The sequence below is a fragment of the Muntiacus reevesi genome, chromosome 2, assembly GCF_963930625.1.
Source record: "Muntiacus reevesi chromosome 2, mMunRee1.1, whole genome shotgun sequence".
NCBI classification, from domain to species: domain Eukaryota; kingdom Metazoa; phylum Chordata; class Mammalia; order Artiodactyla; family Cervidae; genus Muntiacus; species Muntiacus reevesi.
Window position 1 is genome coordinate 271801462 of NC_089250.1, and position 72089 is coordinate 271873550.

The window sequence follows — 72089 nt, forward strand, 5'->3', positions numbered from 1 at the left end:
TGTTAGACAAGACTGTGGTCCATGTGATCAGATTGGCTAGTTGTCTGTGACTGTGGTTGCAGTCTGTCTGTCCTCTGATGCCCTCTCTCAGTGCCTACCGTCTTACTTGGGTTTCTGTTACCTTGGATGTGGAGTATCTCTTCACGGCTTCCAGCAAAGCACAGCCGTTGCTCCTTACCTCGGATGTGGAGTAGCTCCTCTCGGCCACGCTTAAGTTGAACAGTTCTATGAAGACCTACAAGACCTTCTAGAACTAACACCCAAAAAAGATGTCCTTTTCGTTATAGGGGACTGGAATGCAAAAGTAGGAAGTCAAGAAACACCTGAAGTAACAGGCAAATTTGGCCTTGGAGTACAGAATGAAGCAGGGCAAAGGCTAATAGAGTTCTGCCAAGAGAACGCACTGGTCATAGCAAACACCCTCTTCCAACAACACAAGTTATGACTCTACACATGGACATCACCAGATGGCCGACAATGAAACCAAATTGATTATATTCTTTGCAGCCAAAGATGGAGAAGCTCTATACAGTCAGCAAAAATAAGACCAGGAGCTGACTGCGGCTCAGATCATGAACTCCTTATTGACAAATTCAGGCTAAAATTGAAGAAAGTGGAGAAAATCACTAGACCATTCAGGTATGACCTAAATCAAATCCCTTATAAACTATACAGTGGAAGTGAGAAATAGATTTAAGGGACTAGATCTGATAGAGTGCCTGATGAACTATGGATGGAGGTTCATGACATTGTATAGGAGACAGGAATCAAGACCATCCCCAAGAAAAAGAAATGCAAAAAATCAAAATGGCTGTCTGAGGAGGACTTAAAACTAGCTGTGAAAAGAAGGGAAGTAAAAAGCATAGGAGAAAAGGAAAGATATACCCATCTGAATGCAGAGTTCCAAAGAATAGCAAGGAGAGATAAGAAAACCTTCCTCAGCGATCCATGCAAAGAAATAGAGGAAAACGATAGAATGGGAAAGACTAGAGATCTCTTCAAGAAAATTAAGAGATACCAAGGGAACATTTCATGCAAAGATGGACTCAATAAAGGACAGAAACGGTTAGAGACCTAACAGAAGCAAAAGATATTAAGAAGAGATGGCAAGAAGACAGAGAAGAACTGTACAAAAAAGATCTTCATGACCCAGATAATCACAATTGTGTGATCACTCACCTAGAGCCAGACATCCTGGAATGTGAAGTGAAGTGGGCCTTAGTAAGCATCACTAGGAACAAAGCTAGTGGAGGTGATGGAATTCCAGTTGAGCTACTTCAAATCCTGAAAGATAATGCTGTGAAAGTGCTGCACTCAATATGCCAGCAAATTTGGAAAACTCAGCGGTGGCCACAGGACTGGAAAAATGTCAGTTTTCATTCCAATCCCAAGGAAAGGCAATGCCAAAGAATGCTCAAACTACTACACAATTGTACTCATCTCACACGCTAGTAAAGTAATGCTCAAAATTCTCCAAGCCAGGCTTCAGCAATACGTGAACTGTGAACTTCCTGATGTTCAAGCTGGTTTTAGAAAAGGCAGAGGAACCAGTGATCAAATTCCCAACATGCGCTGGATCATAGAAAAAGCAAGAGAGTTCGAGAAAAACATCTATTTTTGCTTTATTGACTATGCCAAAGTCTTTGTGTGGATCACAATAAACTGGAAAATTCTGAAGAGACAGGAATACGAGACCACCTGACCTGTCTCTTGAGAAACCTGTAAGCAGGTCAGGAAGCAACAGCTAGAACTGGACATGGAACAACAGACTGGTTCCAAATAGGAAAAGGAGTGTGTCAAGGCTGTGTATTGTCACCCTGCTTATTTAACTTATATGCAGAGTACATCATGAGAAACTCTGGGCTGGAAGAAGCACAAGCTGGAATCAAGATTGCCAGGAGAAATATCAGTAACCGCAGATATGCAGACGACACCACCCTTATGGCAGAAAGTGAAGAGGAACTAAAAAGCTTCTTGATGAAAGTGAAGGAGGAGAGTGAAAAAGTTGGCTTAAAGCTCAACATTCAGGAAACTAAGATCATGGCATCTGATCCCATCACTTCATGGCAAATAGATGGGGAAACAGTGGCTGACTTTATGTTTTTGGGCTCCAAAATCACTGCAGATGGTGATTTCAGCTGTGAAATTAAGAAATGCTTATTCCTTGGAAAGTTATGCAACCTGGAGAGCATATTTAAAAGCAGAGACATTACTTTGCCAACGAAGGTCCATCTAGTCAAGGCTATGGTTTTTCCAGTAGTCATGTATGGATGTGAGAGTTGGACCATAAAGAAAGCTGAGCCCTGAAGAATCGATGCTTTTGAACTGTGGTGTTGGAGAAGACCCTTGAAAGTCCCTTGGACTACAAGATCCAACCAGTCCAACCTGAAGGAGATCAGTCCTCTGTGTTCGTTGGAAGGACTGATGTTGAAGCTGAAGCTCCAATACTTTGGCCACCTAATGCAAAGAGCTGACTCGTTCGAAAAGACCCTGATGCTGGGAAAGATTGAGGGGAGGAGAAGAAGGTGACGACAGAGGATGAGATGATTGGATGGCATCACCGGCTCAATGGACATGGGTTTGGGTGGATTCCGGCCATTGGTGATGGACAGGGAGGCCTGGTGTGCTGCGTTCATGGGGTCGCAAAGAGTTGGACATGACTGAACTGAACTGAAAACCTGCCTTGGTGAAAATATTTTAGGACATTTTATGTCCAAAAAATATACTGAGATAAAACCTATGCAGTGTGAAAGTCTAGGAAAGCCTTCAGTGGGAATAGACCATATCATATGTGGTCATCATTAATCACAGGTATGTGAATATTAATATAATTAGAAATTAATAGAAATGCAACTGTGGGGAAGCCTTTGCCCAGAAATAACATTTCAACAGATGTCAGTTAACTCTGGAGAAATGCTTTACTATGGCGATGAATATGACAAGATTTGAGTAATATTGCCTCATCATTTTGTCAGGAAATCTGGGCAGAAACCCATTCAATATCGTGGGCTTAACAAAATATCTGATAACAATGAAGGAAAATAGCCTTGGGGAAAGGATAAAGAAGAGTATTATGTGACAAGTCTAAACTTTAGAGATGATACATCTCACAAGCCCCAAGAGAAAGGGTAATTTCAACCATATATCTAGTTGCCTTGTATTTGATCTTATACATTTTTTTTCCAAGTATTTATTTTATTTTGTTTTTTTAAATTTTTATTTTATTTTTTTTCAGTGGGTTTGATCTTATACATTTTAAATAGTAGTAGTTAGTGTTGTCACAGATTGAATTTTAATGTAGACAGTGCAGGAGTGTTCAATGACCATTTTATTATTTAATTAAATTTTGCATTTCTTTGGTTCTAAGTTTGTGTTATTTCAAAGTATTTGAAGTACTTAAAAATGAAACACTGTATTCATTTCATAAGTACTACTCCATATATTTGGATGTATTTAACCAAATTTATAAGTAGCATTTGAGGGTTTATAACATTAATATAAATGTGATGTTTTATAATTTTGAATTTTGGGTAAGTTTAGAATCACAAAAACTGAAATATTCCAGAGATTTTCTAAATGCTTTTCAGCCCACTCTTCCCAAAGCTAAAATGTTATATAAGCACACAGTTAACCATAAACAGAGGAACCTGAAATCGTTACAGTGCTGTTAACTACAATTGGGTTGATTGCACCAGCTTTACCATGCACTTAGTTTTGTTTGATTTTTATACATCACTTCAAGAAATGATCATATATGTAGGTTCATATAACCAACAACACAGTAAAAATTCAGAATGCTTTGTCAACACAAACTCCCTCATAGTCACTACCTTTCCCCGATCCTAACCCTTGGCATCACATATCTTTTTGCAGCTATGTCTTTTCATTGAGAGAGTATTAAAAAAATAGAACTGTTTAGCATATATCCTTTTGAGTTTGACCTTGTGAAATAATAGAAAATTGACCTGCTGGTCTGTGCTACCAGTTTCTGGCACAGAGCTCCTGAACCCTTGTAAATTCTACATGATGAGAGCATCTGGAATGTCTCTTATGCTATTGATGTGGCTGTGGGTGGGCTCCTGGATGTGGGCTGGTCACCAGAAAGATCAAGCCATGATTAGAAGTAAGGAAGCCTCTGGAAAGTCCCAATAGTGTGTGCTTTGGAGAGCTTCTAGATGGATAAACACATCCCGGCATGGGGAGGGTAACACACCACAGCGTAGGAGCAGACGCTCCTGTGCTCGAGACCCTCCCAGTCCTGTTTTTCTCTTCATTTGGCCATTCATCTGTGTCCTTTATTGTTTCCTTTAATAAACTGAGTTCTGTGAGCTTTAATAAACTGAGTTTGTGAACTTAGCACAAGTCGCTTCAGTCACGTCCGACTCTTTGCAACCCCAGTCACAAAGTTGGTGGACCCCACTGACAGGCTGTCTATGGGATTCTCCAGGCAAGGATTCTGGAGTGGGTTGCCATGCCCTCCTCCAGGGAAATCTTCCTGACCCAGGGATTGAACCTTTGTCTCTTATGTCTCCTGGCAGGTGGGTTCTTCACCACTAGTGCCGCCCAAGAAGCCCTTTTAGTAAACTAATTGAACACAAAGCAGAGGTTGTAACAATCTCAGATTTGTAGCCAAGTCAGACAAGTTGTAGGTAACTTGGGGACCTGCTACTTACAACTGGCATCTGTACTGGGGCATCAGCGTTCTTACAGGACCGAGCCCTTTACTTCTGGGGTCTGGCAATATCTCTGCATAGACAGGGTTATAACTTACTCAGACTTAAGGACCCAGCTGGTGTAGAGGAGGTGACAGACGTGTCACATGTGTTGCAAGTGTGGCAGTAATGTGAGTAAAGGAAATACAAGCAAAGATTTTTTCCAACATAGACCTCAAGTAAATTCAACCTTGGATGCAACCAGAAGTTCTCTGCACATTTTTTCCTTCCACAAGAATATCAGACTTCAGGCAAACTGGCCATATTCAAGGTGTTACTGCCTAAGGGCTCAAGGGCACCATCAACTTGCCAGTTTTGCCCACACTGATGACTAGAATGCATCTCATACCACATTGGCCTTGGCAAGGTGCCAGCCTCAGAAGACTTCAGGTAGCTCTGTGCCTGTGACCATCTCTTGCAAAGTGACGAAGGCAGTGGGCTACCTGTACGACATTTCCATGTCTTCCCACCCAGCAAAGTGATAACAGCTGTTAAAGCCAGTCACATCCTGAAGGCCAGAACTTCTCTGAGGTCACGGAGCCATGTGATGTCATAGAGCCTGTGTGAGGCCAGAACTCAGGAAACTAACCCAGAGCCCTGAGCAGACACATCTCCTCCCAGGCCCTCCGAGTCCCTAACAACAGCCACAGATGCACGATGGCGAGAACACATTAGAAGTAGAACTGGGTTTGGATCGGGTTCAGGCTTTGGCAGCTACCGGAGGAGTCTCTGGGGTCTCAATCTGCTGAGCCTGATTCTGGGTGAGGATCCCCAGTGAGGGGTCTGTGGGGGGTCAGTGAAGAGGGAATGCATGTCAGTGTCCGTATCGGGGGTTTCCTTTGGCTTGAGTCACTGAGGAATCTGGGTGTTAGTGATGGGGCCTTTGATTAAGGCTTAGCTGAAGTGTTTCATGATCAGTGGTTTTGTTGGTCAGGGTTTAGGGTACATGTGTTAAGCTCTGCAAGACTCAGTAATTGAAAACTGGATGGAAGGTGTGAAACTAATGAGCACGACTTCTCCCCCAGGTTAGCAATTTAATATCCAGCCCATGTTCTTGGACAGCAAGGAGATCAAACCAGTGAATCCTAAAGGAAATTAGCCCACTGCTCAGCAGGCTCTTATTGACTTTTAAGAACTCTGTTCTGGATATCAGTTCTTTACCAGTATCGGGCTTATGGGATGAATGTGTTGAGATTCTTTTGAGATTCCCCGCCCCTGCGCCCCCGCCCACCTTTTTTTTTTTTTTTTTGCCTATGGACCTCTAACTGTTCCAGCATCATTTGCTGAAAAGTCTCTTTCTCCATTTTGAATAACCTTTTTACCTCTGTGAAACACCTGAGTGTAATTGACTTATGTGGGTCTTCTTGGGATCTCTGTTGTATTCCTTTGTTCTGTGTTTTATCCTTTCACCAATGCTACTGAAGGTTTATAAATCTTGAAATCTGTTGATGCGAGCTCTATATGTTGGTTCTTTTTGGTCAGTTTTTTGGATTTTTTTTTTTTTTTTTTTTTTTTTTTTTTGCTATTTTCAGTGGAAAAATCTGGCAAATATTACCTTTGTTGCCCCTTTGATAGCCTATACCCCTAGACATGATGTTATTAGAAAAGGACTTTGATCAGAGGTGTCTTTTCCAATATGGATAACTCTTGTTTAATGAGGAAAACAGACTGACCTAAAAGAAGGTCAATATCCCAAATACCTGATCGGTACTTCTCAAAATGATTGAAGACAGGAAAAAGAGAAAAGGGTGAGGGATGGTCATGGAACAAGGGAATTCAGGGAAACATGATGTTTAAAGGCAATATTCTTCCCTGGGTTGAATCTTGAGACAGCAAGAGGACAGTAGTGGAAAAACTTGTGAAACCCAAATAGAAACTGTAATTTAGTTGAGTGTCATAGCAATGTTAACATCTCAATTTGATAAATGTATCATGGTTACATAGGGCCTATCCAGGTGGCTCACTGGGCAAAGACTCTGTCTGCAATGCAAGAGATGCAGGAGGCTTGAGTCTGGTCCCTGGGTCAGGAAGATCCCCTGGAGGAGGGCATGACAGCCCACCCCAGTATTCTTGCCCGGAGAATCCCATGGACAGAGGAGCCTGGCAGGATACAGTTCATAGTCACATGCAACTGAGTACACATACACCATGGTCATATAAAATATTCACATGAGAGGAAGTCAAATGAAGGTATATACACATTGTTTGTATCATTTTACGACTTTTGTGTAAATCTAAAGTTTTCTCCAAATAAAAATGTAAAATAGGTATTTGTTGTTATTCAGTCGCCCAGTCATGTCTGACTCTTTGCAACCCCATGGACTGCAGCACATCAGGCCTCCCTATCTCTCACCATCTCCCAGAGTTTGCCCCAGTTCACGTCCATTGCATTGGTGATGCCATCCAGCCATCTCATTCTCTGACACTGTCTTCTCCTGTCCTCAATATTTCCCAGCATCAGGGACTTTTCCAGTGAGTCTGCTGTTCACATTAGATGACCAAAATACTGGAGCTTCAGCTTCAGCATCAGTCCTTCCAAAGTGTATTCAAGGTTGAATTTCCCTTGATTGACTGGTTTATTCTCCTTGCAGTCCAAGGGACTTTCAGGAGTCTTCTCTAGCACCATAGTTTGAAGTCATCAAATTTTTGGTGATCTGCCTTCTCTACAGGCCAGCCCTCACACCCAAATGTGACTACTGGGAAGACCATAGCCTTGACTATACAGACCTTTGTCAGCAGAGTAGTGTCACTGCTTTTCAAAACAATGTCTAGGTTTGTCATAGCTAAAATAGGTATCAGTTCATTTCAGTTCAGTTGCTCAGTCATGTCCGCCTCTTTGTGACCCCATGAATCGCAGCATGTCAGGCCTCTCAGAGTTTACTCAAACTCATGTGCATCGAGTTGGTGATGCCATCTAGCCATCTCATCTTCTGTCATTCCCTTCTCCTCCTTCCTCCAATCCCTCTCAGCATCAGGGTCTTTTCCAATGAGTCAACTCTTCGCATGAGGTGGCCAAAGTACTGGAGTTTCAGCTTCAGCATCAATCCTTCCAATGAACACCCAGGACTGATTTCCTTTAGGATGAACTGGTTGGATCTCCTTGCAGTCCAAGGGACTTTCAAGAGTCTTTTCCAACACCACAGTTGAAAAGCATCAATTCTTCGGTGCTCAGCTTTCTTCACAGTCCAACTCTCACATCTAAAATAGGTATAATCTATATCAATTATATCTCAAAGTTGTAAAAAATAGGTTTGATCTAGTTTCATCATTTATTTTCTCATTATAAATGCATTTCCATATTATAAAATGTTCTTGTGTATCTATAATTTATATTATGTGTCTGTAATAACATCATTGGTGAACTAGTAGGGTAATAACTCAAGCTATATATAAAAGATGTGCATTAAATAGGGTTATACTTGAAAAACATAAGGCATTCAGTTATGTTCAGTTTATATTATGACCCTCTCATTATCCATATTCTTACATTATCACTTCAAGATTTGTTGTACAGTTTTTCTTGTATATCCCAGATAGCTCCATTTAAAAAAATCCTAAATAGCCTTATAATTTTGTGGTTGTAGCTGGTGTATTTTAAAATGTCCATTTCTTATATTTTGTAGTACAGAACAGCAATTGATTTTAACAGTTTTATGGGCATAATTTATATATAACATTTGCCAGTAGTATAATTCAATGACATTTAATAAGTTGTGTTACAGTTTGACACATTAACATTTGTGTTAACATTTAACAATAGGTTAATAACATTTAACACAACATTAACATTTGTGTTAATATTTAACATTTAACAATGGGATTGTGCGTCCATCACCATGATCTAATATGTAGAAATTTTCATAACCCCAAAAAATAACTCGACACTTGATGAATTTTGAGTACTCTTTATATATTCTGAATATCCTTTATCAGATGTTAAATGTGTCAATATTTTCTCCCAATCTCTCACGCTACTCATTTATTTTACAGCTCAGCCTTCATTGTCTTGCTGCAGAACCCTTTGACTCTCTTAGGTTCATGAAGTTTGTCTCCTGTTTGCTTCTTTAAGTTTATACTTTCACTTCTTATATTTAGGACTGAGATCTATTTCGAGTTAAATTTTGTATATCATTAGGGTTAAGGGTCTGGAGTTATTTTTCTGCAAATAAGTATACAAGTATCCCAGCATCCTTTGTTGAAAAGACTAAACCCATGGAATTTTCTTAGTGTCTTGGCCAAATAGCTATTGACCTTAATACTTTTGGACTCTCAATTCTGGTTGTGCCATTCTCATTGTCTCCAGACCTTCACTGGCCTAACTTTTAGTGGCCTTTCCCAATCAAAATTTAAGCTTCATCCCAACTGCTCTTTTCTTTTGGAACGTGATGACTTATTGCACACTGTGTTGGTTCCTCAAAATCTTCTTCTGACCTAAAAGATACTTCCTGAAAGAAATTTTCCTACAAAGCTTTTTGGGGATGTCTGTTTACTGGATGTATTGCCATTTCTGTTTCCAGGAGTTTGTTCCCTGCTGGGGTACCAACACTGGAAGTCTTCATCCCTGTTGAAACTCATCCCTCTCCTCTTTAATTGCTGTTGCTCAGTCAATAAGTCATGTCTGATTCTTGTGACTCCCATAGAGGGCAGCATGCCAGGCTTCCCTGTCCTTTACTGTCTCCCAGAGTTTGCTCAAATTCATGTCCCTTGCATCTGTGATACTATCTACGAATCTCATCCTCTGTTGCCCTCTTCTTTTGCCTTCAGTCTTCCTCAACATCAGAGGCTTTTCCAATGAGACAGCTGTTTGCCTCAGGAGGCCAAAGTATTGGAGCTTCAGCTTCAACATCAGTACTTCCAATGAATATTCAGGGTTGATTTCCTTTAGGATTGACTGGTTTGATCTCCTTGCAGTCCAAGGGACTCTGACAAGTCTTCTCCCCATGGACTGTAGCACACCAGGCTCCTCTGTCCGTGGAGTTCTCCAGGCAAGAATACTGGAGTGGGTAGCCATACCCTTTTCCAGGGACCTTCCCAACTCAGGGATCAAACTTGGGTCTCCTTTTAAATTACAAAGTGTAAAATAAAGGCCATGGCACTATTACTTTTCTACCTAGTCTGTCGAACCCAATTTAGGTAGCTCCTTATTTGCTTTGCAAACCTGAGTCTCTGAAAATCTAATTTTTCTGAAGAGCTTAAGTGCCAGCAAATGAAATAACTTCACTGGCTTGTCACCATCCCATTCATCCCTGGTTCCTGGTCCCCAAACCCGTCCCCTTGGCCTCTGTACATCAGGTGTTCCAATATATTGTTCTTCAGTCACTCAGTTGTGTCCGACTCTTTGCAACCCCATGGACTGCAGCATGCCAGGCTTCCCTGTCCTTCACCATCTTCCGGAGCTTGCTCAAACTCATGTCCATTGAGTTACTGATGCCATCCAACCATCTTGTCCTCTTCAATCTTTCCCAATACCTTCCTGCCTTCAATCTTCTCCTTCTCCTGCCTTCAATCTTTCCCAATACCGAGGCTTGACATATTTCATCCCCAATTTTTGAATCAGTCCATTGTTCCATGTCCAGTTCTAACTGCTGCTTCTTGACAAGCATATAGATTTTGCAGGAGGCAAGTAAAGTGCTTTGGTATTCCCATCTCTTTAAGAATTTTCCACAGTTTGTTGTGATCCACACAGTCAAGGCTGTATATTGTCACCCTGCTTATTTAACTTATATGCAGAGTACATAATGCAAAATGCTGGGTTGCATGAAGCACAAGCTGGAATCAAGATTGCTGGAAGAAATATCAAAAACTTCAGATATGCAGATAACACCACCCTTATGGCAGAAAGCAAAGAGGAACTAAACAGCCTCTTGATGAGGGTGAAAGGAGTGAAAAAGCTGGCTTAAAACTCAACATTCAGAAAACTAAGATCACGGCATCCAGTCCCATCACTTCATGGCAAATAGATGGGGATACAGTGGAAACAGTGACAGACTTTATTTTCTGGGGCTCCAGAATCATTGCAGATGGTGACTGCAGCCATGAAATTAAAAGATGCTTGCTCCTTGGAAGAAAACCTATGACAAACCTAGACAGTGTATTAGAAAGCAGAGATGTTATCTTGCTGACAAACGTCCATCTAGTCAAAGCTATGGTTTTTCCAGTAGTCGTACAGATGTGAGAATTGGACGATAAAGAAAGCTGAGTGCTGAAGAATTGATGTTGTGGTGCTTGAGAAGACTCTAGAGAGTCCCTTGGACTTCAAGGAGATCAAACCAGTCAATCCCAAAGGAAATCAATCCTGAATATTCATCGGAAGGACATGATTGACTGTCCTTTGATGCTGAAGCTGAAACTCCAATACTTTGGCCACCTCTGATGCGAAGAGCTGATTCATTAGAAAAGACCCTGAGGCTCGGAAAGATTGAAGGCAGGAGGAGAAGGGGACAACACAGTATGAGATGGTTGGATGGCATCACTGACTTTATGGATGTGACTTTCAGCAAGCTCCAGAAGTTGGTGACGGACAGGGAAGCCTGGTGTGCTGCAGTCCATGGGGTCGCAAAGAGCAACGGAACTGACTGAGTGATATGGCTGAAAAGTACATACTGAGAGAAATCTGTCATCATTTCCATCATCCTAGAAAGTTGTATTTCCCAGTGCAGAAAAATAAAAACCAATTATTTGGGACATGAATGAACAAGCTAATGTACTAATCAATTTTTTTGTCAATGAATGGAGGAGACACTCGAAGACAGTTCTAAAGAACATAGCTGTCTTCTATATTGTGTGTGAATAGAGACTCAATATAAACTTGGAAAAGCAAAATGAAAGAGGATCCTCAGAAAGGAAAAGAATTGCAGTTTCTAAGTTGTTCAGTCACTGAGTTATGTCCAACTCTTTGTGACCCCATGGATTGCAGCATGCCAGACTTCCCTGTCCTTCAGTATCTCCCAGAGTTTGCTCAAATTCATGTCGAGTTGGTGATGCTATCTAACCATCTCATCCTCTGCCTCCCCCTTCTCTTACCCTCAGTTTTTCCCAGCATCAAGTTCTTTTCCAATGAGTCGTCTTTCTGCATTTGGTGGTCAAAGTATTGGAGCATCAGCATCAGTCCTTCCAATGAATTTTAGGGTTGATTTCCTTCAGAATTGACTGGTTTCATGTCTAAGAATGGAGGAAAATATAGGAGATGGGAGGTGACATTCTTAAAGGATGTAGTGAAGAAACTTTGTCCTCAGGGCAAAGCTCTCAAAACTCTTGAGAGCTACTGCCATTTCAAAAATTCCAGCTTCAGTTTTAAATTACTGAATTGAGACGTGCTTTCTCTTCTTCCTCCCTCTTCTGGGAGTGGGGCTCTTGGCCTCTCACTATCCTGAGTGCATGCATGCTAAGGCGATTCAGTCATGTACGACTCTTTGTGATCCTATGGACTATAGCCTGCCAGACTCTTCTGTGCATGGAATTCTCCAGGCAAAAATACTGGAGTTGGTTGCCATGCCCTCCTCCAGGGGATTTTCCAGACCCAGGGAATGAAACCAGGTCTCCTGCATTGCAGGTGGATTCTTTACCAGCCGAACCACAAGGGAATGCAGAGAATACTGGAGTGGGTAGCCTATCCCTTCTCCAGGAGATCTTCCTGACCCAGGAATGGAACCAGGGTCTCCTGCATTGCAGGTGGATGCTTAACCAACTGAGTTATCATGGAAGCTCCAGGTGGAGCTAGTGGTAAAGAACCCACCTGCCTGTAAAGGAGACATGAGACTCCGGTTAAATTCCTGGGTGGGGAAAATCTCCTGGAGGAGAGAAAGCAATTCACTCCAGTATCCTTACCTGGAGAATCCCATGGACACAGGAGCCTGGCGAGCTACAGTTCATAGGATCGCAAGGAGTGGGACTCCACGGGAGTGATTTAGCACACATACACATGCTTTAGTAATAATGGGGAAGGCTCTCCACCCCAAGCTTTTCTGGATAAAATTTGAGCCAATACTGAAGTACTAAAGGAAGTCCCCCATTATTGGTAACTAGAGAATATTCCAGGACTGTTTCTTTAATCACAGCCTGATTTCACAACAGCCTGACGCACACCTAATTTTGACGTTCTTCGCCCTAAATCCTGGGTTATTGTCCCCATCACCACCCTACCTTGTGGCGGGATGGAGTCAGGGCGAGCTTTTCCCATTGACTGCACACCATTAATGGCCTCACTTATGGTGGCCTTTTCCTGAGCCCCCACCCCCAGTCACAACATGGGTAGCCCCTGCCGATCTTTTCCCTCGTTAATGGCCAGCCCCAAACTGTAGCAGTTTCTGGAAATCTTTTTCTCTTCTTAAAGTCAGCTTCCTGCAAGCTCTTTTTCCTTCGGAAGCTCTCCTTGGAGTCCGTTTACCAGATGTATTATCTTTTTCCCTTTCTGGGAGAGTGTTCTTCACTGTCAAGCTGACCAGTGAACGCCTACCTCTCTGGAATTTTTTCTTTTAATACAAAGTATAAAAACACGGATTTATTAAAAAATTTATACAATTTACATATATAATTTATACAAACTTGTATATAATTGTATATATCATATATATATATAATGTATATAATTTATACAAAATTTTATACAGAATACAGGTAATATATGCCGAGGCCGTATTTACTTCCATGACTAGCCTTCTGAAAGCACCTTCGGTTCAGTTCAGTTCAGTCGCTCAGTTGTGTCCGACTCTGCGACACCATGAATCGCAGCACGCCAGGCCTCCCTGTCCATCATCAACTCCCGGAGTCTACTCAAACCCATGTCCATCGAGTCGGTGATGCCATCCAGCCATCTCATCCTCTGTCGTCCCCTTCTCCTGCCCCCAATCCTTCCCAGCATTAGGGTCTTTTCCAATGAGTCAACTCTTCGCATGAGGTGGCCTTATGCACCTTAGCCAGCATTATTTTTGCCTCACGAAGCTTGAGGCTGAAAACGTACCTATTTTTTGCAAGAGTCGAAATGTGAGGAATCAGAATTTCAGGGGCTCCTCACCCTCCAGGCCATTCCCAGCTCCTGGCCTCCAAATCCATCCCTGAACTCTCCGTACGTCAGGTTTGCCAACATGGCCGCCCCCTGTTGTAAACTGGGCGCAGACATATTGCCTGTCTAGGAGGTAACGGAAGTTGGTTCGTCAGCTCCAGTGACAGCCCAGATCCACCTCGGCATCCGTAGACAGGTCTAGACGTCAAAACAGTTCACCGAAGTAGGAGGGCGTTTAGGTTTGCCGTCGGTCTGGGGAAAATCTGTTTAGTATGTGATTTTTGTCCCTGCATTTTCTTTCTTCTTCTTCTTTTTTGTCGTCACAGTAGTGGTATTGTTTCGCCCAGGGTGATACGTGGACTTGCTGCCGTCTGGACCCCTGGGATTATCTCCAGAGGGCAGAGGCATACGGCAGAAGTGCCGAGGTGGTTGTTATATTTAAGGGGAGCCAGGTGGGTACTGGATTTGGGAACCAGACGCGGAGTTTGTCTGTGGTTTGCATTGGGGGTGTCCTGGGGGTCAGTATGATTAGATTTTGTAGAGATCAATGCTTTTCTTCCAGTTTTCAGGGCTTGGGGTTCTGAGGATCACTCCGCGTGCAGGGTGTACAGGTGGCATTGACGACGATCGCAGTGTCGGATTTAGATTGGGGATTTAATTCGGGGCTCCGTGATGGCGAGGGGGTGCCTGGGTCATCACATGAGGGTGTCTGTACCAGGTTTCGGGTTAATGAGGAAGCGACAGAAGACCATACATCCCAGGGTAATAGTTCCAAACCATCTGTATTTTCTCTTTTATACTTGGTTTACAACATCGTGAATTTCATCTCTTTAATATTCTTTTCCACTATGATTTATGACAGGACACTGAATATAGCTCCCTGTGCTATACTGTAGGACCTTGGTTATCCTGGTGTTTAGCTTTTATTCGAGAAGTTGACTATTGAACGAGAGACTGAACCAGCAATGTCAATATGTCTTATGTTGTCTGTGCGACTTTCGCGCAGCAAAGGCAGAGTATATCGTGACAGACATTTTGGCCTGCAAATTTGAAAATCCTCCTGTACTTTTAGCAGAAAATAGTTGTCAACACTTGCACTCACCTCCTAATAACGATATATTGCAACAGCACCGTTACTTTGGAGAAGGAAATGGCTACCCGCTCCAGTATTCTTGCCTGGAGAATTCCATGGACAGAGGAGCCTGGCAGGATACAGTCCATGGGATGCAAAAAGTAGGACACGGCTGAGCAACTAACACACACCGTTACTTACCTCCCTGACAAATGTTAAAACTGTTCTTTGCTAGCAGAATCTCCATTTTGTTTAATTATCTGGCAAGGTGCCTTCTGGCAAGGTCACCCATATCCCAATTTATTGGGAAGTCATGACTGGTCTTAGTCAATCATGTGGTTTGAGTTCCCATTGCTAGTGATTGAGTTTGTACTAAGAAAAGAGCTTATGTATATGGGGCGGTTCTAACCAGCTATGTATGTAGAAATGTGCTTTGGAGTTTCTAGAGGAGCATTTTTTTCTTTTAAAGAAGTAAGGCCTTGGCTCTCTTTTTTCATGTCAATAATGATATTGTTGAAAAATTTCGGCCCAATTTTCTAATGTTAACTTATTCTTTCAGGTTTTCTTTATGGTGTTGTAATTATTCACTCCTCATCATTATAGTTTATTTAGTTTTGCCTGTTTTCAACTATATATATGTATATACCACATCTTCCTTATCTGTTCATTATTGATGGACACTTGGGTTGCATCTGTGTCTTGGCTATTGTAATTAGTTCTGCTATGAACATTGGGATGCCTGTATCTTTTCAAATTAGAGTTTTCTCCACATCATGCACTTTTTTTTAATGTCAGGCTCAATATTTTTGAGGCTCATTTATGTTCTTGCACATGGATGTACTTTTTCCCCGACTGTGTAACAGGGCTGTGCAAATATATAAATATTCACATAGTAAATATTTTGTGGTTTGCATGCCACCATTCTCTCACATATACGTCTTTATTTTTGTTTTATAGTCCTTGAAAGATGTAAAAGGCATTCTTAGCTTGAAAGCTGAGCAAAGACTGTTGTTTTTCCATAGCATTCTGTTGTTCGAATATATGATTTTCTGACTATTTATTAAATTTGTGTTGCTTGCATTTCGGTTTATTATGAATAATGTTACTATGGAAATTCATGACAGTGTCCTCTGGTTCAACCCATACTTTTGGAGGAATGCCCCAGATTTTGGGAGGGATGTATTTTTTAGATGTATTCTTCTGGCTTGGTGAACATGTGGAGATGCAGGGAGAGCGACCCTCCTGTAGGGGGCTCTCCTCGCCTTTCCACACATACCCTGTCCTGGGCACCTCTTCCATGTGTCTGCTCCTGAGTTACATCTTTTTGTAAGTAAATATAATACCTAAAATGTTTCTCTGAGTTCTGGGATCCATTCTAGCATATTCTTGTTTGTTTTGTTTTGGTCTTGGTTTCGTTTTTTTGCTTTGTTTTTGGCCATGCCACACAGCATGTGGGATCTTAGTTCCCGGACCAGGGATGGAACCCATGCCCCCTGCAGTAGAAGCACAGAGTCCTAGCCACTGGACCTCCACAGAATTCCCTCCTCTAGCAAATGAATCAACCCAAGGAGGGGGTCATTGGACCCTGTGATCTGTGGCCAGTTGCTTGAAAGCATAGGTGACAATCTGGACTTGTGTTTGCACATGAAGCAGAGGGTAGAGGCCAGTCTCATAGGACTGAGCCTTTAACTCATGAAATATGATATTATCTCCAGATACATATTGGCAGAATTGAGTTGAAGTGTAGGACATCCAGCCGGTGTTGTAGAATTGTTTCGTGATGTGTTAATAAAGAACTACGTATCAAGTTGGTGTCAGAATTGCACTTTGTTGTGTATGAGTTTCTTGTTATTACATTTCCCTCTTCTGATAGCGCCACAAACTGTGTTTTAAGAGAGTTGTTAGTGTTCATTATGACACTGGAGAGTACATACAACATATAATTTTTGTTTGTCAAGTTCTTGTTAATTAGTACTTTTATACTTTCTTCTGACAACATAGTAGTCTTAGAGCACTTCAACTTCATTTATATATGATTATTTTGTATTTTAATTTCTTACGCATTTAAAACCTTCTAAGATATTACCAGTATTTTTTATAACAAAGTGTTTCTGGCTTGAGCAGTATGTTGGTTTTCAAAACGAAGTACGTGTAGTCACAGGCTGTATAAAAATTTTTGAGTAGGTTCCTGACCGCACGTGGTTTAAAGGAAACAGTGCCCAGCGCCTCTCCTCCCACGTGGTCCCTTTTGTATAACTGAACTGCCTGCGATTCTCCTGCTCCTGAGGCCTGCTGCTGGGTGAATCTCTTGTCCCTCATCTCATTTGACAGTCACCCACTTCAAGTTCATGGAACAAAGGAACACTACCTCCGTCACATTCAGAAGCTTAGGTTTTTTTGGCCAGAAGTATAAAATTTTCTGGGGCTACCAATAAAGGGACACTTGGCAATGCTGTGGGCATTGGGTTAAGATGAGCACCCAGGAGCAGCGATAGCCTCTGGGCCCAGAGGAAATGTACCCTCAGCTTGAATTTTCTCCTCCACCCAAGGTCCTGAGTCCCCAGGAGCAAAAGAATCAGTCGAAGGAGGACGAACAGGATTTGGTAGCAGCATTTTCTTGGGATATGCTTGCTTGAAGACAAATTTCAGAACAGAAATTGGGAATATCCAGGAAACACATCACAGAGCCTCCCGGTTGCCAGGTGTTTTCAGAGAACAGAAGAAAATGATCGAGGTCCAGGTGACTTCTGGTTTGTTTTATTCTTTCCTTTGTTCCCCAGTGGGCTTGTAGAAACCTGTAAAAAAATCACTTTCATTATTCTATACAGTATAAATTTGTATATCTTTTCCTGTTTTATATATACACACACATATATGTGAGAATGTAGTGTTTCTCGCTTAATAAGAAGATTTAGTTCTACATACTATGGAAAGTTCCAATTGGATAAATGAATGGATGGCTGACTGCACAATTAGAGAATGTTGTATTCAGCATTTGCTTCTTTAATGATACATTAAAATAAAAGCCTTACTGGGTATCTCAGTGCAGCCTGTAAAGTGGAAATGAGCAGAACATCTTTAACATTTCTTCCATATCATCAGGATGACATCGTCATTAGACACCTCTCCTATTACAGGAAACCCTCACATTTGACGACGTGGCCGTGGCCTTCACGTGGGAAGAGTGGCAGCTCCTGGCGCCTGCTCAGAAGGCCCTGTACCGGGACGTGATGCTGGAGAACCACAGCAACCTGGTGTCTGCAGGTGAGGACGGCTGCCTGGGTCACTGACCAGGTTGCCAGTCAGTGGCCTTTCCTTTCTCAGCTTCTGAAAGCTCTGGAGTGTCTGTGATGCTCGGTGTCCTCTCTGGCCCATGAGAAGTGGGTGTATTCTCCCTTCTCCTGTGAGAAAAGCCTTGATTCTGTAGGTTGTGAAATTGTTTTGGCTTCACATGTAGCGTTCGGCCGTCTTCACAGACCCCAAGGCGAACTCACTGGGCCTAAATAGTCTGTCATTTCCCATGAACAGGTTTTCAAGCAAGCACACCAGAGTTACTCTCCAAATTGGATCAAGGAGAACCATGGACGATGGATGATGAAGTCCACTGTCGAACCCGTTCAGGTGAGTAAGAGACCAGCAGGGGAACAGGCCGTGGAGATGACACTGTCAGAGAAGAGGCACAGCTGTGAGAGGGTTGAAGGATGGGTGAACAGCGCCTCTCTGCATTTCTCTCCCCATATCAGAGAACTTTTCTTTGTAGGAGTTTCAGTTCAGTTCAGTCGCTCAGTCATGTCTGACTTTGTGACCCCAGGGACTGCAGCACACCAGGCCTCTCTGCCCATCAGCAACTCCCGGAGTTTACTCCAACTCCTGTCCATCGAGTCGGTGATGCCATCCAACCATCTTATCCTCTGTTGTCCCCTTCTCCTCCTGCTTTCAATCTTTCCCAGCATCACAGTCTTTTTAAATGAGTCAGTTCTTTGCATCAGGTGGCCAAAGTATTGTAGGAGTTTAGAGAAGAATATATCCCTTTTTAGGAAATATTCTGTATCTTCTGAGATCTGTTTCTTTATTTTACTGCCATCTTGATTTTTGTTTGCCTAGTGTTCTTTTCCCTATCATTTTTCATATCTTTTCCTTCTCCATCCTCTTCCACCTCATTTTCTATGAAATTCCCCCTTCCAGGACCTCTCGCCACAGAGAAGACTTTTTTAAAAATTTTTTATTTTTTTCATTGCTGCATGCTGGCTTTTCTCTAGTTGTCGCAAAGGGAGGCTACTCCCTAGTTTGGGTGCACAGGCTTCTCATTGCAGTGGCTTCTGTTGTTTTGGAGCATGGGCTCTGGAGCTCAAGAGCTTCAGTTGTTGCAGTTCCCAGGTGCTAGAGGACAGGCTCGACAGCTGTGGCACACGGGCTTGTGCTCCCCAGCGGGTCGGATTTTCCTGGATCAGGGATCCAACTTGTGTCTCCTGCATTGGCAGGTGGTTTCTTTATCACTGAGCTACCAATGAAGCCCTCCACAGCTACCAATTGAATCCCTGTCTGCCGCCGTCTACTGCCCCTTCCTGCTCTACTGCTCATATTGATATCCTTTCTCACAACCATCCCATCGGATGCCAGCCCCAAAGTAAACTGGTCTTCACTGGGCCTTCTCTCCACTCTGAGGTTTTACTAATGTTGCTTTCGCTCTTACTTCAATGATCTCTTGACTTTCCAAGTTTTCTTCTTTCTAATAAGCTAACAAATTCCTTTGGCTCACTGGAGAAAACTCCCAAGTTGATACCTCCCCAGTGTGATCCGGCACAGAGTTGGTTCTGTACAATTTCCTCATCTTGATGGCAGCTCTCCTTAGTTCTTAGTAACTACCTGGTTGTGGATCATCTTCCCTCCTAGGAAACCCTACAAGTTAGCTTCTCCCTTACTCCTGTGCAGCCTCCACCCTGGCTATTCAGACATTACCTCCACTGTCTCCACCTGCAGAGCTCGCTTCTTTAAAGAGCTCAGCTGATCAGGATGAATTTTTAACTAGGAAATTATTTTAACATCCTGCATTCTTAGTTCCAGCCTCAACGCGATCATAATTCTCGCCTATTTCCAGTTAATGCCTTTGTGTATTTAGTAGTTTTGAAACTTCTCATTTTTGTAGACCTTATCATCACATTCACTTCCTGAAAGCTTTCATTTCTTTTCCCTGGTATCCTGATAACATTAAGTATCAGGTAACCACATTCCCTTTCAGGACAAAAAAATTTTCCTTTCTGTGATCGTCATGACAGATCATCTTATTCACACAGAGATTTACATCTTCCTAAACCTCCCAGTCTGCTCCATACGTGGAATAGCTTCCTTTATTCCTTCCTCTATGAATTTTTTTGATAATGACGTGTAAAGTGAAATGTTAGAGCAGTCTGAGCCACTCAGACGGGAAAGAATTCACCTGCAAGGCAGTAGATCCAGGTTCAATCCCTGGGTTGGAAAGACCCCTAGAGATGGAAATGGCAGCCCACTCCAAACCACTGGGAAATTCCATGGACCGAGGAGCTTGCTGGGCTTCTGTTGCCAAGAGTTGGATACGACTGAGCAACTAACCCACACACAAACACAGCAGTTGAAAAAACAGACCAAGAGCTTTTGTTCTAAGAGAATGAGACATGAATTTATCAAAATTTATAATAAATAATATGTCTAGGTGGTGAAAAGTGCTGTGATGAAATTAAGTTGCGTGGACCAGTGTGAGCCAGGGATCCTCTTTTAGGAAAGGAGCAGCTCTCCAAGGTGCAGATTATAACTTAGATGTGCTTGCAGTTCTCTGCTGTCATTTTCTTTATTTTTCCCCTTCTTTTAAAAAATTTTTTGCCGCAAGACGTGAAATCTTACTCAGACGGTAGAAAATTCAGCTGCGATGTGGGAGACCTGGGTTCAACCCCTGCGTTGGGAAGATCCCCTGGAGAGGGGAATGGCAACCCACACCAGAATTCTGGCCTAGAGAATTCCATGGTCAGAGGAACCTGGCAGGCTCCAGTCCATGGGGTCGCAAAAGAGTTGAACACGGCTGAGCGACTAACACACAGGGGATTGAACCCAGGCCCTCTGTACTGGAAGCGAAGAGTCTTAATGGCTAAACTGCCAAGGTCCCTGAGTCATTCTCTTCATTCTCCTCATACCAACAGCAACACTGGATCCATCGGGAGGCCTGTCTTCCTCCAAATTGAGCCAGATTTCCTCTAGCCCTCTCCCTGTTCATCGCTCCTTCCCACCAGTTTTCCCAGAGTGTAGCTGTTCTCCTCATGTTCTGCCTCTGCCCCGTGAAGTGGTTTTACCCCTCTACAGCGTAGGCTCTCTGCACCTGGGGAATGTGTTTGTGACTCCCCAGCACTAGCACCGTTCCTGGTCCACCACGGTCAGCAGTCAGGATCTGTGGGCTGGATGAGTCCATATCACAATATGGATAAGGTGCCCTGCAACCTCTGGGCTCCTTCTCACAGAACACTGCTTGTATTTTACAGTCTCTGCGTGTCTGCGAAGCTAGTGTTTCAAAGGTATTCAAATCTGTATTTATTCATTGTGAATTATCCAACCCTGTTTTATACTACTTTTTTCTTTTGACTGGTTTGTGGCACTGTTCCAATATGCAGGGAACATTAGACATAGAATTTTATTTACACTTATAAAAACATCCCCAGAAAGATTCCTCACATCAGGGTATTTTTAGGAAATTCATTTTTCTTCTCTTTATTAGAAGTCTGGAAATTTGATGACCGCCTGCTGGAGTACTTACAAGATGAGAGCATGGAGAAGAGACTAGAACAATGGCATGAACAGAACCCACTAGAAAATGCTGTTCATCAGAGCATAACTCATTTTCTGCGCAGGCAGCATCATGATGTGTTTGACTTGCATGGAAAATGTATAAAATCAAACTTAACTTTACTTTCTCAAAACCTCAGCTATGAAATAAAGAGCTCCAATGGGCTTACTGGAGATGAGAAGTCCTGTCGCCATGCTGACAGTGAACAGTTTCATCCTGACACTAAATTCCCCCAAAGCCAAAAACCCATCAGCTCCAAATCCCCATTCAATGAGCATCAAAAAACTAAAAAAACAGAGAAGCCTCATGTATGTGGTGAATGTGGGAAAGCTTTCATCAAAAAGTCTTGGCTCACTGATCATCAGATAATTCACACAGGAGAGAAGCCCCATCGATGTAATCTTTGTGACAAAGCATTCTCTAGAAAATTCATGCTCACTGAACACCAGAGAACGCACACAGGAGAGAAACCTTACCAGTGCACCGATTGTGGCAAAGCCTTCCTCAAGAAATCACGGCTCAACATACATCAGAAAACCCACACCGGAGAGAAACGGTATATCTGCAGTGACTGTGGAAAGGGCCTCATCCAAAAGGGAAATCTCATTGTACATCAGCGAATTCACACAGGTGAGAAACCTTACACATGCAATGAATGTGGAAAAGGCTTCATCCAGAAGACCTGCCTCATCGCCCATCAGAGATTTCACACTGGAAAGACTCCTTTTGTATGTAGTGAATGTGGAAAATCCTGTTCCCAGAAGTCAGGTCTCATTAAACATCAAAGAATTCACACAGGAGAGAAACCCTTTGAATGCACTGACTGTGGGAAAGCCTTCACTACAAAGCAAAAACTCATTGTCCATCAAAGGACTCACACAGGAGAGAGACCTTATACCTGCAATGAGTGTGGGAAAGCTTTTGCCTACATGTCTTGCCTTGGTAAACATAGGAAAATACACACAAGAGATAAACATGGAGATGCAATGAAGGGGGAGAAACCTGCCTCAGAGACAAGTGATGCCATGCAGCAAAAGAACCTCGTTAACTTGGTGGCTGTGCAGGTGCCTTCCATGGCCCTTCAGCCGTCAGTCAACATCAGTGAACTCCTAGCAAAAAGGAACATCATCATAACAGGACCACCTGTGGGCAGGTGTGCACCCACAGGAGAAGATAGAGGGTCTGCAGAGGACAGAACCCTTAAGAACGCAGTGAGCATGGTTGTGCCTTCGGTGGTCAGTTATGTTTTATTTTGCGTCACAGAAAACCCCTAGGAGAAAAACTCGAGACATACTATGTGTAAAAATTAGAAATCGTTGAGCAAAAAATCTAGGTCAGATGGTGGCTGAAAAGTTTATACTGAGAGCAACTGTATAAATGCTGAGACCAGGAATCCATGATATGCTCATCCAGTTAAATATATGCATTGATACTGAGGCATAATCTGATGTTAACCCAAACACAAACACATCAATTGCTCTGTTGTGTCAGTTGAATGAATGAAGGAAGGAAGCCTGAGTCCAACTAAGTGGAAGAAATAAGTAGGTGAAGTTTTTAAGCATACAATTTGTATGTGGAAGGTTCCCGTGAACAAACAGGGCTATTACTGGTTTGGTGGGCTATGGGACGTGTATATATATAGCAATTCTGTTTCTCCAGGGCAAGGTGAAGGACTGACTGAAAACTGGGATGTCTACCTTAAACTCTAAGAAATTTTATATTATGCAGAGGGATTTAGATCAAGTCAGTTTGCCTCAGTCTTAGATTGAGTCATTTTGTTCATTTACTGAGTATTTGTTGAATACTTCCCTTTTTACTGGATCCTGTCTTAGGAGCTGAGGATACAGTGGTGATTAAACCCTTGAAAAAACCCATGGTCTCCCAGAGAGAGCTTTGAGGTAACTGTATTATTTTAAGTAGTACATCAGCTAATCTGTTAATAGTAAGAGGATGTAAATACATACACTAAATGAAATAGATATTTTCTTAGTCGCTTCTGGTTACTATGAGAGAAGACCATCACCTGCATAGCTTATAGAAACAGAAATTCATTTCTCACCATTCTGGAAGCTACAAAGTCCCAGATTAAGGTGCCTGCAGATTTAGTATCTCACATCCAAGTACTAAGCAAGCTTGACCCTCTGAGCTTTTTGGCTCAGATGAGATCAGCACATTCAGGGTATTACAGCCATAGACAGACTTGGTATCTAATGAGGACTCCTGGTTCATAGAAGACGGTCATCCCACTGTATCCTCATGTTGGGGAAAGGGCAAAGTGGGGGTGGGTTCTCTTCTATAAAGGCATTATCAGTCATGAGGGCTTCACCCTTTGGACCCAGTCACCTCTTAAATGCCCCACTTCTTAATACCATTCTATTTTGTTTTTAATATTTTAATTTTATTGGAATATGGCTGATTTACAGTGCTGTGTTAGTTTCAAGTGTACAGCAAAGGATTCAATTATACATATGTATGATTCCCTGATGGCTCAGTCAGTAAAAAATCTACGGCTTTGCAGGAGGCCCAGGTCCAATCTCTGAGTAGGGAATTTCCCTTGGAGGAGAGCAGCAACCCACTCTAGTATTCTTGCCTGGCGTATCCCACGGACAGAGGAGCCTGGTGGGCTACATTATAGTCCACAGGGTGGCACAGACTCAGACACAACTGAAGCGAGATAGCACACACGAATGGATGCTTTGGTAACAATGAGGGAGGTTCCCCATCCTGAGCTTTTCTGGATATAATTTGAGCTAAGACTTAAGTACCAATGGGAGTCCTGCATCATAATATAGGTAAGTAGAGAATATTCCAGGACTGTTTCTAGTGATTGTATATGACAGTCTTCCTGCCTCAGATTCTCTGAGAAACTTAATGCAAATATCCTAGCCATGTCCCCCAGCTCTGAAACCAGAACCTCTGGGGCTACAATTGAGGACCCTGCATTTTTAACAACGGCCTGATGCACACTTAGTTTTGACGTTCTTTGCCCTAAATTTTGAGTTACTGTCCCCATCACCACCCTCACATTATGGTGGGATGGATTCAAGTCGAGCTTTTCCCATCGATTCCACACCATGAATGGCCTCACTTCTGGCGGCCTTTTCCCCAGTCCCAACCCCCAGTCACAACTTGGGTAGTCCCTGCTGCTCTTCTCCCTTAATGGCCAGCCCCATACTGTACAGCTCCTGGAAATCGCTTTCTGTTCTAAAAAAAACAGCTTCCTGCAAACTATTTTCCCTCCAGAAGCTTTCCGTGGTGTCCGTTTACCAGATGTATTGTTTTCCCTTTCTGGGAGTGCATATCTGCTGCCAATAGAACGACTGAACTCCTACCTTTCTGTTTGGAATTCTTTTTTTTTTTTTTAATACCAAGTGGATAATATATACCGTTGCTTTTTACTTACCTGCCTAGCAGGCTTGAAAGCACCTTAGTCTACATCAGTTTTGTCTCGCGAAGCCTGAGACTGAAAATGTACCCATTTTCTACAAGAATCAAAGTGCCAGGAAATGAGAGAATTTCAGTGGCTTCTCACCAGGCCAGGATGGCCAGCTTCTGGGGCAAAGACGCATCCCTGGGTATTTTGTACGTCAGGTGTGCCAACATGGCTGCTCCCAAGGGGCCGCGGTGAGCTGGGCGCAGACATATTGCTTCTCTAGGACGTACCGGAAGTCGGGGCCTCAGCTCCTGCACATCTCAGATCCTCCTCGGCTTCCGTAGACAGTTCTGGAGGTCAAAGCAGTTCACGGAAGCACGACGCTGTTTAGGCGCTTGGTCTGTCTGAGGAAAATCAAGTTAGGACCAAGTGTTTGACCCTGGAATTTGTTGTTGTCGTCACAGCGGTGGTATTGTTTCGCCCAGGGTGATACGTGGATTTGGTGCCGTCTGGACCCCTGAGATTATTGCCAGAGGGCGGAAGGGGAGGGTAGAAATGCCGAGGTGGTGTGTGTAAGGGGAACCAGGTGGGTACCGGACTTGTGGAGAACTGGCGTGCTGCGATTCATGGGGTCGCAGAGTCGGACACGACTGAGCGACTGAACTGAATTGAGACGCGAAGTTTGTCTGTGGGTTGGATTAGGGGCGTGTCCTGTGAATCAGTGTGATTAGATTCTGTAGAGATCAATACTCTTCTTCCAGCTGTCAGGCCTTGGGGTTCTGTAGGTCACTCGGCTTGCAGAGTGTACATGTGTTGCAGAAACCAGTAATAGAGAAACCAAGCATCGCACTCTGAGAGGTGGAGAATTCGGGTTTATTAAGCAGGTGGGCCCAGAGGAGTTCACACTCCAAGCTCTGAGCCATAAACAAAGGGTTTATAGAGTTTTTATAGACAGACAGTGGGCAACACTAGCTGCTAATAGGGTGGTTTAAACTAGGGTTTCACGCGCGAGGGACAGCGGTCAAGACGGGGAGGCGGATGCCTGATCTTTGCAGGGACATGCATGATTAAGCAGGATTGCAGAGGCCAGGCAATTGCAAAGAGCAGGACAAGGGTGAGTAAGATAAGCTCCAGTTCCTAGTATTGTAAGTCCCCACTTTCTGAGAGTACGTGACCTGTGATCCAGACTTTGCAAGGAGCAAGCAGAGGCAGAACAAGCAGGAGGTTATGTAAAATTTTAACTTTTCCTCTTTAGTGGCATTGACAACGATCGCAGTGTCAGATTCAAGTTGGGGATTTAATTCCGGGCTCAGTGGTGGCGGGGACTGGATCATCACATGAGGGTGTCTGGCCCAGGTTTTGGGTTAATAAGGAAGTATGTAGTGTAGTCAGTGTCTGGTACAGAGAGGTGTGTGATGACTGAAGATTTGGATGCCAAGAATGGTTGCGTTGGTAGTTGCGTTGAGGTTCCAGTTTCTGCTGGTGCAACAGAAGACTACTTCCCAGGACAGTAGTTCCAAACCATCTGTATTTTAGCTTTTTTTGTGTGTGTTTTTCTTTTTAAATTTGCCGAAATATAGTTGATTTACAATGGTATGTTAATTTCTACTGTACAGCAAGGTGATTCAGTTACATATATAAATATGTATATATACATTCTCCTTGATATTAATTTCCATTATGATTTATGACAGGACGTTGAATATAGTTCCCTGTGCTATACTGTAGGACCTTGTTTAGCTTTTAATCGAGGAGTTGACTACAGAACAAGAGACTGAGCCAGCAATGCCAATCTGTTTTGTATAGCCTGTGTTGCTTTCACATAGCAGAGGCAGAATATAGTCGTGATAGACATTTTGGCCTGCAAATTTGAAAATGTCTGTTCTTTTTTGCAGAAAATATTTGTCAAACCTGCACTCACCTCCTAATATTGGTATATTGCAACAGCACCATTAGTTACCTCCCTGACATACATGAACACTCTGTTATTTGCTAACCGAATGGTTTTTTGTTTAATCATCTGGCAAGGTGACATCTGGCAAGGCCACCCATATCCCAGTTTATTGGGAAGTCCTGGCTGGTTTTAATCAATCATGTATTTCAGGTTCCCATTGCTAATGATTGAGTTATTACTAAGAAATGAGCTTGAGCATTTCTAACCAGCTATGTGTGTAGATGTGCTTTGGGGTTTCTAGGGGAGCATTTTTTCTTTCAAATAAGTATCATTTCATGTTGATAATGATATTGCTGAAAAATATTGGCCCGATTTTCTAATGTTAACTTATTCTTTCATGTTTTTTTTCATGGTGTTATGATTATTCATTCCTCATCATTATAGTTTATTTAGTTTTGCCTATTTTCAACTGTATATATGTATACAGCACATCTTCCTTATCTGCTTATCTGTTGAAGGACACTTGGGTTGTCTCTGTGTCTTGGCTATTGTAGGTTTGTTCTGCTGTGAACATTGGGATACCTGTATCTTTTCAAATTAGAGTTTTCTTCACATCATGTGTTTTTTTTTAATGTCAGGTTCAATATTTGTGAGAATCATTCATGTTTTTGCACATAGGTGTACTTTTCCCCCCCTGTGTAACAGGGTCAGGCAAATATTAAATATCCACATAGTAAATATTTTGGGGTTTTCATGCCACCATTCTCTCATGTATACTTCTTTTTCTTTTATAGTCCTTGAGAAATGTAAAAGGCATTTTTAGCTTCAAGCTGAGCGAAGACTGTACTTTTCCAATATTATTCTATTGTTTGAATATATGATTTTCTGACTATTTATGAAATGTGTGTTGTTTACATTTCGGTTTATTATAAATAATGTTACTATGGAAATTCATGACAGTGTCCTCTGGTTCAACCCAGATTTTTGGAGGAATGCCCCAGATTTTTGGAGGGATGCTATTTCTTAGATGTATTCTTCAAAGTGAAGTTACTTCTGGCTTGAACATGTGGAGATGCAGGGAGAGTGACCCTCCTGTAGAGGGCACTCCTCGCCCTTCCGCACATACCCTGTCCTGGGCATCACTTCCATCTGCCTGTTCCTGAGTTACATCTTTTTATAAATAATATAGAACCTAAAATGTTTCTCCGAGTTTTGTGAGGTGTTCTAGCATATTTTTGTCTGTTTTGTTTTTGGTCTCGGTTTTATTTCTGTTTGTTTTGTGTTTGGCTGTGCCACACAGCATGTGGGATCTTAGTTCCCCGACCAGGGATCAAACCCGTGCCCCCTGCAGTAGAAGCATGGAGCCATAATCACTGGACCACCAGAGAATTCCCTGCTCTAGCAAATTAATCTGCCCAAGGAGGGGGTCATTGGAACTTGGGATCGGTGGCCAGTTGCTCAGAAGCACAGGTGACAACCTGGACTTGTGTTTGCACATGAAGCAGAGGGTAGAGGCCAGTCTCATAGGACTGAATCTGTAACTCATGCAATTTGTATTATCTTCAGGGTCGTAGGGGCAGAATTGAGCTGAAGTGTAGGACATCCAGCTGGTGTTATAGAATTGCTTCATAATGTGTTAGAAAAGAACTATGTATCAAATTGGTGTCAGAATCACACCTTGTTGTGTATGAGTTTCTTGTTATTACATTTCACTCTTCTGATAGTGCCACAATCTATGTGCTTTAAGAGAATTGTTAGTGTGCATTATGACACTGAAGAGTACATACCACATATAATTTTTATTTGTCAAATTCTTATGTTAATTTGTACTTTTGTGCTTTCTTCTGACAATATAGTAGTTTTCAGTTCAGTTCGGTTCAGTTGCTCAGTCGTGTCTGCCTCTTTGCAACCCCATGAACCACAGCACACCAGGCCTCCCTGTCCATCACCAACTCCTGGAGTCCACCCAAACCCATGTCCGTCAAGTCGATGATGGCATCCAACCATCTTATCCTCTGTCATCCCCTTCTCCTCCTGCCCTCAGTCTCTCTCAGCATTAGGGTCTTTTCAAATGAATCAGCTCTTCTTATCAGGTGGCCAAAGTATAGTAGTTTTAGAGCACTTCAACTTTAATTATATATGATTATTTTGTATTTTAATTTTTATGTATTTGAAACCTCCTAAGATATTAACATTATCACTTATAAGAAAGTGTTTCTGGTTTGACCAGTGCATTGGTTTTCAAAATGAGTGCGTGTACTCACAGGGCGTATAAGAACATTTGACGAGGTCCCTGAGTGCACATGATCTAAAGGAAACAGTGCCCAGCGCCTCTCCTCCCATGTGGTCTCCTTTGTATAACAGAGCCACTTGTGATTCTCACGCCCCTGAGGCCTGCTCCTGGGATGGATCTCGATTCCCTCATCTCCTTTGACAGTCACACCACTTCAAGTTCCAGAATAAAATAATATATCACCAGCACAGTGAGAAGCTTAGACTTCTTGGCCAGAGGTATAAACTCTTCTGGGCCAGCAAATGAAGGGACACTCAGCAGTACTGTGGGTCTTGGGCTAAGATGAGCACCCAGGAGCAGCGATAGCATCCAAACCCAGAGGAAATGTACCCTCAGCTTGGATTTTCTCCTCCACCCAAGGTCCTGAGTCCCCAGAAGCAAAAGAATCAGTCGAAGGAGGAAGCAGTTACAGGATTTGGTAGCAGCATTTTCTTGGCATATGCTTGATTGAAGACAAGTTTCAGAACAGAAATTGAGAGCAGATCCACGAGACACATCAACAGAACCTCCCGGTTGCCAGGTGTTTTCAGAGAACAGAAGAAAATGATCCAGGCCCAGGTGACTTTTTGATTTGTTTTATTCTTTCCTTTGTTCCTTAATGGATTTTTAGAGGCCTGTAAAAAAATCACTTCCATTATTCCATAAAGTATAAATTTGTATATCTTTTCCTGTCATATATATAATTGTAGTGTTTCTAGCTTAACAAGAAGATTTAGTTCTACATACTAAGGAAAGTTCCAATTGGATAAATGAATGGATGGCTGACTGCACAATTAGAGAATCTTGTATTCGGCATTTGCTTCTTTAATGATACATTAAAATAAAAGCCTTACTGGGTATCTCAGTGCAGCCTGTAAAGTGGAAATGAGCAGAACATCTTTAACATTTCTTCCATATCATCAAGGTGACATCGTCATTAGACACCTCTCTTATTACAGGAAACCCTCACATTTGATGACGTGGCCGTGGCCTTCACGTGGGAAGAGTGGCAGCTCCTGGCGCCTGCTCAGAAGGTCCTGTACCGGGACGTGATGCTGGAGAACCATAGCAACCTGGTGTCTGTGGGTGAGGATGGCTGCCTGGGTCACTGACCAGGTTCCCAGTCAGTGGCCTTTCCTTTCTCAGCTTCTGAAAGCTCTGGAGTGGTCTGTGATGCTCGGTGTCCTCTCTGGCCCATGAGAAGTGGGTGTATTCTCCCTTCTCCTGTGAGAAAAGCCTTGATTCTGTAGGTTGTGAAATTGTTTTGGCTTCACATGTAGCATTCTGCCGTCTTCACAGACCCCAAGGCGAACTCACTGGGCCTAAATAGTCTGTCATTTCCCATGAACAGGTTTTCAAGCAAGCACATCAGAGATACTCTCCAAATTGGATCAAGGAGAACCATGGACGATGGATGATGAAGTCCACTGTCGAACCCGTTCAGGTGAGTAAGAGACCAGCAGGGGAACAGGCTGTGGAGATGACAGTCAGAGAAGAGCCACAGCTGCGAGGGGGTTGGAGGCTCTGTGCATCTCTCTCCTCAGGTTATGTTCCCGCAGGCAAGATATTGGATGGAGTTAGCCCTTCACTTCTCCAGGGTTCTCCCGACCGAAGGATTGAACCTGCGTCACTTATATCTTCTGAACTGACAGGCACATTCTTTACTGCTAAAGCCACCTGGGAAGCCCTAGCTCTTGGCTACTTCCAGTTAATTCCTTTGTGTATGTACTAGTTTTGAACTTTCTTCTCATTTGTTGTAGACCTTAACATTGTATTCCTGAAGGCTTTCATTTCTTTCCCCTCATATCCTGATAACATTAAGTCCCAGGTATCCATGTTCCCTGTTATGACATAAAAATTCTCCTTTTTTTGATTGTCATGACAGACCATCTTGTTCCCAGAGATTTCTGTCTTATTCCTAAACCTCCCAGTCTGTTTCATACGTGGGACTGCTTCCTTGATTCCTTCATCTGAATTTTTTTTGATAATCTATTGTAAACTGGAATGTTACAGCAGCTGAGAAAACAAATAGCCTGAGAGCTTTCGTTCTGAGAGGATGAGACATAAATTTAATCAAAATTTAAAATAAATAATATGACCATGGGGTGAAAAGGGCTGTGATGGAATTAAATTGCATTATGGACCAGTGCGTGCTGGGGCTCCTCTTAGGAAAGGGAGCAGCTCTCTGGAATGTAAGATGTAACTTAGATGTGATTGCAGTTCTCTGCTGTGTCGTTTTCTTTCTGTTTTTTTTTTTCCCTTAAAAAACATTTTTTTTCTTGCATATGACATATGGGATCTTACTCAGATGGTAAGGAATCTGCTTGTGATGCTGGAGACCCAGGTTCGATCCCTGGGTAGGAATGATCCCCTGGAGAAGGAAATGGCTACCCACTCTTGTATTCTTGCCTGGAGAATTCTATGGACAGACGCCTGGTGGGCTACAGTCCATGGGGTCGCAAAGAGTCACGGACACAACTGAGCGACTAACACACTGTGGATTGAACCAGAGCCCCCTGTACTGGAGGCGCAGTGTCATAACTGCTAAACCACCAGGGAAGTCGATGTTTCATTTTCTTCATTCCCCCTCCCGGCAACCCCAATGCTGGATCCACAGGGAGGCCTTTCTTCCTCCAAGTTGAGCCTGGGTTTCTTCCACCCCTCTCCCTCTTCATCACTCCTTCCCACCAGTTTTCACAGCTTACAGCTACTTTCCTTGTGTTCTGTCTCTGCCCTGTGAAGTGGTTTGACCCCACTACAGCACAGACTCTGTGCACCTGAGGAGTACGTTTGTGACTCCCCAACACTAGCACCATTTCTGGTCCACCGTGGTCATCAGTCAGGATCTGTGGACTGAATGAGTCCCTCCATCACAATGTAGATGAGGTGGCCCTGCAGCCTGCAGTCTCCTGCTCACAGGACATTGCTCATAGTTTACAGTATTTAGAAAGTAGCCAAATCTGTCTTTATTCATTGTGACTCTTTTTTTCCCCCCAGTGTATGAAGAATATTAAACATGGAGTTTTATTTACACTCATACCATAGGCTTATCACTAAAAAGACACCTCACATTGAAGTATTTTAAAAAATACCTTTATTCTGGGACTCCCCTGGTGATCTGTGGATTAGGACTGTGCACTTCCACTGCAGAGGTACAGGTTTGATCTCTGGTTGGAGAACTAAGATCCCACATGTGTATTAGTTACTCAGTCCTGACCTACTCTTGGCGACTCCACGGACTGCAGCCTGCCAGACTCCTCTGTCCATAGGATTCTCCTGGCAAGAATACTGGAGTTAGCTGCCATTTGCTTTTCCAAATCTTCCCAACCCAGGAATCACACTGGCGTCTCCTGCATTGCAGGCAGGTTCTTTACCACCTGAGCCATCAGGGAAGCCCCAAGATCTCACATGCCACAAGGCAAAAAAAAAAAAACCTTTTATTTCCAGATCTAAAAGATGGAAGAATTCATTCTTCTTTTCTTTCCTAGAAGTCTGGAAAGTTGATGGCCACCTGCTGGAACACTTAGAAAACAAGAGAGTGGAGAAGAGACTAGAACAATGGCTTGAACAGAACCCACTGGACAGTTCTGGTCATCAGAGCAGAGCTCTGTTAAGGCACAATCATGATGTGTTTGATTTACATGGAAGAAGCGAGACATCAAATTCAAGTTTACTCTCTGAGACCCCGAACTGTGAAATAGAGCGCCCTGCTGAGCTTCCTGCAGGTGGGAAATCCTGCCGCCATGCTGACAGGGAACCATTTCATCCTGAACTCCTCAGCACTAAGTCCCAACTCATGGAGCATCAGCACACTAAACAAAGGAAGAAGCCTCATGTGTGCAGTGAATGTGGGAAAGCATTTGTCAAGAAGTCTTGGCTTGCTGATCACCAGAATCTTCACACAGGAGAGAAGCCCCATCAATGTGACCTCTGTGGGAAAGCCTTCTTCAGAAAGTTCCAGCTCACTGAGCACCAGAGGATGCACATGGGGGACAAACCTTACGAGTGCGCCGAATGTGGCAAAGCCTTCCTCAAAAAATCAGGTCTCAATGTGCACCAGAAAACCCACACAGGAGAGAAACCATTTATTTGCAGCGAGTGTGGCAAGGGCTTCATCCAGAAGGGAAACCTCATGGTCCATCTGCGGATCCATACCGGTGAGAAACCTTACACGTGCACCGAGTGTGGGAAAGGCTTCAGCCAGAAGACGTGTCTCACGGCACACAAGCGGATTCACACTGGCACGAGTCCCTTTGTGTGTGGTGAGTGTGGGAAGACGCTTTCCCAGAAAATGGGTCTCATCAAGCACCAGAGGACTCACACGGGAGAGAAGCCCTTTGAATGCAGCCACTGCGGGAAGGGCTTTATCGAGAAGCCACAGCTCGTGATACACCAGAGGATCCACACGGGGGAGAAACCCTACAGATGCAGCAAGTGCGGGAAATCATTCAGAGGGAAGTCGGTCCTCAATAAACACCTGAAAACTCACTTAGTCAAGGAAATCCCTCCCTCAGCGAAGTCCCCCCAGAGCAGTGTTGTCCTCCAGGAGAAAAACCTGAACACAGTGACAATGCACCTGCCTCCTCTGGCCCCTCAGTCACCAGTTGGCATCGGTGGGCTCCTGGCTAACAGGAGCATGGTCTTAATGGGACAGCCTGTGACCCGATGGCCACCCACTGGAGACAACAGAGGGCTGGCACAGGAGAGGATCCTTGTGAACTCCGGAAATGTGGTCATGCCTTCAGTGGTCAATTACGTTTTATTTTATGTCACTGGAAACTAGTAGGAAAAAACAAAACACATTGTCTGAGGAAAAGGGTTGAGCAAAAATTTCTAACTCAGACGGTGGCTGAGAAGTATACACTGTAAGAAATCGTATGAATGCGGAGAGTGGAAGGGCATAATATCCTCATCCAGTTAGATATATACATTGGTACAGAGGAATAATCTGATGTTAACCCAACCGATATACTTCAGTTGTTCTACTGTGTCGAATAAATGAAGGAAGGTAAGGTAAGGTGTGCGTGGTTAGTCGTGTCTGACTCTTTGTGACCCCATGGACTGTAGCCCCCCAGGTTCCTCTGTCCATGGGATTTCCCAGGCAAGAATACTGGAGTGGGTTGCCATTTCCTTCTCCAGGGGATCTTACTGACCCAGGAATGGAACCCGCGTCTCCTGTGTTTTCTATGTTGCAGGCAGATTCTTTACCTGCTGAGCCATCAGGAAAGCAAATGAAGGAAACCTGAATTCAACTAAGTGGAGGAAATGAGGTGAATTTTTAAACATATAACGTGTATGTGGGAAAAGCACAAGAGGGTTAATACTGAGTTGGTGGCATATGGGGTGTGTTGGTATCAATTCAGTGACCCCCAGTCAAGGTGAAGGGTGAATTTAAAACCAGGATGTCATCCTTTAAACCTTGCAAAGTTGATATTGCCAAGGGAGACTTGGCAAGCAACAACCTTAGGTTGAGTCAGCCTGTTCATTACAGAGTATTTGGCAAATACTTCCTTGGTAGTTGGTTCAATCCTAGAACCTGAGATTGTGGTGATCAAAACAAAGAAAACCTATGGTCTCCTGGAGATACCATTGAGGTGGTAGGATTATCTTCAAGTGTCTATCTCAGTGTATCTGTACACTCAAGCTAATTCAGTCAGAGGATGTAAGTGTTTCTAATAAATGCAATAGATGTGGAGTAATTGGCTCAAGGGACAAAGACAATTTATTGTTGAAGGAGCACCTCATTTGGGGGATTGGGGAGGGACTTAATAATGGTATTTAAGCACCACAGAAAACAAGTAGATTTTTTAAAAATTTATTTTCTTAACGTACAATGTTGTGTTCATTTCTGCTATATAGCAAAGTGATTCAGGTATGCATATATATACATACTTTTTCATATTCTTATCCATTATGGTTTATCCCAGGATAATATAGGGCCCTGTGCTACTCAGGAGGACCTGTTGTTTCAAATAAATTATTTTTGAAATGCCTATTTGTTATCTCCACAAAGGAGATAATACATTTCTTAATTTTAGTGAATTTCCTTAAATTTCAATGTTTAAAAAAATAGAAAACCAGTAAGATGAAAAAAACCAGTTTCTCAGTTGTGGTGGCAGCATTTCAGTGCTCAACAGTCATGTGGCTCCTGGCACTAGATCAAACTGGACAGCACAGACAGCAAATGGTCAGACTGGGGTGGGGCGCTCTACCATCATTTCCTCGTACCAGAGAGTAGAGTGCTGGTTTTCATCATTTTCTATTTCCCTGCCGGAGGGGGTGAGGGGAACGACAGTCAAAACCCTTATCATATATAGATTTGAAATGTGAGTGAATAAACTCATGGGCTAATCAAAATTCATTCTATCACTGGAGGGGAAGATAGTTCTAAGGAGTGGACTGTCTGATGTGTCAGAGAGACTTAACTGATTATAAGGGGACAAAGCAGGAAAGGAAAATGATTGCTCAAATAAATAGAACAAAATGTGAAATAGAAGCCTTAGTCTTTAAGAGTGGTGGAGTATATAGGGTGTCAGTAAGATCTTTCTGGAAGGACTTGGAGCTAAATCTTGAGATTTGTCCACAGGCCTGACACCCGTGAAGAGCTGCCATTTAAATATCCTGGAACTTCCCTGGGTGTCCAATAGTTAAGACTCCATGCTACCAATGCAGGGGGCATGGGTTCGATCCCTGGTCTGGGAACTAAGATCCCGTATGCCACACGGTGCAGCCAAAAAGTATGTTTAAAAAAAGTCTCAGCTCCTCTGTGATCCTCTGATTTGAGACAGGTGACTTCTTTCTCCCTCTTTCCTTCCCACTGTCCTTGAAGTGGGGTCTTTGCTTTCTCCTTTATCTGGAGTTCTTTCCCATAATACCATGAGTATAGAAGATCCCAGTTATAAACAGTGAGTCTGACTCATAGGAGAAGCAATGGAAATTTGCCATGTTATGGCCAACTCAGAACACAATAGCAATCCTGGGTTTGGGTCATTTACTCCTCCAGAAACATTTTATAGCACCATCACTGCAAATCACTATTTTGCACAGTGAGGAAACATCAGTGAACAGAATGGGCAAAGGAACAGCCTTCACAGTGGACCATACGATCTAGTGAAGGAGAGAGAGTGAATGGATTATAAAATGTTGGGAAGTGATAAATTCTATGAGGAGAAATAACTAATATTAATAATAGTAATTTACAGTAAGGTAGCAATGAGGGAGATTTACCCTCCCCAAGGAAAGGCTTTTCTGGATGTGTGCTAAGTCCCTTCAGTTGAGTCTGACTCTTTGCAGCCCTGTGGACTGTAGTCCACCAGGCTCCTCTGTCCATGGGATTCTCCAGGCAAGAATACTGGAGTGGGTTGCCATTTCCTTCTCCAGGGGATCTTCCCGACCCAGGGACTGAAGGTCTCCTACATTGGCCGGTGGGTTCTTTACCACTAGCGCCGCCTGGGAAGCCTGTTAGCATTTAATAGTCCATTATTGAAACCCATTTAAGTTTTTGTTCTGAGAACTGGGGATACACAAAGTTTTGTTCTGAGAACTGGGGATACAAAAAGTTTTGTTCTGAGAACTGGGGATATTACAGAGTTTCTGTCTGAGGAATTCATAGTACTTTTTGGAGGGCAGACAAGTCATCATGATGGTCTGGAAAGATAATCATCTTCAGTCATCCCTTGTATTGACCTGTTGTCTCTTTTTCTCTATTGGATGCCTTTTGTACTTTCTACTGTTAGTACCACAGTGTAGTTGCAATTTTATATTTAATAGTTGTATTATTGTTTTTGAGACTGGGCTTCCCTGACTGCTATCTGAAGAAGTAACATCTAAGATGACTCATGAGGGAACAGCCATAGTAACTAATATTCTCTCATTGCTTCCTGTGTGCCAAGGACTTAAGTGGAGGGAAAGTATTCACAAACTCTTGGTAGCCAAGACCTTCCACAAGGTCTTGGAAGTGAGCAGAGTAGTGGAAGAATTAAGTGGGAGGCAGGAAGTAATGAAGATAATGGAGAATCTGTTCAGTGTGTGCCTGTATGTAGCCTTAAAAGCATTCTCTTGAGATCTTGCTTTAGTCTGTTGTCAGTAAACTAATTCAGAGTTTTGTGGAGGGTATAATAACAAAGATGGTTGCGGTATGGGAAAAAAGGAGGTGGTTAGAGAGGCATTCACTTCTGGGGCTGGTACAGTGGCAAATTCAGTAGTAATTCATATAAATGGAGTAAAGCAATGAGGGCAAGCACAGGGAATAATTCTGGGGTTATTTTTGAGATGGTGTTAACAGGAATCAGTGGCCAGTGTGATGGTGACATGTAGGTTATATTTTGGGTTGATCCTCTGACCTTCACTTCAACCTACAATCCAGCTAACACATCTCCATTCTTGATTTACTGTGTAGTAGTGACTGCTAGATGAGAAACAAAATAAGGGACAATTCAGTCTGGAAGGGAGAGGACTTACATTTTAGAGTTGTGCACTTTGAGGAGCTTCCAGACTGGAGCAGGCAGTATGTTGTGATGCTATGTTAATCTTTGAGTTTAGTGAAGATTCCATCTCCAAGTCCATACCCCAAATATAATCAAAATTGTCAGCTTTACTTAATCCCTTCAAAATTTTTAAATGCTTAGTAATCATATTACTAAGGATCATATTATGAATGCTGTTCTGGAAGTCAATATTTCATCCTTTCAATAAGTCACTTAAAAAATACAGGTAATTCCACAATTGGTTTATTTATTTATATTATTTTCAATTTGACCACACCACATGGTATATGGGATTGTAGTTCCTGGTCCAGGGATCAAACCCGCAGCGCTGTATTGGAAGCATAGTCTTCACCACTGGACCACAAAGGAAGTCCCTATAATTGGCTTTTTAAAGGCTGTAGACTGTTCTGTTTAAAAGATCTATGTTTAATTTACCAATCTCTTCACCTGCTGATTGTACACTCAGGTTATTCCTAGTTTAAAAAAAAATTACCAAACAAAAATTCCTAGCATTGGAAATTCTGCATCAATTAGAATGAAAATTTTAAATTGTATAGATAATTTCTAAATTGCCCTCTTGAAAGGATGTACAGATAATATCCTCTACTACCCCTCTGTCTGTGTAAAATAACGGCTAATATTTAAGTGTTTTATTTGGGAATGATGCCAAACAATGTAATACTATATATCACCATGTAATTATTCGGAATTGCCGTTCGTTTTCTAAGGAAATATTTGCATTCCTTTTAAGCCTCGCCCCTCGGTTCGCAATTGGAAACAGCCCATTCCCAGCCCCCGGCATAAGTGTTTACAGTGCTGGGCTCTTCAGCATCGGCGGCTCCGCCCCTCAGACAGGTCTCAGACCGACCTTACTCATTCTCCATCCCTGCTCCACCTGCTTTCCAGATATCACCCTGTCTTTGACAGCCGCCTTTATAACGGGTCTTCACTTCTACAAACTTCGTTGATCGTCCAAAGGCGGCTACTAACGCTAGCTCCTCGAGTCACTCCGCCGTACGGAACTGCACTTCCTGCAAGATGGCCGCCCCCATGGTGTTTCTCCGGGGTGTTGGCGGGCGCCGCCATCTCTCCGTAAGCCCAAAAAGGCAAAATAGAATCCAGTCCGCGCCGCCACTGTTGGATAGGGTCCAGCCTCTCAAAACTTGTTCGGCATGGTGCGTTTGACCGACAACGAGAAGGGAAAGGGAAAGGAAGTGTCCCAAAGTGATTTCAATTCCCGCTCTGAGCCCTAGCCTCTGCGGTGACCGTTTCCTCTCGCATCGCTGGGGTGGGCGTGACCCCGTTACGTCATAGAGCTGGGCGGGAGGCCAGAACTCCAAGACCTCAAAAGGTCGCGCCGGATCAGAAGCGTCCCTAGCGACCGCCAGAGAGGGGACTTGCGCGCGACAAAGTGGTAATGGGAATGATTTTAGAAGTGAATTCAGCCTTTGGTAGCTGCCCGGAGCCTTGAGAATCTCAGTATCAGGTGGGTAGTGTTCGGGACGTCGATCCGGAGTGAGGGGCCTGCGAGGCCAATGGAAGGCCTTCAGGCGGTTTTTTTGGGTTCAGTCACTGGGGAGGCTTGGCTTTCGTAATACGCCCTTTGGCAGTCAGTGCTATTAAATCTCTGAAAGAGAGAAGCGACCGAGGCGCTGGACTGAGGGCTTGTGTCTTTGTGTTTGAAACAGCCTTCCTAAAATTGAGTTCCCTTGCTGACTTTATAATTGACCTCTCCAGCCAAAACTTTTCTTTTTCGTGTCCCGCCCTGTTCCCCTCAGGATTGAGGACTATCAGAGGAAAGGGGGATTGAAAGTGAGCTGGATCCTGAAGAGCCCTCTTGGGTACAAAAGGCCCTCCCTGTCACCCGCTTTTCTTGTTTGTAGAAAAAGGCTTTGATCTCCTGGACTTTCAGGGATATCCAAGGAGCAGACTCATTAGGGAAGTGGGAAGTGAGGGAATGCAAAAACTAAGGAAAAGCAGGCAAGAAACAATAGTTCACGGAATCTTAGTTCCTCCTTAAGGGTTGTGCATAGGATCTGATGCATACCTTTGAGTTGTTCTGCAGAAACTCAGACATTTGCCAGGGCGGAAGATGTGATTATTTGCTGAGCACAAGCTTGTAGACCCCAGACTGGTTATAACTAGAAAGTTGATGATGATGTTTCCTGAAGCTGTTACCTCACCACCAACCAGTCAGTAGGAAGTCATGAATCCTGCATCCCTCATCACAAATAATTGCTTTAAAAAACCCTTCCCTGAAAGGCATCAGGGAGTTGAGGTCTTCTGAGCCTAAGCTGTCAGTTCTCCTGACTGGGCCCTGCAGAAAACGCTGGGCTTTGCTTCACAACAAAGTGGTGTCAGTAAATTGGCTTTGCTGCTCAGCGGGTGAGCTGACCCAAGTTTAACTTGATAACAATTTCTGCTCATGAGGCTCAGTGATTAAGAACTGGAGTGGTAGGTGAATATCAATGAATTTGGTGTTTTGTGTAGGTGTCTTGTCACTGTGGGGCTCAAACAATAGAGAAACCTGGAGTGGGGGAAGGGTGCCAGTGAACGGGGTTTTATGGTACAGATTTAACTTGGAGTCAGATTTTTTGTTTTGGTTTATTTTGTTGGGGTGACTAGTGTATGTGAGGAGGCATAAGGGTGGAGCTTTGGAGAGTAGGTAGGCTTGAGGTTCAGATATGGACTCCTGGGCACAGATTTGATGATAGATTCATTCAGTTGATCCAAATCCAGTTCAATCCTTTAAGCTCATACCTTCTTCAAGACCTTAGTTGAAAACTATTGTTATGACATATAAACACTCTTGTCATTATCATCTTTCAAAAATAGTTAGATATAATCTAGTGATGTGTTATAAAAGGTGTGTTTTATTTCTCTTGCCTCCAAGTCTACAGTACCACAGTTTTCTTGTGTATTCCCTTTCAGGTTCATTCTACACAAGTAAAAACATCTCTTTACCCTAAATGCTGATCTCCAATGGAAACCATGGTGTATGTATGTGTTTAATATTTTTGTGTTACCTTTGGATGGAAAAGGCACCTTTACCGTACCTTTGGAATGACCTGTATAAGAGATGTGGCTTCCCAGGTGGCTCAGTGGTAAAGAATCTGCTACCAGCATAGGAGATGCAAGAGGTGTGGGTTTGATCCTTGGGTGGGGAAGATCCCTTGGAGGAGGAAATGGCAACCCACTCCAGTATTCTTGCCTGGAAAGTTCCGTCCCAGGGACAGAAGACCCTGGTGGGCTACAGTCCATGGGGTCGCAAGAGTCGGACATGACCGAGCAGCTCAGCACACGCATATGCACATATAACAGATGTTGGTTTTATCACTTTATTTCTAATTATAAACATTTCCATAGTATAAAATGGTTACATTTTCTTAATGGCTGCAGTAGTGTCATGTCAGGTGAGTGAATCAGTTGCAAGGTTACTAGAGTCACATTAACTGTACATATACGTTAATTTGGGTAGGCTTGACTTACGTATTTAGGCTTTTCTGCAGCGTGTTAACGATTCTCTGCTTATCCAGGTTCTCTCACCCACCCACAGGATTTGTTGTCATTTACTACTGAATAATTCAGAGTTTTCATTTATATTGCCTTTTTAGTTTGAAGGTTTTTCATTTTTTTCCCCTGGATATGCAGGTTTTGGTTTCCGTTTTTATAGATGTGTTGAATTTCTCATTGATATTTCTCTCTTGTGTCTCCTGCATTGGCAAGCAGATTCTTCACCACTGAGCCACCTGGGAATCCGTATCTCTTATACAGATCATTCCAAAGATACGGAAGAGGTGCCTTTTCCATGCAAAGGTAACACAAAAATATTAAACATATACATACACAATGGTTTGCATTTCTGGTTTTGTTGTTTTGTGGTCAAGAAATAAGCTTCTTTGATATTAATTTGTGAGACTTATGAAAATGTCTTTCTATGGCCTACTTTGCTCTTTAAGGCTTCATATTTTTCTCTTTGTTCATGTGTGTATTTCTGGAAAAGCAAGTGGCCCTTCTAGGGCAACAGGAGTGATGCCATAAAGTGGATGTGTGCAGTGCCAGGAAACCATCAGGAAATCCTATCCGTTCATTATAGGAGGGACAGGAGGACTCGTGAACAGGGGATTATGAAATTTGAATGTGGGCGAGATGTATTCATGTTCTCCTCCCCCCATGAGTAGTCCCGAGTTTGATGGTCCTTGATAGTCCTATAAATAGTTCTATACATTTTCTCTTGTCCAGATCTCTGGTCCTGGTGCATAGAGTAAAGTGATTCAAGGTTGGCGACCGAGTGGAATTGCATGTACCCAGAGATCAAAGACAGAGGATGAGTTGCTTGGATGGCATCACTGACTCAATGGATACGAGTTTGAGCAAGCTTCGGGAGATAGTGAAGGTAAGGGAAGCCTGGTGTGCTGCAGTCCATGGGGTCACAAAGAGTCAGACATGACTTAGTGACTGAACAACAAGAGATAAAAGAACAGTTGTGGTGGGTAGAATGGGGGTGGGTCTGTGGTTTTTGGGATTTAGAAAAGCTATTGGGAAATTATCTTGGAAAAATTTGTGGCTAGAGGAGTGGAAGCAAAAACTCATGGTGATCCCACTGAATCAGTGAGCTTATAACGTGAGTCTTTCTGACTCCTTGTCTGTCTTTGATTTGCTGCTTTGGAATGAGTGTTGGGACTTGCCCCTGTTCTAGTTTTCTCTTTGTGGAAGAAGTTTGCTCTGTGTTTGTGCATTGAGTGTTCTAAGAGCTGTTTCAGACATCCAGTGTATGCGCTGTGCTTGTACTTTCTAGGGTGGTATTATGGGTAGTGAGCTTTTTCAGTCAGCTCTTCAGAGAACTAAACTTTTGGAGGTTGTCTGATAAAGAAAGTACAAAGTGGTTAAGGTGATGAGCTGTGGAGAGAAGAAGCCCAGGTTTGAGATTCTGCACTGCCTCTGAGAAAGTATGCGACTCCGGACAAGATACTTTAGGTTCTAAGCCTTGACTTGTTTCGTTTAAACATAAATCTAGTGATTTGATACATCTGGATTGGTGGCAAGGATTAAATAAGAAAATACTTATGATTTGCTTAGCATGTTAATCTTCATGGTGTTTGCACTGCCCTGAGGTCTAGATGTTGTGATTTTCTAAACAAAAGGAAACTTTCAAGTATTAGAATCTTATGTTAGAGGACACCTATATTAGATTTTGTGTTGGTTCTGTAATTCGTTGTTCAGTCGCTCAGTCATGTCCGACTCTTTGCAATCCCCTGGACTGCAGCACGCCAGGCTTCCCTGTCCTTCACCATTTCCTGGAGTTTACACAAACTTGTGTCCATTGAGTCAATGATGCCATCCAACCATCTCATCCTTTGTCGGCCCCTTCTCCTCCTGCCTTCAATCTGTGATAAAGTAACATAAACTTAGTTGTGTAAACACAAATCTATTGTCTTAGAGTTTATGGGTTAGCAATTCAACATGGATCTTACCGGACTGAAACCAAGGTCTTAGCAAGAGTGTGTTCTTTCTTGGAGGCTGTGGGGGACAAGCTATTTCTTTGTCTTTTCAAGCTTCTAGAGTCTGTCCATGCTCCTTGGCTCTTGGTTCCCTTTATGCCCATCTCCAAAGCCAGCAACAGCGTGTCGAGTTCTTATCACATCGCATCTATCTCTGGTCCCTTTTGCTTGCTTCCATGCATAAGGGCCCATTTGGCTACATTGGGCCTACCTGAATAATCCAGGGAATCTCTGGATTAGTAGATCATCTGATTAGCAACTGTAATTTCATTAACAACCTCCATTCCCCTTTGCCATGTGATGTAGCATATTCACAGCTTCCAGAGATTAGAATGTGGATATCTTTGTGGGGGCCGTGACTCTGCCTACCACAGCAACTTTAGCAACACCAACAAGGTGTATGGCCCAGTAGTTGTGGTTTAGTCCCTCAGTCTTGTCTGACTCTTTGTGACCCCAGGGACTGTAGCTGGACTGTAGCTCACCAGGCTCTTCTGTCCATGGGATTTCCAGGGGAATGTACAAATTGAAGCGAATTGGCTTTTGGACTGGGCTTGACATGTATACACTATTGATACTATGATATCACTATGATATACAGTATTGATTAGATAACTAGCACAGGGACATCTACTCAGTGCTCTATGGTGATCTAAATGGAGAGGCGCTCTAAGGAGATGGGGATATATGTATATGTGTCCCTGATTCACTTTGCTGTACAACAGAAATTTACACAGCATTGTAAAGCAGTTATACTCCAGGAAAAGTAAAGTGAGTTTGTTTTTAAGTCCTTAGAATCAAGTGAAGTAAGCAGAAGGAAGTTCCAGGACCAGGAAAGGATCACTTCTAGGAATACGTTAATTTGAGATGTGAAGTCTATGATCTGAATTTGAGTGACAATCTGGAAAAATAGAAGAATCCCAGTTCCAGTCATTTTCTAAGAACAGAAGAAAATGACCACGGTCCAGGTGAGTTTGATGTGTTTACTTCCTTCTTTCTTTTATGTTGTATTTGTAGAGGCTTATAAAAATTGACTTAATTTATTGGAAAATGACACATTTTGGAGAGCCTGAATCTGAAGAAAAATAAATATCAACCATAATGTCTGTGTCAGGGTCAATTTGAAAGGGGGGGAATGCAGGTAAAGAATCTGCTCACAATTTTTAACGTCAGAATATTAATTAAAAAACTGTAAGACCCTAGGGGTTATTTATGTTGTTGTTCAGCCACTAAGTCTTGTCTGACTGTTTGTGACTCCATCGACTGCTGTGTACCAGGCCTCTCTGTCCTTCACTGTCTCCCAGAGTTTGCTCAAACTCATGTCCATTGAGTTGGTGATGCCATCCAACCATCTCATCCTCTGTTGCCCCCTTCTCCTCCTACTCTCAATCTTTCCCAGCATCAGGGTCTTTTTCCAATGAGTCAGCTCTTTGCATCTTGTGGCCAAAATATTGGAATTTCAGCATCAGTCCTTCCAGTGAATATTCAAGGTTGATTTCCTTTAAGATTGACTGGTTTGATCTCCTTGGGAGATCCAAGGGACTCTCAAGAATCTTCTGCAGCACCACAATTGGAAGGTATCAATTCTTTGGCGCTCAGCCTTCTTTATAGTCTAACTCTCACATCCGTATATGACTACTGGAAAAACCATAGCTTTGACTATATGGACCTTTGTGGGCAAAATGATGTCTCCGCTTTTTAATACGCTGTCTAGGTTTGTCAGAGCTTTCCTTCCAAGGAGCAAGTATCTTTTAATTTCGTGGCTGCAGTCACTGTCCACAGTGATTTTGGAGCCCAAGAAAATAAAATCTGCCACTGTTTACACCTTTTTCCCATCTATTTGCCATGAAGTGATGGGACCAGGTGCCGTGATCTTAGTTTTTTGACTGTTGAGTTTTAAGCCAGCTTTTTCATTCTCTTATGTTGTTTTACTAGATTATCTCCAATAATTTTGGAAGCCAGTGCCAACAAGAGAAATAGCAGGCATTATGTGATTCGTGTTTTTGTGCAGAGAAGGTAGATCATTTCCTCAGTAAAGTAAATCTTTCCTGGTACTGAAGTTTTAATAAATTACTTATTTATCTGGCTGTGTTTGGTCTTAGTTGCAGCATACAATATCTTTCAGTTGTGGCATGTGAGATCTAGTTCCATGGCCAGGGATCGAACCAGGGCCCCCTGCATTGGAAATGTGGAACCTTAGCCGCTGGACCAGCAGGGAAGTCATCACTGCTGTTGAGAACTTAGAGACAATAAATCATATTGGTTATTCTTTTGTTACATATATGTAGTTTCCCTTTGGATATTTTTTTTTTTGGGGGGCCCTTTGGATATTTTTGAGTATTCCCTTTGAGTTTGGTGTTCTGCAGTTTTACCTCCATATGTGTATAGCAGTGAATCTCTTTTTCCTCCTGCTTGGCATTGTTGAGTAAGGTTTTGTCTTTTACCAGTTCTAAAATGTAATCTGCCTGTTTATCTTTGGTTATTACCTTCCCTCAGATTTTTTTCTTCTTCCCTCAGATTCAGAATAGGTGTTAAGTTCAACATTCTCACTATTCTTCATATCTCTCAACCTCACTTTTGTATTTTCCATTGTTTTCTTTTGCACTTCAGATCTGTTGTCCAGTTCACTTTTTGTTTTATCGAATTGTTAGTCAGTCTGTAAATTGAAATTCCTAATTTCAGTTTCTGGATTCATTGCTTTGAATTGATCTTTGTTTCTTCACGTTAGCCGTCTCATCTTTATGTGTTATGCCTTTGCACGCATTAAACCTTGTCTATATTTCAGTGTCTTACAGTTCCAGCATCATCAGGTTTTTCATGTTTAATTCTAGTGCTTATTGTCTCTGTTTAACTTGTGCACTGTGAAGGCTTCTTGAGGGTAAGAACATGCGTGTTCGTTTTGGTATCACCTGCACATAGTTCAGTGAATGCAGATGTACACATCTGGCAGATGTACACAGATGGCAGATGTGTCAAGGTTAAAAGAGGTTTTAATGATGACATTTCAGGAAACCTGAATTATTGAGTGAATGGGTGGCTGAATTAGAGTAACAGGATGTCTCTATAAGATTTTCCATTCTTCCACACTGGATAATATATCACATATATGGATACAGCCTACACAGTAGAAAGGATTAGATTTCTATATGTCTCTTCCAAACCATCTAAGAATCACCCCAGATTAAAGAAGAATTTGTTACTACAGGGATCATTATTGTTTGAAGATGTGGCTGTGGAGTTCACCTGGGAGGAGTGGAGGCTACTAGACCCTGCTCAGAAGGACCTATACCAGGACGTGATGCTGGAGAACTACAGCAACCTGCTGTCTGTGGGTGAGGACCGCTCCCCCGTGCCACTCAGCGTGCCCGATCAGCAGCCTTGCCTTTCTAAGTTGTGGAATGATTGGGGGGCAGATATCTGAAGTACGAATGATGTAAGAGAGATTGTCAGACTTCTGCCAAGGGCCAGATACTGCAGTCTTTGCGGGCTGCCTACTGTTTCTCTAACATATTCTTTTTTTTTAAAGAGCACATTTATTTATTTATTTATTTTTTAGCGCACACACTATATATATATATATGATATATTATTTATTTATTTATTTATGGCTGTGCTCGCTCTTCTATGCTGTGTGGGCTTTTCTCTAGGAAGTGGGGACTACTTTCTAGTTGCAGTGCACAGACTTCTCATCACAGTGGCTTCTCTTGTGTGGAGGTCTCTAGGGCATAGGGGCTTCAGTAGTTGGGGTTCCTGGGCTCAAGAACACAGGCTCAGTAGTTGTGGCACATGGGCTTAGTTGCTCCTCAGCATGTGGAATCTTCCCGGGCCAGTGATCAAACCCGTGTCTTCTACATTGGAAGTGGATTCTTCACCACTGAGCCACCAGGGAAGCCCAGAATATATCGATTACGTAGGTATTCCACTAAATTTATTATATGTCTTATAAGTAAATAAGAGTTAGTCACTCAGTCGTATCTGACTCTGTGACCCCATGGACTAGCCCACTAGGCTTCTCTGTCCATGGAATTCTCCAGGCAAGAGTACTGGAGTAGGTTGCCATTTCCTTCTCCAAGGGATCTTCCCAATCCTTCAGGGATTGAACCCAGGTCACCTATATTGCAGACAGATTCTTTACCATCTGAGCCACCAGGGAAGTCCATACGTACTATGAAAGATACATAAAAATAGAAACGGCAAAAGGATGAGACGTTCATGAGATGAATATTTTTAAGTAATTTTAATTTTTAAAATGTAGTGGTACAAAACACGTTTGCTATCGTGTTTTAGAAGTTTTTCTTTACTTCTTGAATGCTCTTGTTTTGTTAAGAGCACTTTATTCTGAATGAATAACACTTTTAAAGTGTGACAGTGTAATGTCTTAGTTACAGTCACTGACCAGAGTTTGTTGACCCATATATATGACTTGAATTTTTATAAATGATAGATTCTTAGTCTCCCCTCAGGCCTCAGGCAGATTTATTTCATCTAGGATCTTGATTTGTTTTGCTTAGATTTTTTTTTCTTTCTTTCTATGGATTCTCAAGTTTTTGCTACTGCAAGGGGAAAGCTACTTCCAAGGTGCAGCTTCATAATCTGTTAATATAAACGGGATCATTGAACAGTGTTTAGATTTCATTTCCAAAGATTTTGCTAAATAGTATGTTATTTTTTTGTGAATAGGGTATCAAAGTCCCAAACCAATTGAAATCTTCAAGTTGAAGCAAGGAGACAAACCATGGATAGAAAGGGAAAGTATCCATGATCCGGGTAAGTGAATGAGAAACATCCAGGGAGAAAAGAAGTAAATTCCTAGATCTGTGAAGGCCTCACACATTTGAAGTCATGTTATGGTGACTCATCTTCTAGTTTCTAAACTTTGACAGTATCTAAACAGAGCCTCTGAGGATTCCTCTCCAATGGAATCCTTAATCATTTAGAGGAAATCATTACTTAATCATTTAGAGGAAAATACTCATGTTTTCACCTCTGGATTTTATACTGATTTATTTCATCTAGAGTCTTGATTTGCTTTGCTTAGATTTTTTTCTTTCTATGGATTCTCAAGTTTTTCACTTCTTCATTGACTGCTGTAGTATCACTGCTTGTTCCTTCCTCTTACCTTGCTTTGAAAATTCAGGCTTCCATGCCTCTCTGCAAGGAGAGAACTTCAAATTCACCGTCATCTCCTGACTAGTGAACCTCAGGTAATATTGATTTCCCTTCCTAACATTCAGCCCCACCCTTAATGCTGTGTTCTCATGGCAACTTGGTCTTTTAGTGTACATCTGTCTGTTTATTCATTCTGGATGGGCAAATGTGAGATAAAGCAAATGTAGCAACATGTTAACTGTAGAATCAAAGAGGTGGGTATATAGCTGTTCACTGTGTAGTTCATTCAATTTGTATGTTTGAAAAAATTTTTTAATAAAATTATGAGAAATGCTATAAGTATTATAATTTTCAGAATGAATTATGCCTCCCATATAGACTGAAATAAAGGAATTCAGTCAAGTAAAAAAAAAAAAAATCACAATCTTAGGCCTCACCTGAAGTGAAACCATAACCTTCATGCATACTTTGCTGATTTCTTCATATATTTGCTGGATCAGAGATATATATATATATATATATATTTTTTTTTTTCCCTCTCTCTTTTTTGGCCGTGCTGTGTGGCACACAGGATCTTAGTTCTCAAAATCAGGGATCAAACCTGTGTCCCCGACAGTGGAAGCTCGGAGTCTTAACCACTGGATCAGCAGGGAAGTCCTCACAAAACCTTCAATTGTAAAAAAACACCCCACACTATCTGCAAAGTACAGTAAAGCAAAGCACAGTAAAATGAGCTGTGTTTATATAGAAATATTACCGAAAGAGGGAATTCATTGGCAGTCCTGTGGTTAGGACTCCATGCTTCCCCTGCAGTGGGCATGGACCAGATTAGATCCCTGGTCAGGGAACTAAGATCCCCTACAAGTGTGTGGTGCAACCAAAAAAAAACCAAATTGAATTGAAGGTTTGTGGCAGCTCTGTGTCGAGCAAACCTGTTGGCACCATTTTTTCCAACAGCATTTGCTCACTTTGTGTCTTTCTCAAATTTTGGTAATTCTCTCAATATTTCAAACTTTTTATTATTATGTTTGTTATGGTGATTTGTAATCCATGATCTTTCATTTACTTCTACAACTCACAGAAAGCTCAGATGATGGTTAGCAATTTTTAATGAGAAAGTATTTTTAAATTAAGATATGTACTCTGTTTTAGACATAATGCTATTGCACACTTAACAGAGTACAGTATTGTGTAAACATAACTTTTATATGCACTGGGAAATAAATTCTTGTCACTAGCTTTATTGCAATACTTGCTTTATTGTGGAGGTCTGGAACTGAACCTGGAATATCTCTGAGTTATGCCTGTACAGATAACCCCATATTTGTCCTCTAACCAAAATCTTCTCCAAAGTCCTCTTTCCAGTTGAGTTCTTTATGTCTGTACTAAGATACCCACCTCAGAATGTTTGTGTCAAAATACACACTGATTTTCCCACATTAAAAATCTCTTTCCCTGGTATTCCTCACCAACTTAAGCTGGAACTTCTAGTCATTTAGGCCAAATACCTGAGGAAAATCTTTAATTCCTCCTTTTTACTTACATTGAATTCAACAGTGAATGTTGTTTTTTCCTTCTAGATGTGCCTTGAGTTCCTTGACTTGTCCACATGTACACTGTTGTTGCTCCAGACCAAGCCACTGTTGTCTCTTGCCTGATTACTTCATTAACTTTCTCTCCCACACTTCTTCCTCTCCCATCACTATCCACGCAGCAGTCGACAATCTTTTGGAAATATAAATCAGAACCCCCACCTCCTCAGAGCTTCTAGTGGCTCATCACTAGTCTTAGCATTAAATTCAGATTCTTCTACCAGATCTACATAGTATGACTTCTGTCTACCTTTTGAACTTTAAGTTTTCCTTCTCCCTATGTAACTGTTCCATTCAGGGCCCACTGGCTACCTTTCTGTTTCTTGACCTGGCCAAACCTTTCCTTTGTCAAGGCTTTTGCACTGCTATCATACTTGAATGAAACATGTAGTTACTTACATGAAGCTGCTTAATTTTTATTCCTAGTTTCTTGGCTCACCTTTTATTTCTTCACAGGGCATTGTTCTTTTTCATGTGCTGGGAACCACTTTTCAGTGTGAATTTGTCTTATTTCTTTGCTTCCATCTTGTTCTCTTTTCCCCGGGGGAATGCAGAAAATGTGTTTCTCTTTGGTGTGTATTCAGATGCTGTGACAGCACATGATACATATTAGACATTCAATAAATATTGGGGGAGAGAATGGATACATCCTCCATCATGTTAGATCAGATGTCTCCAACTTATTTTATTTTGTGTTAATGACACATATTTCTACTTTGTCCTCTTTTGCCGGTTTTGCAAGGATCTCTTTGGAGAGTACCAAATATTTTACTAATTGAGAATTGTCTGCCACTGATTCTGTATCTTTTTTTTTTTTAAGATGTTATGACCTTATTGTGTTTACCCCCATTTTTAAGAAGTAAATATACACTTAATGATTTTTTTCTTATGACATAATTGTCACAGAGAGCTAGCCCAAACCATTTCATTTTAGAAGCAGTTTTATTGCATATCCTGATTGTGAAAGAATTCATTTTTTTCTAGAAGTTGGTGATCCTGTGCAGCAATCCTTGGAAATCCAATACAAGCATAAAAATATGGAAAGAGGCCATGAACTCAGTTCTTTGGGAAATATTTTTTGTCTGCATGGAAATCTTGTTACTTTAAGGCAAAGCCATGATAAGTTTGACATACTGAACTCTAATTTAGATTTAGTTAACCAGAATAGAAGCTCCATGGCAAAAAATCCTGACAAGTTTAATAAATACGAGAAATCATTTCTTCATAGTAAGCATGAAAAACATTATACTGGAATTAAATGCAATAAACATGGAAACACTCTCCACACCAATTCAAAACTCAGTATACATCAGATTGAAAAAGGAAAGAAACATGAATGTATGGAATGTGGTAAAACCTTCATCAAAAAGTCTCAACTCACTGTACACCAGAGAACACATACAGGAGAGAAGCCATATACATTCCTTAAATGTGGTAAATCCTTCTGCAGGAAGGCAGAGCTTAATATACATATGCAAGTTGAACGAGGAATAAAACCCCACGCATGCAGTGAGTGTGGGAAAACCTTCTCTAGGAAGTCTCAGCTCCTTGTACATCAGAAAACTCACACGGGGGAGAAACCATATATGTGCAGTGAATGTGGGAAAGGCTTCATCCAGAAGGGTAACTTCCTTATACATCAATGAATTCATACTGGGGAGAAGCCCTATAGATGCAAAGAGTGTGGTAAAGCCTTTAGTCACAAGCCATGTCTCGTTGCACATCAAATATTTCACACTGGAAATCCTCCCTACATATGCAGTCAGTGTGGAAAAGCCTACTTTCAGAAGTCAAGTCTCACTAGACATCAAAGAGGTCACACAGAAAAGTGCCACAAATGCAATGTGTGTGGGAAAAGCTACTCCACAAAGTTCATACTTAGCAGACACCAGAGAGTCCATACAGGAGAGAAGCCCCATGGGTGCAGCAGCTGTGGGAAAGCCTTCTGCCATAAGTCCTCCCTCATTAAACATAAGAGAACTCATACAAAAGAGAAATGTGTCGATTCAGTCAAGGTGGAAGAAGATTCCTTGGAGAGCCATGACTCATGTGCCACAGAACCCAAACAGGAGAAAACCTCTGTTGAGACAGTGACAATGCAGGGACCTGCTATGGCAGTGCAGGCATCATTAAACATCCATGGGTTCCTTGCCCGAGGGAATGTGGTTCTTGTGGGAGAGCCTGTGGCCAGATGTGTCCCCTCAGGAGATGGCAGAGAGTTTTCACAGGAGAGGAACCTCATGAATGTGGTTAGTGTAGTACTGCCTTCAGTTACCAATTATGTCTTCTTTTATGTCACAGGAAACATGTAAGGAGGAGTGCATTCAATATGGACCAGTCTTTGGAGCAGACTTTAGCTTTTTATGTAGTTGAAAACTCTCACTGAGAGAATGCTAATGAATGTAGCGATAATGGAAAGGTCAGTCAGTCAGTCAGTGTTAGTCGCTCAGTCGTGTCCGACTCTTTGTGATCCCATGGACTGTAGCTCGTCAGGCTCCTCTGTCCATGGAATTCTCCAGGCAAGAATACTGGAGTGGGTTGCCAATCCCTTCTCCAGAGGATTTTCCCAACCCAGGGATCAAACCGGGGTCTCTCGCATTGCAGGCGGATTCTTTACCATCTGAGCCACTAGGGGAGCCCAGTACAAAGATATACCTCATTAAATATTAGCAGCTCTTAGTAGGTTTAATAGTAGCGAGCTTGACTTCAAAAACATCTTAAATTCATATCAGAAAGAAATTTTGGGAAGGCAAATATGTCCAGTCCATAAGACCACCTTCATGTTTGATTATTCTCTGAATAAAGCACTGACTCAGAAACTAAAAAACCCCACAAAAACCTCAAAAACTCAAAAAACGCAAAAGCTGCTATGCTTATGGTTACAGGTTATGATGGTGAAAAGTTACAAATTAGCAAATCTAAAAGGTGTTTAAGGCAGACTTTAGGAGAAACCAGGTACATCCAGTTGTCCTCCCAGTGGCGTTGTATGGACTGTGTGTAATTCTGTGAGCAGTTATGTGACAACAACTGTGCGTATTGCCAGCCAGAGAAACTCACCTGAGACTTAGTGCCTGGGGACTTGGGATGGGGTGTCAGTAAAGGGGCTCCTTATGCTAGCCTGGAGATACCACATGACTGGCTTCAGTTTTTCAAACTCTGGCCTCCTTAAAGTCAAACCAATACAGCATGGCCCAGACCCCCAGGCAAACAAAAGCAAGTGTTCACCAAAAATCATATTGCTGGCATAAACTGAATGACACGGTTCAAACCCCAGGTATGTAAAGATGCTCTCGGCAGGCAGGCTGTCCCAAGGGCTTAGAGGTTCCCTCTCAGGTGCAGATCAAAAGTCAGTCCTTTCTCTGAAATGTGCAGAGTCTTAACACCCTCAACCTGCCAAGTCAGCTTCTAATTTGCATACCAGTGAAGACGGTAAGGTTTTTAATAACATTGTTCCTCATCATGTGTCAGAAATAAATGTCTATGGATACACGAAATGTGTAGAACCTTTAGTAGAATGGCAGCCAATCTCATAAATGAGATAAACTTGTGATTGCAGCGGAAATTTGGAAATTTGTTGACGTAAAACTACCCTCATTTTCCATCAGATTAACACCCTTAATATGTGTGTGTGTATGTGTTTTCATTTTTTGGCTGCACCCCACAGCTTGTGGAACTTTCCTGACCAGGGATCAAACCCATGCCCCCTGCAGTGGAAGCATGGAGTCTTAACCACTGGACTGCCAGGGAAGTCCTTAATGTGTAGTTTGATAGAGAAGGACTTGAACTCTTTCTCATTGCTAGGGAATGACTCCATAACTCACCTGATGATGGTTCATAGGCAATGTCACATTGTACCTATTATATCTAAATCTTTGGTCACCTTTGTTAGATTCTTTTAGAAGCAAGTTGCTAGGCCAGCCCACCCTCAATGGGAGAGTTGCACATCTGTGAGGGCCTTCTTAGAGTCAACCTACCTGAATCATCATCAGGGAAAAAGATATTCTTTGTGGAAAGTTGCCATGGTTTCCTGTTTAAACAATGCTTGAACAGAACGTGGCACACTCTGTGTTCCCCCCACCCCCACCCTCAACCCCACCTTGATCCAGCCTGGCCATGCAGAGCCAGCCTTCTGCCACCGCCTCACGGCACCCTTGGACCACTCCCAAGGTGTCTGCTGCTGCTCCAGTGCAGTGAGCCGCTGCCTCTCAGCCCCCTGATGTGACCACCATGTACCCCTTGCAGGGGCCCCAGCACTCCCGCCAGGGCTTGAAGGCCACAGTCAACTGCCAGAGCCACCTGGAGCCTCCCAAGTTTACCTGTCCACCTCTCACTATTCTGATGGCAACGATGTGGCTTTGGAGAACTTTGTCAGATGTCTTCCTAGCCAGTCTCATGAGGGGAGGGAACATGCTGAGAAGCAGATGAAGCTGCGAGAACCTCTGAGGTGGCTGCATCTTCCTCTGGTGTATCCAGAAACTGGAACAGGATGACTCAGAGTGGACTCAGTGCAATGGAATGTGTATTCCACTCAGAGAAGTGCTTGAATTAGTCACTACTGGAACTGCACACAAGTTATATGATACATAATACCTGCTGACAGAGATGAGCCCTGCTTATGTGACAACCTGAGTGAGCAGGTGAAACACACCAGAACTGAGTGACCACATAACTGACTTGTGTGTGGTGAGGGTTCCTGAATCGGGTGTGGCAGAGTGTTTCTGACAGGCATACCCAATGATGATGAGAGCTAAGCGTTAGGCTGGCTTCCCAGTGGCCATGGGGGTGACTTCCGTGGTCACCATGGTAGTGTATCCCTTTTGGGTTTTTCTTTACCCTTTCTGTAAGTTGTATAATACTAAAGCACTAAAGCATCCATGTAACTTTTTTTTTTTCATTTGCCTGTTCCTTCAAATTTGGTACCTAGGAAAAAAAATGACAGACACATTAAAGACCCGAGTATTTACTCAGATTCCAGTACCATTGAGAACACCCAGTCTCATGGGAAAAGGGCCCTGGCTGATAAGAAAATCTCACAACTGTCACCTTGTTTGTTACATAGGAGGGATTTAGCTAGAGGTCATTGCTTGCCAGTTATTCACTTGAAACTTTGTGCTGAGTCAGGACCCTGGAGGATGAATAACTCCCCCTCCCCAAAGTTTCTCCCTCCACTGCTCTCCTCTCATTTCCCCCTCTCCACCTTGGAACTCTTCTTCCACTCTCTGAGGAGAGTATATGGCTGGCCATTGCTAGAATCCCGGAGGACATGGGATGAAGATGATTCTGAGACTCTGGACAAAAACTGAAAACACCAATTGTTTTCTCCGCAGCAGGGAGACAAACAGGAAAAAGCAAGTCCCATCTCCATCTTCATTCTGCCTACCTGTTCTTTTTAGTGCCCCCAATATTGGCAGAACTTAATATGAAGCTGGCAAGAGAATCTGGTTTGCGCTATCACAAAGCAGACACGGGAAGAGTAGGTTGAGAGATGAGAGACACTAGCTAAATAATCAGGCCATCAACCTACTTCAGTTGAGATTAACTGTGGCGCATGTCCCCGGCCCCACAGTTTACAGATGTTACAATTCACTTACAGATGGTGCAGGTTGAGAATATATTTATGAATAAAATGTATTTAAACAGTCCTTGAATATTTGTTCTACATAAGACAATCTGTTAGTAAAGTTACTAGTCATGATTTGTGTGTTCTGTGTGTGTGTGGGAGGGGGGTGGGATTTGTTAGTAACTGATGAGATGACACAAAACACTAGTATGGTTTATGCCCCTATAATCTGTTCTGTATGTTTTTTTTTTTTAAATGTTCTTATTTTAGGGACAGATACACAGTCTGAAATCATGTAAAGTGAGGAAAGGGAAGATCCTTTAAGGTGCTGAAATTATTGATCATTGGTATGGAAAAGATGAAATTAGGTACCTGCCTCACATTGGGCTTCCCTTGTAGCTCAGTCGGTAAAGAATCTTCCTGCAGTACAGGAGACCTGGGTTCAATCCCTGGGTTGGGAAGATTCCCTGGAGAAGGAGATGGCAACCCACTCCAGTATCCTTGCCTGGAAAACCTCATGGACACAGGAGCCTGGTGGGCTGCAGTCCATGGAGTCACAAAGTGTCGGGCACGACTGAGTGACTAACACTTACTCACATTGTACATCAAGATCCATTCTCATTAGATCAAAGACCTAAATTTGAAGGGTAATATTTAAAGAACACAAATCTGGGGGAGAGAATTGGACTCTGATCATTTCAAAAGCCCTCTTTCCAGTGCCTTCCAGCCGTGACATCCTCATACACCCAATAATTGACTCTTGGGATTGCCCAGTCCCTGACCACAAGGACCTTCCCATCACTGGCCTGTACAGAATTTTTAAAAAAATATTTATGAAGTTTTTTTCTTTTTTTGAGGAGGACCATTTTTAAAGGCTTTACTGAATTTGTTACAATATTGCTTCTGTTCTGTTTTTTGGTTTTTTCCAAGAAGTATATGGGATCTCGGCTTCCTAACCAGGGATCGAACCCACACTCCTTGCGTTGGAAGGTGAATTTTTAACCACTGGACCTCCATGGAAATCCCCTGTGACGTTTCTTAATCATGGTTTTGGAAGTCAGAATGTGTGTATGATTCTGGCTATTTGGTCCATGGCTTGAGCGTCTTTGAGTTCATTTTGCTCAGAAGAAACAACCTGAGTTAGTATGTTAATGATGATATCTACAACAGCAATTTTATTACATTAAAGGTGTTATTGACAGCAGCAGTCTCAGTCCTCTGACTCTGGTGGATTGGTGTTCACTTAGTTCAGGGCCGGGGTCAGAGAGTATAAGGGAATAAAGTTCTGGACAGAGATTAATCATAAACTCAGTAGTGATACCAAGTAAGACCATGTGGGGTTCCTTGGCATGATAGCCTTTCTGTGTCCCCCACTTCTTGATTATAGAAAACAGGCTTTATTTAGCCTTCAGGACCCTTCCTGAGTTCCTTTGGGCAGGTTCAAGTGGATACTAATTAGGGAAGGGAAGGAATGCAGAGACTAGAGAGGAACAGTCTACAAACAATAGTGCAGGCCTGGGGCAAAGTCCTGGTAGTGTTAGTAGCTCAGTCCTTTCTGATACTTTTGCGACCCCAGGGCCTGCAGCCCCCCAGCCACCTCTGTCCATGGGATTTCCCAGGCAAGAATACTGGAATGGGTAGCCATTCCCTTCTCCAGGGGATATTACAGGCAGATTCTTTACCGTCTGAGCCACCAGGGAAGCCTGGCGCACAGTCCTGTTTCCCCTCAAAGTGTAGTGGTGGCCTCTCCAACCAAACCCAAAGCGTGCTAGGCCCTGCCCTTCTTCCCTGGCGCCCGCGTGCTTCATTGAGGCAGGAGCCGCCCCATAGCGCCTCTCAGCGGGCGGCGGCACCTAGCCCTCAGGCCGCCCTGCTCCGGCCATCCACCCACTGTGCAAGCGGGCAGGTGGGAATTACACTCCGGAGGCACCAGCTCCCAGCTCACCCCATAGGTCACGAGCTGGCTGGTGGGGCCGGCGGCAGGCTGAACCCACAGCGCCTGCAGCTTCAGACAGTGATCTCGGTTAATGGGCCCATCAATTGCCTCTACGTGGCCACCGTGGTCTCTGCAGCCTCCATGCCTCGCTCCATTGAGGGCTGGAGGACGATGTTGCTGGAGTGGCCAAGTACTTCGGACTCGGCTGCTTTTTAGAGTCGCCCCTTTCCGCTCCGGCTCCCTGTGTAACGGCAGTGAGCCAGGCACAGGCTCTAGAGGTCTCCCTCAGCCACTGGCTGGCGCCACAATGGGTCCCGCCCACAAGCAAGGATCGCTAGTGAGCAACTGTCAACCAGGGACGGTTAGTGGTCCTGCTCAGACGTTGGTCAGTGGCACAGTGGGCCCCTTCCTCTTCCCCTCTTGTATATAAAAGGAGCTCGAATTCCGACCGAGAGCTGACTTTTTGAGATGCTAGTCTGCCATCTTCTCAGTCTGCTAGTTTTCTGATTAAAAGTCATTACTCCTTGTCCCAACAACTAGTCTGTAGATTTATTGGCCTGTCTCGCATGGAGCAGAAAGAGCTTGGGCTTGGTAGCAAATGGATTCACACCCTGTCAGTTAAGCTGTGTTGCAGATACTGAAACCCCATCAGGTGGGAGAATTTAATTATATTACAGCTTGTGCTGCACACAAGTACTTAGACCCCCGACCACTTGAATCCAGTAGGTTCACTATATTGACGCCCACTTATTTCACGACCAACCAATCAGAAGAGTGTGCATGAACTGACCACGCCCTCTCTGAGCCCTTACTTATAAACCCCCCTCACTACCTCTTCAGGTTAAGACAGTTTTGAGGGGTTAGACTGGTGTGGGTCATTTTGCCTGGCAAAGCTGTAAAGCTGTAAAGCTATTTCCTACTACACTCAGAACTCAGTCTCCAAAATCAGTTCAGTGTCGGGGTACAGATGCTGGATTCGGCTTCAGTAGGGAAACTCATTTTTAGGGGGACCCAGTTTCATCACCTCAACTTCTCCAAACCTGGACTTTTCTCTAGAGCCTTCTATAGCCAAAAGCTTTCTCAAGGTCTGCCTATTGACCAGACTCTTCTCTGCTAACGATAAAAGACCTCAGCCTGTTGGACACAACCACCTCCTTCAACATGACCTCAGCCTCCTGTGACAGACTCGGTGGGCACAGGCATTTTAGGTCTTGGTCCCACTTAACTGACAGGGAAGAAGCCTAAGCTGCATGGTCAGAGTCCGTACGTGTGCCACACTATTGATGGCGCTTGGGGAAATGGAGGCTTCAGAACTCAGGTGTCCGGCTGAAGAGATCGCAACTTGGAAAAATAATTCTCCACAGGCGCTGACCGCCATATTGCCCAGCTGCGGCCCCTACGGGCAGAATCTGGGTTCCTGGCGGTTCGTCACGTGACGGGCGGCCGTTGGTGGCCGTTGGTGGCTCTCAGGTGGTTTGGAGTTTTGGAGTGTTCTCTGCCGAGTGTTTGCTGCTGAGGCGCTGCGGCACTGCCAGGCGACCTGATTCGGAAGGTAGACTTTGGAAGCCTATTGTTTCAGCCGCATCGTGAGAAGACCCGGTAAGAGGAGAGACGTCCGTAGCGTTACGTGTTGTTTTGGTAGGGTCAGTGGCTACAGTTCGTGAGGGTCGAGGAAGCGGGTGTATTGGTTGGTAGGCCGTTTGTTTAGTCAATAATCCAGGACTGTCCAGGAGTACTGAAATCAGTGATATGTGCAAGTTTTCATCGCGCGAATCTATGGTTCAGTGATGGAGGGAACGTGGTATCAGCGACGGCATGGTGAATCCGCGGGTTCAAATTTCAGGTTCTGGAGAATGAGGGATGGACGTTTGCGAGGTCGCTGATGGGGAAGTCTGTGAGAGCTGGTAAACGACGCCGACAGGCTGGCTGATAGGACTTAGGGTTTGTGGTGGGGAGTCTTGAGGTCTATTATGGGAGAGTGTGGGCATTACTATTGTGGAGGTCTGGGGACCTCATAGAGGTTGAGGATGAGGTATTAGGGGGGAGTGACGGAGTAGTTGAGGGATATTAGGAGCTTGAAGGGGGTCACTGATGGGTACTGGAGTCAGCATTTAGAACTATTACTGGGGCAGGGGATGGAATGGGATTGGTGATAGCATATTCTCATGACTGGGGAGACCTAAGTATCGGTGTCTGACAGGTGAGCTCATGGAAGTCTTTGCTTTGGGAAGCCTGTGGGGTTCGTGATTGGGGAGGGACTCGTGATTGGGGAGGGACTCGTGATTGGGAAGGGACTCCCTGGAGATCCTTGGTTTGAGTTTCCAACTTGTATAACTGGAAGGAGCTTCTTATTGTGACATTCTGCCCCCAGTTCTTCAGCAGTTCACCAGCTGTTCCCGTCAAGCCCCTCCTCACACCTACACTTCTGTTCACATCTTCCTTTGCCTTGATCACATCCCTACAAAAATTTTAAGCATTTTTAAACGATCAGAGCCTGAGGAAATCTAAAGTGATATTTGCTTGTATATTCATACACTGTCACTGTAAGGATTCACAAAAGTAGGAACAGAGGAACTGGGTGGCTGAAGGACCTCGAGTGAAGATGATGCCCTTTGTACCCCGTGAATGTTGAACCCTGTGGACTATTTCTTTCTTTTTTTAAAAATATTTTTAACTGGTATGCTTATGAGATTTTGTCTATTATTACATAAAAGTTGTATGTTGCTTGATGAGGATAAGACGTATGTAAAACATTAAATTATCCTCTTTCAGAACATGTTTTTAGTTTTCCTGTAGGCCAGTGATCTCTTGGATATGATCCTCCTCTTGTTTCTACCTGGTAATCATAGAAGTAATAACATTGATTCTGATTGTATTCATGCTTCTTCACCATAATTTTTCACATTTAAATATTTATTGTCATTTTACAAATAGGCAGAAATTGCTAATTCTGTTCTTACTTCACATAGAAGGCATTTAGGATAATTTAAAATTTTGTTTTGCTTGGAACTTTTTGATTGCTGTCTTTCTCGTTATTCCTAATTCTGTCTTGAGAAATTTATCACACTTTCCATTGTAATTCCCTATATAATTTTCTCTTTTAAGGCAAATGTAAATAATTGAAAAGAATGTATTATTTTCAATATGTGCATCTTTTATCTACTTTGATATGTTGCTGAAGTCTGTATTAGTTTTAATATTTAGACCATGTATACAGTATTTTCCTACATTGTCACAAAATTACAGTGGTATTTTAATATTGTCTATCTCAGTGGTGTTCCTGTCAAACATCCTTGTGTTTTTTTTTAAGTTTGTTTTATGTGATTTGGTTCCCTATGACTTGCTACATAAAGCAACCACATTGTAACTTCTAACTCATGTTATTCTGTGAATTTCTACTTTATCCAATTGAATGGATCTCATCTTAAATTCTTTTACTAGTTCCTGTTACTATTACTTCTCCTGATTTCCAATTATCTATATTTGCTTGGGCCTGATATACTTTGTCTATTACAGGTTATTTTCCCTGGACAGTTTGAAGGATATGTCTCTGAGAACCAGTTACTGGATTTTATTTTCTTTTTATTTATTCCAGTCAGCTGTGTCTTTAATGGACAGTTTTACTGTTTGTATTTGCTGCCCCAACCCTGTACTGTGTGTCTCTCACTTCTGTTTTACTCTTTTTTAAAATTCTGTTTCCTGGTAGTTTATTTTCCTTTATAGTTCCTATTACCTAGGTCATACATTTTTAGCTTTTAATTTATGCAGTGGTTTAGAAGGCACACCTTGTTTTTATATACCTACTGGAAGTTCCCTTAAAGTTTTCCAGAAATATTCTTGAATTTATGTTGTTCTAATCAGCAAAGTGGTTGACAAAAATATAGGTCTGTTTTGTGTGTATTCTTTCTACTTTCTGTTCTAGCTACCTCAGCTTTAAAATTTTTTTTACTTTATTTTTGGTTGCACTGGGTCTTTGTTGCTGCATGTGCACTTTCTCTAGTTGGGGTAATCAGGCACTGCTCTTCGTTGTGGGGTGTGGGCTTCTCATTGCAGTACCTACTCTTGTCGCAGGGCACAGGCTCTAGGTGTACAGGCTTCAATAGTTGTGGTACGTGAGCTTTGTTGCCCCGGGGCATGTGGAATCTTCCCGGACCAGGGATTAAAGCCGTGTCCCCTGCACTGGCAGGTGATTCTCAACCACTGGACCACCAGGAAAGCCTTATAGTTCTTAATTTAAGGGTTATCATAGTTACCTACTCAAAATCTTGCAAAAGCAAACGTGGAGGTCTTTATTGACCACTTGATGGTCTTAAATTGAGTACTATTGGCTTACATGACAGTAACAGGAATAGTAGAGTCTCCCTTTTAAACTATCTGATCCTGGTAGTTTTATTTGCAAGAGACACTTTTAGAGCCTTCTCTCTTCTGTGGATATTAGTCTGCTTCTGCTTACTATCACCAGTGAGGATCAATATTAGTAAAATTTATTTTCCTAACAGTTTGCATATTCATTGATATTGAGTTGTACAAATGTGTGCAGTGATAGCTAATGTAGATCATTGGCATCATGTTCTTGTTACCTGTATCTATTTTTAGGTCCTTCTCAAATACTTAGGCAAATTCCAGTTCATTGCTCATAAGGGAACTGATGGTGCAGTTCACTGTGTAAAATTAGGAAAGAACTCTTTTGGGTACAATTTCTCAGTGAGGCGGAACCTCCTCACCATGATACATACTTGCAGACAGTCCATTGCATGTTAGTCCTAAATTCTTCCTGCTCCCTGCATGTGAGCCCTGTCTGCCTCCAGGGATCATGAAAAGTGAGCCTCTGCCATGAACACTCTAATGGTCTGTAAAGACATATTAACTGCAAAGTGATAATTGTCCTTGATAATTAGCAACTGGCAAAATATTTTCACAAATAATCCCAGTTCCCAAGCCTGTTCCTGCCAGAGCTGTTATAGATGACACTATAATTGCAGTTCTGAGGGGAGGTGAGGTCACAGGATCACAAACTCATATCTCAGGGTCAAGCTACCCCTCTTGCACACAGGCTAATTGCTTTGACTTTCATACTGAATCCATTATCCAGGCATCAGGAAAAAGTCAATGAGTTTTCTCTATATTCATCAAGGAGGTAGAATCTATAAAGGAAGGCTCTGTATCAGGAATCTGGTAAGGGAACTTATAGGACAAAGAGAATCTCCTGTGTATAAACCTGGTCCAGCAGCAAAGCCCTGCAGGAGGGTGGGATAAATCCTGAGTCTGAACTGAGATAGAAAAGGGAGATGGTGTCCTAGACCTTTCACCAGTCTGGAATAGCTCCTAATGTAGTGTATGTACTCTTCTCACTGACAGAGATTGTTGTTGTTTAATACTAGTGTGATTTTATGAAACTAAGGACTGTATTTCCCCAATTAATATGATGTTCAGTGTACTTTCCAGGAATCCTATGCATACATTTCAGGTTTCACAGGTGAGCACATACCTAGCTCATCCTTGTAACAAAGAGCATGAAGAGTCGATAGGAGTCATCTGACCCTGCTCAGCAACAGTGTGTCTGGCAGCCACTGCTGGGGTAGAAATGTCTCCTCTAACTCTGGATGCTGTATGAGTTGCTGAGAAGATTAAATTATTATGTCTCTGTTGATTGTGGAGAGACTCTTTTCACTTAAATTAAGGAATCAGCATGGAAGAAAAATAGAACTTTATGCAATTCAGATACCATATTTCTGCTTCTTTTCAATATTATGATACCCATTCAAAAAATGTATGTTCTTTATACCATACACAAATTGCTCACCTTAACATTGATTTTGCATGTATCTTGTATTTTCATATCTTTCACAAATCTTGCCTTATTGGTAATACTTGTATTTGTTGTTGTTTCATCGCTAGATCATGTCCAAGTCTTTTGCGACTTCATCGAGTGTAGCCCGCAAGGTTCCTTCTTTCCATGGGATTTCCCAGGCAAAAATACCGGAGTGGCTTGGCATGTCCTTTTCCAGGGGATCTTCCCCACTCAGGGATCAAAACCATGTCTCCTGTTTTGGGAGGCATGTTCTTTACCAGCTGATAATGCAGCTGGTAAAGAATCTGCCTGCAATGCAGGAGACCCTGATTCGATTCATGGCTTGGGAAGATCTCCTAGAGAAGGGATAGGCTACCCACTCCAGTATTCTTGGGCTTCCCTGGTGGCTCAGATGGTAAAGAATCTACCTGCACTGTAGGATACCTGGGGTCAATCCCTGGGTTGGGATGACCTCCTGGAGGTAACACTGCAGATATTACCAAATAAATATACATATCATATGAAATTAATATTAATAGTAATTTTGTTTCTTTAGTGAACTATTAACCAGGTATCATTGTTTGCTATTCCATGGAACTATGACATATGCCATTGTGCTTTTTCCTGGATTGAGAGTAAATGAGTCTTTTTTTGCTGCCCTAATATTGAGTCATTCTTGTATGCATAAAATCCAACTTGAACACAGGTCAGTTGCCAGCAGTACTATACTCCTGGTGGTGGAACTGCATTTTACGAATTTCTGTAAAGCTTTATTCAAAATTTATACTTGACCCTAGAATGTCTTTTTTTTTTTTTTGGCTTTGCCATGAGGCATGAAGGATTCTGTTCCCTGACCAGGTATCTAAACAGCTCATGCTGCTTGGAAGTGTGATATCTTAATCACTGAACCAGCAGGGAAGTCCCAGTACCTGAATTTTCAAATATAATGCTTCCAAACTAAACTGAAACGACAAGTTGTAAAACTAAACTAAGATCTGGTTTAGTTGAGGAACACAGGTCACTAGTATTTGCATGTATTCTGGAGCAAATGCACTTTCCTTGTTACCAGGGCAGCCAGATTCAAATCCTCGCTAGCCATCTGCCCATAACCATTGAGTTGATATAGATTAAGCATTTAACCTCTCTGGGTGATGTTTCCCTCATCTTTATAAGGGAGATAATACTGTCTGTCTCATGAATGTGAGAGGAATAAAGATATTTTCATTTGTGTGACTTTCTTCACAGTGATTCATTTAATCAAGTGTTTTTTAATGGTTATTCATTCAACTCTTGGAAGCACTGATATGACAGGAAAACATTAAGTCTTTTAAGGTAGGCATTATTGATAAGTGGAGAATATTGGATTTTTGTTGACCTGCTACTTGTGTTCCATGCCTCATCTTGCCATTCAGGACCTTCAGCTCAGAAGACAGCCATCAGTCACTGAGACCTGAGAGCATGTTTACTGGTGATTTGGCAGCAGGATCCATCTTATTATTCCAGACAGTATGTGGAATGCTGGGGAATTTCTCTCTTCTTTACTGTTATCTCTTCCTGTATTGTACTGGGGATAGACTGAGAACCGTAGATTTGATTGTGACGAACCTTATTGTAGCCAACATCTTCATCCTATTGTCTGCTGGATTCTGCAGTCCAATGACAGATTTTGGGTGGAGTTGTCTCAAAAGTGGATCTGCATGCAGAGTTTTTGCTTATCTTCGCGGAGTGGGCAGGGGAGCATCCATTGGCATCACGTGCATCTTGAGTGTCTTCCAGGCCATCACGATCAGTCCCAGGAACTCCAGGTGGGCAGAGCTTAAAGTGAAGGCTCTCAAGTGTGTTGTTCCTTCAATTGTCCTGTGCTGGGTCATGAACATGTTGTTAAATATCATTTATCCTATTTTTTGTGACTGAAATATCAAGTAACAAAAGCATCACAAATAGAAAAAGTTTCATACATTGTTCTGCTGTTCCCAATGATCATTGTGGAGAAACATATGCAGCAATGATGTCCATGCCTGTTGTCTTTTTTTTTTTTGTCATGATCTTGGCCAGTGGCTCCATGGTTTTCATCCTGAGCAGGCACAAGCAGAGAGTCCAAAACGTTCATAGAATCAATGGCTCCTCCATATCCTCTGCTGAGTCCAGAGCTACCAAAACCATCCTTTTCCTTCTTCTTTATTAATTTTAAGATGCTTTCTTCCATCTCTTATATTATTTTGAGTATTTCCAGCAATGCTAGTTTGTTCATTTCGACCATGTCTGCAGTAGTCACTTCATGTTTTCCAGCTATCAGCCTCTTTTTGCTTATGATATGTGACTCCAGAATATCCAGGCTCTGTTTTGCTGAGGAAAGGAATGTAAACTCCCCCACTCTTAAAAGAAAGGTGTGAATGGTATGTATTTGCACTATATTCGTTGGCTTATTCACTCAATCCCTCAGATTCCTAGATAAAATGAGAGTGGTTTGCCAGAGGATGGTAAACAGGATGTGGTGAGCATCTTCTTCAAGGTAAACAATGTTGTGATAGTAGTTGCAGGGAAATATGATACAATTACCTTGTAAATACTTCTGTAATGGATGTTCTACTAGTGCTTGCAGTTGAGACATTTAGAATGTATGGAATAATAAACACCAGGTCCTCAAACAGTCTGCTTCTTATAGACACATGTAGAAGGGTGTAACTTAAATGTATCACTGTAAATGTGCTAGAAATGGAGTAGGCATGGAATACTAGGAAAAGGTGGGTGAAAATGGAAGAGCATGTGGCAGGTCATTTCTGAATCTGAAGGCAATGAGGAAGGGAATTTCAGTCCTTGATTAAAGATTTTTGAAGGTAGTCATGAGTTTTGTCAATTTTATCCTTAGAATGACAACAGTTGTTTAGATGAAATACAGTATTTTGTGGGGAGATGAGTGTGTTTGAGTATTTTCAGGTAGAAACTGCTGGACTGAAGTGAAGTTCTGTACAGGAGAGCATAAAACTACATTTTACCATATTTAAAAAAATCATCATGTGATTGTGATAATTGGAAAAGTTGAGAATTGCATGGAACTTGGATCTGCAGAAGGCAGAATTTTCTTTCTTTTGTGAAGATGACTGTATTGGTAAGTAGAGGTTTTCAGGTGCATGCTCATATCTCCAAAGCTATGGAATTACTTTGTAGTGTAGACTTCCATTAAATTCAGAGCACTGGAGGAAGAGTCATTTGAAAGGGAAAGGGATCCATACTGTGCATATGGAGTTTGTGGCTCCTCAGCTTTTAAGGTGCAGAGTGAGTATGGCCTTAGTGTTGTTTGTTCAGTTGCTCTGTCAATTCTGGATGCTAGGTTGTGGACTGCAACACTGCAGGCTTCCCTGTCCTTCACCACCTCTAGGCATTGCTGAAACTCATGTCCATTGAGTCAGTAATGCCATCCAACCATATTATCATCTCTTGTCCCCGTCTTCTCCTGTCATCAATATTTCTCAGTATCAGGGGCTTTTCTAATGAGTTGGGTTTTTGGATCAGGTGGTCAAAGTCTTGAAGCTTCAGCTTCAGTATAAGTCTTGCTAATGAATATTCAGGATTGATTTCCTTTAGAATTGACTGGTTTGATCTCCTTGCAGTCCAAGGGACTCTCAAGAGTCTTCTCCAACACCACAGCTCAAAGACATCAATTCTTTGGCATTCAACCTTTGTGATGGTTCAACTCTCACATCCATACATGACTACTGGAAAAACCATAGCTTGGTCTGTACAGATCTTTTTGGGCAAAGTAATGTCTCTGCTTTTTAATATGCTGTCTAGGTTGGTCTCAGTTTTCTTCCAAGGAGTAAGCGTCTTTTAATTCTATGGCTGCAGTCACCATCTTCAGTGATTTTGGAGTCCAAGAAAGTAAAATCTGTCACTATTTCCATTGTTTTTCCATCTATTTGCCATGAAATGATGGGACTGGATGCCATGATCTTCGTTTTTGAATGTTGAGTTTTAATCCAGATTTTTCACTCTCGTTTTTCACTTTCATCAAGAGACTCTTTAGTTCTTCTTTGCTTTCTGCACATACTCCCACCTTTCGTTTATTGATGACTTTTTATTTTGAAAAATTGAAACATACAGAAATGTAAAAATACAGCAGAAAATATAGACCTGCAAAACGCTGAACCTACAGCATACTTTTCATCTAGATTCATCAAATTACTATTTTCTTTGCAAACGTTGCCGTTTTATCACAAATTCTTTTTCATCTGTTTATGTGGTTGTTGTTTCATGTGAGAATAAATTGTATACCTTTTGATAATTTGCCCCTTGATAGCTGAATATTTACTTCCTTCTTTCTAGGTCATTCTCTAATCTAACACAATAGAGGCATCTTACTTATCAATCAATACTAGCATCTTACTAACAAATCAGTGCTAATGTAACAGCATCATTGACTAGCAAGTCCATATACAGCTTTCTCCCAATGAGGCAATGATGTCTTTTATATCTACTTTCATAAATCTAGGATCTAGTCATGATATGAGAATTGCATTCCATTGTCTTGATTCTTTAGTTTCTTTAATTTTAAATCCTTACAGCTCTTTTTTTTTTTCCTTCAGTGATACAGTTTTGAAGAATACACACTCACTGTGTGTTAACATCAGGTGTGTTAACATCAGGTCTTAATGTTGACTGCACATTTTAGGCACTGTGTGTTGTAGTAAATATTGTCTTTTTGATTTTTGCAGGGTTGAGAGGATTGGAATGTGTAGAAAGGCTCCCATTTCCAGATTTCCATAAGTCTAGATATGCAGCTGTTCTGCCTAAGATCTTGTGATTGAGACACACGTTTGCATCATGATTTTGATTTTTGAAATAGTTCTGAGTTCCTGTGAGTGTATATATTTATGTTTACTCATATAAGACATTGTTTATGTGTTCAGTGTGTGTATTGATGCTTTGGAGTGTGTATTGATTCAGTTAAAGCTCCTTGAGCAAGAGTGATTGTGTATGTGCATGTTATATGTTAATGTATGTAAATATATGTTTGAGTGTGTTGAGTGTGCACACATGCCTGTTTGCATCTTTGTGTAGGTGAGTTGGCATGTGTGTTTGGGTGTTTCTGTGTAGGTTGGGCTGGCTATCTTAATGGCTATAGTAACTGAATTGAAATTACAGAGTCATTCCATCATGAATATAGTGCAAAGAGTTGATTTGTGTGTAGGAAAACCATAAGAATTGAATTCAGCTGTTTTTTATATACAGAATATTTTCATATAGTTATGTTTCTTGATTTAAAGGAAATCTTGGTTCCTTACTCAAAATTTTGCATAAAAATATGTGTGGAGGCTTCTGTTAATGATTTGCTGCTCTTTTTTGGGGGCCATTCCCAGTGACTTGCTGGATCTTAGTTCCCTGACCAGGGACTGAATCTCTGACCTGGAAGTGAAAGCACTGAGTCTTGAACACTGGACCAGCAGGGAATTCCCCATTTGTTGGTCTTGAGTTGACTGAGTAGCATTAGCTTATCTGACAGGTACACGAATAGTAGAATCTCCCTCTTAAACTATCTGATCCTGGTTCTTTTATTTTCAAGAACTTTTAGGAACCTTCTTTCTTTCTTCTAAAGAGAATAGTTGGTTCTGCTTCCTGTCACTAGTGAGGGTCAATATCAGTAAAGTTTGTATTCCTAAAAGTTTACATATTCATTGGTATTGAGTTGTGCAAATGAGTGAAGTGATATCTAATGCAGATCCTTGGCATCACGTCCTTCTTTTCACCTGTGTATCTTCTGAAACACTCATGTTTGGACCAATTCCATTTCTTTGCCCTTACCTTAGTTGCTGGTTCAGCTCAGCATATGAAATGAGGAAAGAACTGTTCTGGGTAGAATTTCTCAGTGAGGTAGACCTGCATTGAGACACACACTTGCAGCCGTTCCCTTATGTGTCAAACCTAAGTACTCCAGCTCCCTGCGTGTGAGCCCTGCCTGCCTCCGGGGATCATGGAAAATTAAGCATCTGTCACAAACGCAGTCCAATAGTCTCTTAGACATATTAACTTGAAACGTATAATTGTCCCTGGTAATTAGCAACTGGGAGACTGTTTTCAAAAATAATCCCAGTTCCCAAGGCTGTTCCTGCCCGCGCTGCTACAGGTGACCTGATAATTACAGTTCTGAGGGGAGGTGAGGTCACAGGATCACAAGCTCATATCTCAGGGTCGAGCTACCCCTCTTGCACATAGGCTGATTGCTTTGACCTTAATGTTGAGCTCACCATCCAGGCAGCAGGAAGAAACAGTGGTTTTCTTTACGTTCATCTGCGAAGTAGAATCTATAAAGGAAGGATTTGTGTCAGGAATCCGGTAAGTGAACATATTGGATGAAGGGAATCTCCTGTGTATGAACCTGGTCATTAGCAAAGCCCTGCAGGAGGGCGTGATAAATCCTGAGTGTGAGCTGAGATGGAAAAGGGAGATGGGGTCCTAGACCTTTCACCAATTACTGATGGCTCCTAGTGTGATGTATGTATGTCTCAGTGACAAAGATTACTGTGGCTTAATGCAAGTGATAATGAAATCTGATTTTTCATGTGGTCAAAGACTGTAGTTCCTAAGCCAGTTTGATGTTCAGAGTACTTTTGAGAAATCATAGACATAATTTTTAGGTTGATAAATGTGGCCAGGGTGGTCCAAACTATAAGAGGAGTAGGATGAACCTCTGGGGATCATCTGATCCTGTGCAGAAACAGCGTGTCTAGCAGCTGTTGCTGGAGTAGAAGTGTTTTCTCTAACTCTGGGTATATGAAGTGCTTAGTACATTTAATAACTGTGTCTGTATAGAAAGTGGAGAAACTCTTATTTGTTAAAGTTAGCGATGCAGCATGTAAGAACAATAGAAGTTTACATGTTTCAGATATCATTTTTAGGCTCACCTGTATTTTGTGACATTTCTGCTGCTTTTAAATGTTATAATATCCATCCAAAAATATATGTCATTTATACTGTACACAAATTGCCTACCTTAACATTCGATTTTGTGTATCTTGTATTTCATATCTTTCATAAAGCTTGCCTTACTGCTAACACTTTTATTTGACTCAGGTATTTATATATATATATATGATTTGTCATTAGTAATAAAATCTACCATACAGCATTAATCAGGCATCAGTGTTTCCTGTGCCATGGTTCCTATGATTTGTGTCATTGAACTTTTGTCCAGGAATGAAAGTAAATGAGTCTTTCAGTTTCCATCCTTCTGTTGAGCCATTCTTATGTTTATTAAATCTTCCTTGTTATTGGGCAAGTACCTGCAGTTTTATAGTGTAAGGCAGTGCATCTATACTTAATTAAAATTTTTACAGCCTTACTCAAAGTTTATATTTGCCTATAAAATGAGTTTAGGAATAAATGGAATATTGTCACTACCTAAATATTAAAATAAAATATTAATACCAGCAACCTAAATATAATGACAAAGTACAAAAGCAAAACCAAATTTAGACCTGGTTTATTTGAAGAACAGAGGTGACTAGCATTTAAGTGTATTCTCGATTAAATGCACCGTTCTGATTACAAGCTGATCTATGGTCACATCCTGTTAGCCTTCTGTCCCTACCTAATGAGTGAATTTCGACCGAACCCTGAATTTCTCTGTGCTGATATTTGCTTCATACTTATATATAATATAACAGTGTCTGTCTCATGAATTTGTGAGGATTAAAGACATTAGTGCAAATGTGGCTTTCGTAGTAGTGATTCATACATTGGAAGTGTGCTTTAATGGTTATACATTCAACTGTTGGAAGCACTTACCTGACAAGAATACTTTAAGTAAGCCATCATTTCAAAATAGGAACTATTGATAAGTGGAGAATGTTAGATTTTAATTAACATTGTACCTGTGTTCGATGCCTCGTGTTCCCATTCAGGATCCTCTAGCTCAGAAGAAAACCATCAGTCAACTGAGACCTGACAGCATGGCTGCCAGGGATTTGGCAGTAGTCGTGATCTTCTTATCACAGACTATATTTGGAATGCTGGGGAATTTCTGTGTTCTTTACCATTATTTCTTTCTTTGCTGCACTGGGCAAAGGCTGAGAACCATAGATTTGATTGTCAAGAATCTTATTGTAGCCAACATTTTGGTTCTGTTCTCCAGTGGATTTCATGATACAGTGAAAAATTTTGAGTGGCATTTCATGGACAGTGATTTTGCATGCAGATTTTTCCCATATGTTCGTGTAGTGGGCAGGGGGGTGTCCATTGGCACCACTTTCTTCTTGAGTGTCTTCCAGGCCATCACCATCTGTCCCACGACTGCCAAATGGGCAGAACTTAAAGTGAAAGCTCTCAAATGCATGTATCCTTCTGTTATCTTCTGCTGGACCCTGAACATGCTGGTGAATATCATTTATCCTATGTATATGAGTGGAACATTGAGAAATAGAAGCATCACAAACAGAAAAGATCTCGGACACTGTAGTGCTGTCAGTCATGGCCAACCCAAAGACTCTTTATATGCAGTATTACTCTCCTTTCCTGAGGCCTTATGTTTTGTGCTCATGATCTTGGCCAGTGGCTTCACAGTTTTCATCCTGTACAGGCACAAGCAGAGGGTCCAAAACTTTCGTAGGACCAACATCTCCTCCATATTGTCCCCTGAGTCCAGAGCTACCAAAACCATCCTTCTTCTGGTGTTCACCTTTATCTTTTTCAACATCCTTGCCTTTTTATGTAATATTATTTTGGCTGTTTTTGACAGTATTGATGCTTTCTTTGTGAAAACCTCTGCAATAATCATTGCATGTTTCCCAACGGTTAGCCCCTTTCTGTTCATGAGCCGAGACTCCAGGATATCCAGGAACTGCTTTGCTGGGATAAAGCCCTCAAAGTCTCCTATCCTTATTTGTGTTAAGTCGCTTTAGTAATGTCCAACTCTGTGTGATCCCATGCACTGTAGCCCTCCAGGCTCATCTGTCCATGGGATTCTCCAGGCAAGAATACTGGAATGGATTG

At 42.3% G+C, this 72089-nt stretch overlaps 2 protein-coding genes across 3 annotated transcripts; both read left to right on the top strand.

The window, feature by feature from the left end:
- Positions 1-13925: 13925 nt before the first annotated feature.
- Positions 13926-33917, top strand: LOC136161659 (zinc finger protein 350). 2 transcript variants are annotated; one of them, XM_065926687.1, is made up of 6 exons: positions 13926-14165; positions 17335-17525; positions 17923-18049; positions 18314-18406; positions 21525-22500; positions 32976-33917. In XM_065926687.1, the coding sequence occupies exons 2-6, from the start codon at positions 17511-17513 to the stop codon at positions 33913-33915; spliced, it is 2151 nt and encodes a 716-aa protein (XP_065782759.1). In that variant the 5' UTR covers positions 13926-14165; positions 17335-17510; the 3' UTR covers positions 33916-33917. The 2 variants fall into 2 exon arrangements, with proteins under 2 accessions (XP_065782759.1, XP_065782758.1); XM_065926686.1 differs by lacking the exons at positions 13926-14165; positions 17335-17525; positions 17923-18049; positions 18314-18406; positions 21525-22500 and adding exons at positions 25328-29371; positions 29514-29711; positions 30092-30218; positions 30484-30576 and having other exon boundaries at positions 32621-33917.
- A 10031-nt stretch (positions 33918-43948) lies between these two features.
- Positions 43949-54047, top strand: LOC136161679 (zinc finger protein 613-like). The gene is made up of 4 exons (XM_065926707.1): positions 43949-44084; positions 46322-46448; positions 47797-47883; positions 50802-54047. The coding sequence occupies exons 1-4, from the start codon at positions 44070-44072 to the stop codon at positions 51461-51463; spliced, it is 891 nt and encodes a 296-aa protein (XP_065782779.1). The 5' UTR covers positions 43949-44069; the 3' UTR covers positions 51464-54047.
- Positions 54048-72089: the final 18042 nt, after the last annotated feature.

Coding starts and splice junctions, on each gene's coding strand:
- LOC136161659 (XM_065926687.1), top strand. Junction 18,050..18,313: donor CAGCAACCTGGTGTCTGCAG/GTGAGGACGGCT, acceptor TCCCATGAACAG/GTTTTCAAGCAAGCACACCA. Junction 18,407..21,524: donor CCACTGTCGAACCCGTTCAG/GTGAGTAAGAGA, acceptor TCTCTTTATTAG/AAGTCTGGAAATTTGATGAC.
- LOC136161679 (XM_065926707.1), top strand. Junction 46,449..47,796: donor CAGCAACCTGCTGTCTGTGG/GTGAGGACCGCT, acceptor TTTTGTGAATAG/GGTATCAAAGTCCCAAACCA. Junction 47,884..50,801: donor GGAAAGTATCCATGATCCGG/GTAAGTGAATGA, acceptor ATTTTTTTCTAG/AAGTTGGTGATCCTGTGCAG.